This window comes from Aegilops tauschii, chromosome 4, assembly GCF_002575655.3.
Source record: "Aegilops tauschii subsp. strangulata cultivar AL8/78 chromosome 4, Aet v6.0, whole genome shotgun sequence".
Classification (NCBI taxonomy): Eukaryota; Viridiplantae; Streptophyta; class Magnoliopsida; order Poales; family Poaceae; genus Aegilops; species Aegilops tauschii.
In genome coordinates, this window is record NC_053038.3 from 168,476,469 (window position 1) to 168,548,557 (window position 72,089).

At 46.8% G+C, this 72,089-nt stretch overlaps 2 protein-coding genes across 2 annotated transcripts; one reads left to right on the forward strand and one right to left on the reverse strand.

The window, feature by feature from the left end:
- Window positions 1–18,281: 18,281 nt before the first annotated feature.
- Window positions 18,282–19,028, forward strand: LOC141021731 (uncharacterized). Its single transcript, XM_073497589.1, has 2 exons — window positions 18,282–18,629; window positions 18,690–19,028. Exons 1-2 carry the CDS (start codon window positions 18,282–18,284, stop codon window positions 19,026–19,028), a joined length of 687 nt encoding a protein of 228 aa, XP_073353690.1.
- Window positions 19,029–54,698: 35,670 nt separating this feature from the next.
- LOC141021732 (uncharacterized) lies at window positions 54,699–55,384 on the reverse strand. The gene is made up of 2 exons (XM_073497590.1): window positions 55,345–55,384; window positions 54,699–55,300 (listed from the first exon to the last, which is right to left on the reverse strand). The coding sequence occupies exons 1-2, from the start codon at window positions 55,382–55,384 to the stop codon at window positions 54,699–54,701; spliced, it is 642 nt and encodes a 213-aa protein (XP_073353691.1).
- Between the last annotated feature and the right edge of the window lie 16,705 nt (window positions 55,385–72,089).

Below are 72,089 nucleotides of genomic sequence, written 5' to 3' on the forward strand. Positions count from 1 at the left end.
TTCTTCTGCTATCTGAAGCTTGCTGATAACTGCTGGGGAAATCAGATTCAACCTGGCCCCGCCGTCCACCAGCATCTTTTTGACCTTGATGTTGCAAATTGTTGGGGAAACCAACAATGGCAAACATCCTACCACAGTGGTACGGCTAGGGTGATCCTCCTCGTCAAAGATGATGGGCGACGGGACCATTTGAGGGGCTTCCGGGCCTCTGGTGCTGGCTCCACGACATTGACCTCTCGCGCCCACCGCTTGAGCTGGTAGTGAGAAGTGTGCAGAGATGCACCTCCATCAATGCACAGGGTGTCAGTGGCCTTCTGAAACTCCTGCTCACTGGTTTCCTCTTCATCCCCTCCATCACTCTCATCATCACAGGTTTCCTTCTCTCGACATGTGGCGGGATTTCCTTGGTTCCAAAAGGGTTTCCCAGGGTGGTTTACTTCACCACCTCGGCCCTTACCGCCAGTAACATTCCGACCCTTTTCCTTATCACGCTTATCATACTCTGCTCTCTGACTCTTGATAAGCTACTCAACCTGATAACACTCTTGAAGGTCGTGTCCCTTGGTCCGATGAATCTTGCAGTACGGCCCATCACCTTTCCCGGCTTTCTAGGCAGCAGTGGCTTCCCGGCAATCAATGCACACGACAGCTTCCTTGCCACGGGCCTCAGCCTTGGCCTTCTTGCCGGTACTAGGTGTACCCAATCCTTCAATAGTCATTACTGCCTTATCTCTCCACTTCTTGCTGCGCTTCTTGCTCTTCTTCTGACTGGTTGATTCATCATCATCCTCGGAATCAACATTGATGGGTTCTTCCCCTCCGGGCAACTTCCTTCCGTCCTCCATCCGAGCACACTTATCCACCAACATGTAAAGCTCCTTAACAGCCTTGGACAACCGCACATTCATCTTGGGACGAATCCGGCAGTTGCACACATTGGACTGGAAGGCAGCTTTTGCAGCTACCAGATGGATATTTGGGATATTTCTATGAACTTTCCTGAATCTCTGTAAATACTTATGGAGGGTTTCTCCTTCCTTCTATTGGAGAAGCTGCAAGTCGTTGGGCCTGTCTGGTTCTTGACGGCCACCGGTGAAGGCACCGATGAATTCGTGGCACAGGTCAGTCCATGACGAAATGGAGTTCTCCGGTAGGTGCATCAGCAAAGACCTCACATTGGACTTGAGGGCCAAAGGGAAGTAATTGGCAAAAACAGCGATGGTGTAGATGCTCAGGAACTCTGCTGGGTTCAGCCTCGCATCGTACTTCTCAGGTATTTCTGGCCTGAACGTGCGAACGGACGGCCAACGGACTTGCCACAGCTCATGGGTAAAGGTAGGGCAGCCAACATCGAAAGGTAGGCACCCACCAATACCGAGCGCGGGCTCGTCGATGTCGGGGCCGTTGCACCCGTCGGTCCGGCGGAGGTCGTCGCGACGAAGCTCGACAACGGCGCGTGCGTCTCCTCTCTGCCTATCCTCCGGGGCTCGTCGTTGGCCTGGACGTGCTCGAGGGTCAAAAGAGGCCATCGACACATCGTCGGGATCTTGATTCTGTTGCGCTCGCGCTGGATGTCGTGGTGGGGGCTACACTGTGGAGACGGCTCCCTCCGTACGGTCAACAGCATGAGCCGTCGTTGTCGCTTGGGGAGGCTATGGCGGGCCAACTCCGCGTGAGCCCCTAGCTTCGGCGAAACTGGGCAGACTTTGGATGGTGGCACGCCATTCGTCCATCTACTCGGCCACTGGCGGAAACCTCAGCAGCAGCTGAGCCTGCGCCATGGCCTCCGAGGTTGTACTTGGCATGGGTGACGATGAAGTCGATTGCACCATCGCTCGGCTCCTGACGGTGCCAGCGCGGCGGCACTGCGCCCCCACTGCTGCGGCGGGGCGACCACCTGGATTTGGTGTGGTGAAGGCGTGGTCAGTGGCTCCGTCGGGCGCAACAGCTTGGTCGACTCATCCAGGGGGTGGTGCACGCGCCATGGCCGCACCCGTGGTGGAGCAGCCAGAGGGCGGCGATTTGCTCTGGTCCGAGCGCCGTTGTTGCGGTTGTGCCCGTCGGTGGGAGAGAGGGGCGCAGATGGAGTAACCCCCTCACCCGTACCTTGGGGAACGTGGCCGTCGGGATGTTGCTGATGTTGCTCTCCTCCGGTGTCTCCTGCTCCTGCATCGGCCGCGGGGGAAGTGGTGACGGTGCCGCCTGCTCTGACCACATCCCCAACTGCGTCCGCGTCCTCGCGTGCCTCCGCACCCCCCGCAGCGTTAGAGGCCGCGGCGGCAGAGGCTTTGAGGTGGATGGATGCACCGAAGAACCGGGTTTCTTCTTGGGTGCCATGGTCGATGGCGTCATCGAAGATGAAGATGGCGATGAAGATGACGAGCTGCACACACCTTCAGGTTTGCGCAAGTGATTCCCCCTACCTGGCGCGCCAAAGATGTCACGGGAAACCACGGCCACCTATGGGACCAGGAGGCCCCTTGTTGGTTCGGCAGGGGGAGTCGCGTTGCACAAAGAGGAGACCAGCGTGGGGCAGCACGACAGAGATCACACGTGCAGTTTTACCCAGGTTCGGGCCGCCGCGAGGCGAAAAACCCTACTCCTGCTTTGGTGGATTGATGGTGGAAAGGTGGTGGTGGAGCGTAGTGCACTTGCCCGGAAGGGTTGCCTCACGGCGGCAGTGGCTACGCACGTACGGGGGTGTGAGTTATCCAACCTTCTAACCCTTTCTATGGTTGCCACGGGCCTCCTTATATAGATAAAGGGGTTACCACAATGGAAAAGTAGTCATTACACACTGATAAGTTAGCAATAGTGCTATCATACCTAACTCTGCGGGCTGACAGGGCGCGTTAAATGCACCGCTCAATGTCACATCACTGGTTGCCCGGCAAGGCTTGCCGGGCTATCTTGCCAGCTCCGCGCCTGCTCGCTTGACAAGTTGCAGGACGGGTGTCACCTGTGTGTTTTTCGTGTAGGGAGAGGCTGCCATGTGGCGAATGGTTACCACTTAGTCACTCCGCGGCTTGACACCACACTGATCGACGACGTGAGTCGTGGTGGAGTGGTTGGTGAGCTGGTTTTTCCTCCGTGAGTCCCGACAGGCCGTGTCGGGACGCCTTGGTTGTCATCTTCTGGGGGTGGCCTCACCCCTTGCCGGGCTCGCCTGCCCGGCAAGGGAGGCCTTTCTCTTGACGATATCTTGCTTCTCTAGCTTGGTCTTGGTCCCTCCGATCTGCAGGTTGGTCCTTAGATGTTCTTGGTTTCTTGTACTCTGACTTAGGTTGGTGCTTCAATCTTGTTCCCGTGCATTTGCACAGAGGGCAACAGACCCAGGATTTGTTGCACCGACAACGTTGAAGATGTTCCGTGTAGGTGGAAGGCACAAATTCTCGCCTCATCGCTTTCTTCATCGTGGGTGAAGTCATGGTGAAGCTTGTCGAAGGTCTGTGAAGCCACCAAATCAATGCGTAGTCGTGGAAGGTACTTCTGGCGCACTTCACTTGATCTTCGGAGGGGACATGGTGTAGCTTGAGGTAGTCGTCCAACTCGTGCTCCAAGTTGAGGTACTCTTGAGGGTCATGAGTCCCAAAGAATGAAATCTGAAATCTTATCAGTGTTGGGGAAGTCAAAGTAGCTCGTGGAAGTAGTGGACTTGAGCTCGTGGAGTTGGTGAAAATGCTGTACGTCCGAAGGCGAAGATGCCTTGAAGTCACTTGGCGAAGATGCCAAAGTTGTTGAAGAAGCTGTAGTGTCGATGTTGCTGTTCTGTATGGCCCGTGCACATGGGGGTGCAGAAGGCCATGTGCACAGGGTCCCGTGTGTACAGGGGTCGGAGGCCCATGTGCACGGGGGTGGCAGAGAAGCCAACTCTCGTCCAGAAGAGTGCTCTTCATGGTCTTGTCGGTGTCGATGCCGTGGTGTACTTGCCTGAGATGGTAGCTCGGAAGCATGTGCACTTGAGCGTATTCTCGAAGATGAGGAAGACCACTTGCGGTTGTTGATGAGGACCTTGAGCTCCTCCATGTGCTTGTCCATCTTGGCGTCGATGAAATTCTTCATAGCATCAAACTCGTCGTCGTGGTTGTAGACCGAAGATGATGTGCTTTATCTATCCATCACAAGACTCGAACGAGATAAACAATACCAAGCTACCTTTTCCCAAAGTTGAGGATGTATCTCGTGTCACTCAATGTGAAATGAAAGAATAGTGGAATTGGTACAGGACTTGTTCACTCACACCTACAAAGTAAAGCTTATCGAGTGGCTTGGTTAGGACAAGTGGCACAAATTCATGCAAATTGAAGTCAAAGATACTGTAAATGTTGAAATAAATCCAAAGGACTCAAAATGCAAAGCAAGTGATCACAAATATAGAGGAGGGCAATAAAGAAACACACACGGTGGGATAATGGGGCTTGTGCAACTATATGGATGAGCAATACAAAATTGCCTAGCGAATACTAAGCACGTGTTGCACAAACACTAGGAGAGCACTAGCTTGATGGCACACTTGGGCATGATTCACCACTTGACACCAACCTATATGTATGCAAGGTAAATGTTTCCTATTCCATGTATCCCAATGCACAAGTATCTCTTTTCATGCTCAACAATCTTTGCTTATAAGCTGATGATCATTCTTTTCTTGCTTAAAAGCTTTTTTTGCACTATGCTTATTGAGACTCAACCAAAAACATGAGATAAGTATCACAAGATAAGCACGGGAATAAGCAATTGCACTATATGATATATCCAATGCCGCAACAACAATATGATATTGTATCACTAAGGTGCACAAGTTTTCGCGAAGCCCGGTAATACTCGGATAGCCAGTCTCAATAGGTATGGAGGTATTCGCAAAGATGGTGGGGCTATCAAGATGTAGTGGCAAGGAAGGAGAAGTTTATGACGGAATGGATACCTTCGTCACACATAACCTTTCACGAAGTCGGGGGGTAACCGGCCTTGCTTCCGGTTGAAGATGGTCGCAAAGGTTGGATGGTCGTCGTCGATACGGAATGTCATGGTGGATGTAGTCAATGGACCGATACAAGTCGCCGGTAGTAGATGAAGATGTAACCATCCCTAAGTAGCCGAAATACCTTAGGAGACTCATATCACTATGCAAACAACCACAAATACCAAAGGAACCAAAATGGGTTAGTTTGTGGATGTTTTATGCGGTGGTGCGGAAGTTATGGTGGAGGGCCAAGGAAAAAGATGCAAAAATGGACAAACTTTGATGGAGTAAAATGGTGGTAAATCCAAGATGAGCAGCTCGGGCACGTCGCTAGCTTTCGAACGAGCCAAAGAACACCCAAATCGGAGTTTGGGAGTGGAAGTTATGGCTGAAAACGTAAAGCGTGTGCGGCTGTTTCTGGGAGGGCCGTGCGCACGGGGTCAAAGTCCCGTGGACATGGGGTCCCGTGCGCATGGTACAAGGCCATGGACACGGGGTCTCCTGGGACATTTCAGGGGCCCGTGGGCACGGCGTCTGGGGCCCATGGACACGGGTTAGCGGAAATTTCGCGATTTTGAGGTCAAATTCGAAGGGGTGGAAGAAAAATTGGGGCATGGGGACGCAATACAGGGTGGATCTACTTGCTAAACACCAGATCCATGTATTGAAATCAACAAAAACTCACAAGAAATATCAAATCACAAAAAAATTGGTATGGCTCTTTTTGTGGGGATTTTCGAAAAAGGGCAAGAACAAGCAAAATTAGGCTAGAAAACAAAGAAGGGGGGCTCCAATTTCGTGAGAAACCATGGCTCATGATACCAAGATGTTGTAGGGTGGAACCCTAAGATGGATCTTTCACGAATTCGAGGGGAAAAATCCCCAATAACAAGATGAACACAAAGGGGGAAACGCAATAGGAACACTCAAGAACAAGCCCAAATCACACATCCACTAGGCTCAAATCCACACAAGATCCACAAAGGTACAGAAACAACAAGAGGAACATCGGTACATGGTAAAGTTCATCCCAAATCCAAAAGGGAGATGAGGTCTTGAATCCCTAAGGATCTTCTCCAATGGAGGCCTTGAACTCCAGTGGATGCCTTGAACTCCAATGGAGTCTTCTCCCTGAAGAGGAAACACACAAGGGGAGATACATGAGCTAAGATCTAATGTCTAGATCTATTATTAGCTAAGTCTAAATGGAGGAGGAAGAGGAGTATACATAGGTCCAAGGGATGAAGGGGTAAGCAGGGGCGAAATGGGGATTACATGGGCGAAGCCCGCAGCAACATTCAAGGGGCCTCGTGTGCACGGGGTAAGCGGAGCCGGTGCGCACGGGGTATCCAGAGACCTGGCGCATGAGCCGGTGCGCACGGGGTCTGTGAGGCCCATCGAGACAGGGGTCCAGTGGGCATGGTACACGCCCGTGCGCACGGGGTCTTCAGGACCGCCAGCCTGGGAGGCCCATGGGCAAGGGGTCGGAGGGGCCCGTGCATACGGGGTCGCCTAGGAGCTGCTGCCTTCTTATTGGCGCTTCCTTCTCCACTTCCAGGCTTCCCTCTTGGATGGTGTAGATGTTCTCTTCTTCTTGGACTCCTCCTCGATGAATGTGTAGCTCCGCTCACACCTATGTATGCACATGAGAGAGAGGTCAAGTAGTATACCATCCTCGAAAGGTACAAGTGGACACGTGTAAAGGAGATGATTCACCTTTGTTTGTATGAAGTAGATGTCGCACGTGTCAGTTGCCAAATTGACTCTTGACATAGTGATGTCCATAGGATGCTCCGCATCACAACCCCTGAGCCACACCCCTAAGATAGATAGTGGGGCGACGGGGTGTGACGGACTCGCCTCCGCATGCGACGCCGCGGCACCCCACGCCATCGCCTGCTCCATCTCGTTCCAGGCTCGGCCTCGCAGGGGAGGGGAGGGGGTCATGACCCCCCCTCCCCCCTGCTCGGCCTCGCGCTAATGCATGTATTGCACTTGATTGACAGGCGCAATGCGACTATTCTGTTTTCCAACCAAAGCACGCATGCAACCCCAGAGCCACACCCCTAAGATAGATAATGGGGCGACAGGGTGTGACGGACTCGCCTCCGCATGCGACGTCGAGGCACGCCGCATCGTCGCCTGCTCTAGCTCATTCGAGGCTCGGCCTCGCAGGAGGGAGAGGGGTCGCGACCCCTCTCCCCCTTGCTCGGCCTCGTGGTAACACACGCAATGCGCCTGGTTGACAAGCGCAGTGCGGCTATTCTGTTTTCCAACCAAAGCACGCACACAACCCCAGAGCCACACCCCTAAGATAGATAGTGGGGCGACGGGGTGTCACGGACTCGCCTCCGCATGTGACACCGCGGCACGCCACATCATCTCCTGCTCTGGCTCGTTCCAGGGTCGGCCTCGCAGGGGGGAGGGGAGGGGGGTCAGGACCCCCGTCCCCCCTGCTCGGCCTCGCACTAATGCATGCGGTGCGCTTTGTTGATAGGCGCAGTGCGACTATTCTATTTTCCAACCAAAGCACGCACGCAACCCCAGAGACACACCCCTAAGATAGATAGTGGAGCAACGAGGTGTGACGGACTCGCCTCCGCATGCGACGCCGTGGAACGCCACATCATCGCCCCCTGCTAGGTGTCGCGCTAACGCACGCAATGCGCTTAGTTCATAGGCGCAGTGCGGCTATTCTATTTTCCAACCAAAACACACACGCAACCCTAGAGCCACACCCCTAAGATAGATAGTGGGGCGACGGGGTGTGACAGCCCCCAGAGCCCAATTAAAAAAAGGAAAGTTGTGCTAAAAAAAGTACTTAGCCATGATGCAGTTCAGTTATACACAGGAATGCAGCCATTCTGCAAAAAAAATTGTACAGATGAAAACAGGTGAAAAAACCAACACCGACAAAAATAGCGCGGGGAGCAAAAAACAAAAACCACACGTAAAAACAAAAAATATAGATATTATTTATAAAAATAAAGCACACACCGTTTCATCCATATACGCTACTGCAAAAAGCAGACGACACACATGGACAGAAAAAAGTAGCCTTTTTGTACACATTGTCTACCTTAGATAGCACACAGTACACACCATAACCCTAGCTCTTGTCCATACACATGCCTTTAACCAGAAAATATGCCAACTAAATGTTACTGCAACTGTGACTGCGACAGGGAAGTAAGCTCGAGGCATGCAATCAGATCTCGTAGCTCGGGCGACATGTCTTCATAATACAACATGTTCAAAGGATTGAACAGCAGCTGGAAAATGTACTCCGCCTTCCAATCTTCAACAGCAGGCTGATTTTTATTTTAAATGCAGAGCAGTGATTAAAAAAAAGGTTGCCGTATGAATGAAAAGTGAAAAAATTAGAAAATAAAAACGGTAACAAAAACAAGAAACAGAGAAGGTATTACATCGGATTTGACAATTTTGTCGACTAGACGGACGCTGTCATACACCTGCGTCAACCTCAAAACATAGATTCCACACTCGTTTGGTCCTTGCGCTGGCACGACCTGGTAAGAGGGCTTCTCTGCCAATTTAACCCTATCAGGGTGATTCTTAGAGTTATACAACTTTTCACCATAAATCTCCTTCAACAGCTGAGTCATCCTCCTCATCTGGCAAAAGGCAGCACAAAGTAATAAAGACACGTCACAAGCCAATAACTATCAGACAAAGCAAAAATACAAGTTCTTCTCAACGTCTAGACAATCCCTCTTTTAAATGCATGTGGGGTCATTTCGTTTTATCACTCTTTTACACAGATTGGGTGTGTGGGAGAAAATGCAGTTCTGTGTCGCAGATGTTGTAGTGCACTATATTAATAAGTGTGGTTCTATGGTACTAACGATGCATGTGCAGTTTAGAAAATATATTGCAGTAGGAGAAACACAAAAAAGCTTTGCACTTGGCTAAAAAACGGACATACCACTTTAGTGCAATCTGAGTGGTAGTCAGTCCTCCCCCACTTTGTCGTTAAATCAGGATCGCCAGTGTACTTCTTGGTGTCATGGATGTCAATGGTCTGGCGATGCTAGTTCATCGTGTATAAGGCATAATGACCATCCTTGGAGCATGGCATCATAATCTGTCGCATGAAAAAACAAATGAAATGAAAGTTCATTCGACACATAGCATTAGGACCACTACTTCAAATCTATACCTACTATTAAACGGAGGTGATATTCTTGGTTTCGTCCGCTTCATTTGGTCCCGCTTCAATTAATTTCACGTATGCTATTTGGTTTCGTTACTTGCCACCCGTTTTGGCCCAACAGAGAAAGCCCACCTAGCAGCGCTCTGAGGCCCAGGTCTATACCTACTACTAAAGAGACGTGATATTCTTGGTTTGGTCCCGCTTAAATTAATTTCATGTATGCTATTTGGTTTTGTTACTTGCCACCCGTGTTGGCCCAACGGAGAAAGCCCACCTGGCGGTGCACTAAAGCCCAGGTCTGGAGAGCTGGCAAAAAATAAAATTGCTGATGGGAGGATTCGATCTCGTAACCCGCGAACCGGCCACGCACAGTTTGTCCAACTGACCCAGCTAGAGATGTGAGAGGATTTTTTCTCTCCCATTGCAACGCACGGGCCTTTTTGCTATTAACTATAAAAAGAAATGCAATAAACAAGAAAATCAAATGATGGGAAATAATGGCCTTACCAGTTTTGCGTCCAACAGGTTTTCGTCACCCACAAAAACCTTGAACTGCTTAACTGCATCTTCTAAAACAAATGGGTTATGAACAACTGGCAACACAGGGTATCCTTCCTCAGTTTTCTTCACATAGGTTTCCATTTGAAGAACATACTGCATAGAAAAAGAACAAATAGGACATGAAAAAAAGAATAAAACATGCATGCACGCATGGACATAAAAAATTCATTACAAGAGAAAAATGCACCAAAGCATAAAAAAGACAGCAGACACATTTTCCGTGATAAATAAAGGTGAACGTAGCACACGTTCACCAGAATGATAAACTAAACTCATTTCAGGGTGTTGCTTCCACTACTTAATGACAAAATCCATGAGATACAAGTCCATGCAAGCACCTTTGGCAAATGTATTATAGATATAGTCAACTTTGACTGTTTCGACATCACCAAAAGAATTATTCACCATCAAGAACACGTTACTGCAGTAAACATACACAGATGGGATCAAAAAATAAAGTTAAATACAAAACACACAAAAAAGGATGAAGGGCACACACATAAGACTTACTTATTGTATTTGGTTACAAAATCTTTGCTCAGAACGAGATCCTTTATTACCCTCGCCTCATCAATATATTTGAACCTCGGAGGCTTCAATTTGTCTAAAGAGCCTCTCAACTTAAAGGCCCTCTCGCCAACTCTTGTTCGAAAATACTTGAGCCTCATCTACAGGAGGACGATTGATTGCTGCACTCCTAGCCTAGTGACACGTGGCACCGACGTAACAAAATCATCATCATCAACATCAAGTACCTCTTGCGGAGAGCCGGGGCGAGCAACCTTTCCACCATCAGGTCCAGATACCACGTCTGTGTTCAAACCATCTCTAGCAGAAGAACCAGAATTCTCTAGAGAGATTTCAATGGCCCAATCCTCCATAACTACCTCAGAACCCTGCGACTCAAACAATGATGTACAGCCTCCATGAAGACCCCCATCAAAACCTGATAACAAGGAGAAAAAACATGGGAATACTCAGCCCAAATACAAAACCAAAAACATTAAATGCATCTCAATAATATAAAAAAAATGCAGTTCACTAAAGAAGAGAATGCAGCCCACTTGTCTAGAACAATGCCGCCCACTTGTCTAGAACAATGCAGCCCACTTATATAGAACAATGCTGCTCACTTGTCTAGAATAATGCAGCTCACTTGCCCCGAATAAATGTAGCTCACTTGTCTACAACAAATGCAGCTCATTTACAAACCAAATATATAGCCATCCACTGTAAATCACTCATTTCACTAAACACACTAGTAAAAAAAGACCTTAAGAAGCGGAAGCAAGCAGTAGACAAAAAGGGAAATAAATAAGTTCACTAAAACAACCTTTATCTGCAAAAAAGAAATGTGACGATAACTCAAGGCAACACTTTGTCGATGTGAGCCAACTATAGAGCATGGCCTTTCTGATGTAGCCAATGTGCTCCACCCCAAACTGAGAAAATCGAACACCATCCCAATTCTACAAGAATTGAAAGATATAAAATCCACAATCATGCCTGCAATAAAAGAACAAAAACATCAGTTTCACATAATGAAATATAAAAGAACAGTTGAGCAGTATCGCGGAGAGGGGTTGTAAGGAACATACCCATTTGGCTGAATTGGGACGACAACATGTTTCAACACAAATCCATCAAGAGTAGGAGGATTTAGCGGCACATCAGAACTTGAGCTACCTTCATTCCATGCACGCTTGATATTTTTAACCATCCTCCAAAAATCCTGTTTGCTTCAGGGATGCTAGGTTTATTTAGCGAGTCAAGAAATTCAAATTGCCTTTCTTTCACATTTAAGGCAAACACAAAATGATGACCAACGACATCCCTCGTCTCTAGTGGATCAAATGTTGCAAACAAGACCTGTTGGAAGTAAAAATAAAATAACAGTATTACAAGAAGAAGAAACAGAACGCTATAAAAACCAACACACAAAAAATGGTTTTTGCAACATAAAAACGTTACTCACCATATCTTTTTTATCAACATGCTCCTCGACTTTTGAAGAGAATATCAATTTAACACTCCTGCCTACACTACCACCATGCCAAGTACTTGTCTGCCAAAACAAAACCAAACAAGAAATAGTGCTCAAGCAAACAGGTCATCATACGAAATCAGAAAAAAAGAATCAAAAAACAAAAAAAAAAATATCCGTGCTTACACAAATATGGTACGAGACAACCATCATCGGACATCCCTTAAACTTATCTACCAGCAAAGAAACCGCGAGATCTGCAAGGCCTGTAGTGAGCATCCCTTTATCCCAAAATGATTGACCAACTTCGCAAATGGTAATATCGGCCACCTCAGTCCTAAAAGCAATCATGTCCCCGATTTAAAAAAAACTGAAACATAAGATACTACAAAAATAACAAGAACGAGAAAGGGCAAAGACTGCGATTAGAAAATACATATGAACAAAGCAATTTAGAAAAAAATCCATACTTCTTGTTTTTGTCCCTCCGAGCCCTCGTAACAGAAGTGTACAACTCATTGTATCTTTTGAGAAAGGCTGTGTCAATGCTCGACGGTGTCACAACAAGAAGTTCGTCATCTGTAATAAAAAAGAAAAAAGGAACAAATAAAAGATGAAGTTCACTTTTCTAAAAGAATGAAGTTCTATTGTAAGATAAGGAAATTCCGCTAGCTATTTTGAAAATCACCAACAAAAGAAGAAGTTTCACTTATCATTAAACATCTAATGCAGCTACCATAGTAACAAAAAAATGGACGAGAAAAACTTCAACTTCACTATTCGAAACAAAACACTTGACTTCAGTGTTGTTCTTGTGAGCTGACCAAAACATTTTCTTGGCTAGGTTGCGACGAAACCACCACAACCTCACTAGACCGCCCTACTGTAGCAACATCAGCATTCTCTGGATTTACAATAGTCCCGTCAAACACAACGTCCGTAAATACTTCAACTACATTAGGCTCCACCCTGAATACATCTGGAACATTGTTGGACGCTAGACAAACAGGAGAAGTAGCAACACTACCAGCAGGATTGACATTCTCCAGCGGCTTTTCAATGCCAACATCAGAATCTTCGTGCCGACTAGGGGCAACAGCATCGTGGGATTCCTAAGCTACAGAAGATTATGCACTGTCAATGACAACCGATACAGAAGCATCCACACTGCCACCACCACCAACAACACAAACCACATGGTTCACATCATCATGAACAACGCCAACAGATTGATGAACTTCTACGTTTTCATCTCCAGCATGTAAAAGAGTTTACAAAAGATACAACAACACAAGTGAGCGAGGGGATAATTAACACAACAACACACAGTTCACTTATGTCAAAGACTGCTGTCCACATAAGTAAAACATATGCAGTTCACTAATGACAAAGACTGCAGCCCACATATGTCAAAGAACTGTAGTGCACATATGTAAAAGAACTGCAGTTCACTTATGTCAAACACTGCATCCCACATATGCAAAAAAGAACTGCAGTTCACTTATGTCAAACGCTGAAGCTCACACATGTAAAACTATGCAACTCCCATATGTAAAAAACAAATGCATATGAGTGAACAGAACAACGTACGTCAAGCTTATAACAACAACAAAAAATTAGATTTCAACCCACTAACAGAAGAAGTAATTCCACTAAACCTTATCAGATACAACATCCGGAGGAGATGACGCAATAGCCAAGTCCTAATCCTTCTCAGGGTTGTCGTAGGAAACTTTGTGCACATCACAAGCAGCAACTCCAGTCTACGGGCATAGAACAAACCAAAAACCAAATAAGATGGTAACGGCCAAAAAAAAGGAAATAAAAACTTCAACTATGCACAAGCAGTACAAATTTTACAATCATGAGGTACACAAAAAAACAATAAAATGGAAAGCAAAAAAATACAAAGTTCAAGAAGAGATGCCATATGGAAGAACAGGCATGGGAGAAGTACTTGTACCTGACCAATTCCATCGTCCCTAGATCCACGAACACTAGAAGATTCCACTCCAGCCTATGACAAAAAACAAAGAGTGAGGAGCAGTCCACATAATACACGAAAGAGGTTCAAATAGGACAAAAAACGAACAACGTACATTATCAGCGCCGGCACCAGCGTCCTGTTGGTTCATTTCATCAAAAATGTGCTCATCATTCTTCTCATACTGAGCACATTTTTCTTCCCGTGAATGTTTCAACTGAGCATACGAAGACCAAATATTCGTCACTGCAATCTTCAAGCTTTCAACCATGCCACAATCAAAATTATGAGCAGCAACAATATCTTCTTCCCGGGGGGCATGGCCAACAAGGAAAAAACCAGCAACTGTCCTCAACCTGTCACAAGAGGTTGGCAAATCTTTAGTCGACATCAAAACCTTCAGAAGAAGCTCATCAATCTCCTCGTGGTTTTTCCCGCCAACAAATGTGTGTTCGGAAGAGCTTCTACTATCAAACATCCGACGAGCCGTGAAACCATGAGTAGGAGGTGGCTCATCATCACATGCAGGAAGACGGCTACAGATAGGCTCGTAGAACCTAGCATGAGTGTTAGGCCCCGCATCAGAGCTGCCACATAGCACTACAACAGGACAGTTGTACACAATATCACCTAACGCCTTCTACTCCAAAAAAGATAAAAAAGGAAGAGAAGTACACATGTGAATACTAGAAAGTTTAGATTTATAATGACTGTAATTTAAAAAAAACTCTGATCTTAAAAACTCAGTTGCACTAACCGACAGCTTCCCAAATTTGTAAGTTTCCAAATAAATCTTTCCCTTGACAAGCATATCATCGTTGTATAACTTCATCAGGTCCTTGGTCGTCAGTATGATGCGCGTAGCATTAACGTGTGCATAACTGAAAATTTGTGAAGCTTCAAACAATCAAGATACATAATCAGGGGGCCAATGGCACAACCCTCTGCACAATTCTGCTTGTTGCCTTCTGTCTGCCACCTCACTACAACTGCTTGCAGCTCATTAACAATAAGCTGACAAAAGTCCATCTGCGCCATAGCCACATAATCCATGTTCTGAACCATGGCAGCAACCCTGCACAAATGAACTGCAGGCCCGGGGCACAGCAAATTCTGATAAAGTATAAGGAAGAATACCTTGACAGCAAGATCAACCGGCACATGATCATCTTCCTGCACCAACACCTCCAACTTCTCAAGCAAGTCCTTGACACCTATACTTTTTGAACGGTCAAAGCCAAGCTCATCCTTGAGGGCAGACAACGAGTCATCATGGCCACTGGTAGCAGGCATGGGTGCAGTGTGACATCCCATAGGTAAATCAAAAATGTGATGAACTACATCACAATTGACTCGAATAACTCTGCCATTCCCAAAGTCCATTATCATCGCGGCAGGGTCAATCACTCCCATCAGATAGCACATAAGAATGCGTGACACATTTTTCTTTACTGTCAATTCAAAGACAACACTGAATCCAGCATCCCGAACACGATTAAAGTGTGCTTCTTTCAATAAAGCAGCAGCTTTGCAAACAGTGGGGAGCGACAAACGTACGGTCCTGTTAAATCGAGCATCATTTCCCTTGGCATCATCTTCAGTTGCATTGCTCTTACTAGACTTCTTCCTCTGTGTAAAGGAAAATGCAGTTCACATTAGAAGATTAGCCATAAAAAATAGACAAAAAGACACATAGAATAACAATGAAGGAAGCAAATGTAGTCCACTTCAACAAACCATTGGAACAGCATCCGCCGCCCCACCAGAGTCACCACTAACACCTTCATCGCCATCATCACGGGTACGCTTGGGTTGACTCTTAGATGGACCACAATCTTTTCGTCTACCAGTCTGAACATCCCTCACAAAATCAGCAAGCACAAAGTTGTCATCGTCAGATTTGACACCTTCACTGACATGTGGTCGCTTGCACTGAGGATCCTTTGCACCAGCTTCAGCAGTTCTCTTACCAAGATTCTTGTTCATGCAAGCAACACGTGGACTCCGCCGAAGAGTACCACCTTCCTCAACAACAAAACTCAGTCTCTTCTTCTGCAAAGCAGGCTGCTTGACATTGACAAATTTCGCACCCTTGGCACCATCTACGACTCTCCTCTGCTTCTCCTTCTCCGCATACTCTTTTAAGTCACTTTCAAACCTCATCTTCTTCTTGCTTTGCTTCAATTCATACGCATGAAGCTCTTCCGAGACCATCCACTCCTGTGTAACTTCCTCGGTACCATCAACAGATTGTGATTGTGTTTCACACAAGACGGGACGTCTCTGGTCAAAGCTCACACCAACGCCACCCTTTGCAAAATAATAATCAATCAATTGAGTAACCTCCTCAAACCCAGGCGCCCCAACATGAAAAAAAGACACTGCGTCAAAATGAAGTTTAACTATGGTCATTAAAAAGTGCACAAAAAGAACAAATGTAGTGGTGCAACCATAAGCTAAATAAATATTAATGCAGTTCATATATCAATGTAATGGAGTACACACATATGTATACAAAAAACCTGAATAAAACAACAATGCAGTTCACACATACATATAGTAGAGTTCACATATACATATAAATGCAGTGCTACATACACTAACTTCATGTTTGTTTCCAAAAAATGTCGGACTAGATACAACAAGGCAACACCAGTTTGTACAACATCAAGTAAGCAGCATACACAAAATAAACAAAGCATTCAAATAAAAAATAGCAGGTATTTATAAGAACAATCCATTTCAAAACTCACAGGACACATATGAAATTTACAACAGAAAGAGGGATACAACCAAATTGGCAAATTAAAAATAAGAAAAAAAACAAACACATACCAAAAGGAGGGGCCACACTTATGGGAGAAGATTCAGTTTGTGAATTCACTTGATATCCTGCCTCACCACCACGATCCTTGTCACCAGGACAACGAGAGCCAATGGTGTATCATTATGACCACTGCAATCACCTACTGGATTCAATAAAAACCGGAAACAAAAATTACAAAACATCACATGACAAATAATGCAAAGGAACGCTGACAAGTAACACAACATAAACAAATCTGCAGGATGAACTAGGAAACTAGATATACATCACAGAAAATAAACAAGGCCAAAGTAAGCAGTGCACATACCTTGAACTCCTCCTACTCTACATGGCGAAGACATGTCATTTGCCTGCAGCACAAGGACAGAATGACAGATATCAGCAACAAAAAAAAGATAAAATCTGACGAAAACCTAGATGCACCTTGCTCTACCTACAGAGCACACGCGAGTACCAACCTCAAATCGAGATCAAATAGCATGCTTACGGGAAAAAAATATGTAAGCAAAAAATGCATCAACGCTACGAGAATCACAAAACTAGAACAGGGGACGATCACGACAGAGGGCACGAGAAACATACCACGAAAAAGGGGATGAACATCGGCGGTGGGGGCGGGGGCGGGAACGGAGGGGAAAGGGCTGGGGGAGTAGAGCAGGAAGGGCTGGTGGAGCGGACAGAGACGCAGAATGCAGGAATAAGGACCTCTTGAGGATGGCGGTTCCGCGGGCGACGGCGGTTGCTGTGGGCAACGGCGGTTTTGCTCGAGGGAGAGATGCTTTGGGAGCGGTTGCAAGAGAGGGGAGAGGTTTCTTCTCAGTCTCTCCCTTTGACCGGAGCAGTGGAATCGCTTGGGAGGGCCACGTGTGAGGCCCGCGTGGGAAAGAGTTACATAAAACGGGCCGGCCCAAAACGGGTCGGCTAAATAAGACGGACCAGATCGAAACAAAGAAGTTAGTACCAGGTGCAGTTCGCTGCAAAGAAAAATGAAGTTTGCACAGTCAAACAAATAAATACATGCAATTCGTAAAAAAGTTAAAGTCGAAAAAACAACGCGCGTGTTCAGATAACGCGTCCGAAAAAAGTCTACCTTCAAATAAGTGTCACAAGAAAAAAACTGGGGGGGGGAACCACCCCCTCTCGTGCCAGGGGCTGTAGCAAGTACACGCAAAGCAGGTGCAATACGCAACTCTATTCAATGCAGTGCATTTGGTTAGAAAAAGTAGTGCGGTAACATAAGTAATGCAGTTTCAAAATACATACATGGTCTAGTTCACAGTGAAATACTCGTAAATTGCGGAATATACTGTACTTTTTTCCAGGAGCTGCAGTAAGTACACGCAAAAACATGGTGCATTACGCTCTAGACAATGCAGTGCATTTTGTTAGACGAAGAAGTGCGGTATCATATGCAATGCAGTTTCGGAAACACGTATAATACATATAACATGACAATGGTCGTTCGCACAAAATGTGGTGGTTAACAAAATTTACTGATGAAAAATAAAATAAAACCACGTTAAAAAAACCACGTTCGGAGACAACTGCCCAATCTGAGCGGTGCCGTCGCCACAAACCCACGATCACAGACGCAACCCCAACCCACGATTTGCACAACCGCATCGTCAGCGAGATCATGCAGTTCATCCGTTGCGCCCATCCCCCTCCTTAAATTTAGACCCCTGCCAAGGCTTTCTCATCCACAACAACACAAGTATCCATTGCAGTGCCACCAAATCGCTCTATCACATACATCTCCACAGAAGACACCAAGCCCTACTGCCAGCGATGGGGTTCGTCAACGAGTACATGAACGTGGAGGCCCACGGCAACACCAAGTTGCACGTCATCCACACCAACGACAAGAAGCAGATGGCGACCTCCCTCGAGCAGTACGAGCGCCAGCTCAGGATCCAGCGCCACAAGATCGTCGGAATTGATCTGGAGTACAACAACAAGCCTGACGTGATGCAGAAACCCGCCCTCGTCCAACTCTCCGTCAGCAAGACTCAGCCGGTGCTGCTCTTCCAACGGAGCACCGCTGAAAGGTGCACCGTCCTCGACAACTTCCTCGCCGACCCCATGTACACGTTTGCTGGCTTCTCCATCGGCGACGACAAAACCAGGCTAGAGCGCGTCAATCTCTAGGTTTTGTCGTAAACCTAATTGGTTACTTCCAATTACGTAAATCAATAGTTCAAACCACACTCAAAGGAAGGGCATTTCCCATTGAAAGAATGGAGGGTGCCAGATGCCACCAAGGAGTTGTACTCCCTTGCAGACGTCGCCGGGATGCTCAACGACGACTACTACAACAACATGAAGAAGAAGATCACCACCGAAGAACACACGCGCTGGGCCACCCTGCCTCTGTCCATGAGGCACATCGAGTACGCGATAAAGGACGCCTATGAAGCGTACGAGATATGGAACCGCATCACCCTCACCCAGGATGGCCTTCGTCGTGCAAAGCTGGAGAAGGAGGAGCCCCCCAAGAAGCGCGCCAGGAGTAGCTCGGGAGACTCTACCTGGTGAAGAAGCAGACGGTGCTGGCCAAGAACCAACATTGCTCGCATCGTTTTAGATTTGTCATCAAATTTGCTTTCTATTGTTTGCTTATGTAACGTTAGTTTGCTTGTGATCGTTTGGTTTTGCTGAACTTAGTTTGCTTGTCATACAGAATGGCTTGTAATGATGAACTTGGCTTATGTTATGAAGAAGTTTATTTCAATTACAAAACTAGAGTTCAATATTATAACATAATGTAGTGCACATAAAGTATGTGATTCGAGCAGTGCACAAAACAGACAAAGATGCAGTGCACAAATAGGATGCATGTAGTGCAAAATGTGGGCACATGTAGTACATTATTCTAATGAATGAAGTGCACACAGAACTAGCAAAGCAGTGCACACCGTATATTAGAAAGAATACATAAGAGGAAAAACACTAAGAAAATTTTGACCAGGAAATGCACCTGCATGGTGCAAAAATGCTCGTGCATATGTAGTGCAAAATGTGTGCACATGAAGTACAGGACTCGGACGAATGCAGTGCACACAGACCTAACCAAGCAATGCACACCGTATATTAGAAAATAATAGGTAAGAGGAAAAACAATAAAAAATCGACCAGAATGCAGTGCACAAAAATGCACCTGCATATGCAGTGCGAATGTGTGCACATGCACTACACAAAGCTAATGAATGCAGTGCAAAATGATTTACTAAGAAGTGCACACCCTATATTAGAAATATATGTAAGAGGAAAATATGAATAAAAAGTTGACACACAAGGGCCCATAGGTCATTGAGGAAAGAGCAGCGAGCGTCGTGTATAAGCGCCCAAATATGTAACATGAGGAGTTCGAGAGCGTTGCCTCACCAGGTCTTATAAATCGGTCCAGCGCGCTCTCGGCGGGCGAGGTGGGACTAAACACTAGCGCGCACACAACACATTGGGAACTAGCCGTGCTGGCAGTCCTACTTGGGCCGAATGCGTTTTGGCTCCCAACACAGGCCCAACACGCAAAGAGAGGCCACTAAAAATAAAAATATTCCCACACACCACGAAAAACCACGGCCCAATAAAAATATAAACAATAACAAAAAAACACAATCCACGCATTCTGCAGTTTGTTTTAATATGACAATGCAGTTCATTAGATTCAAGTAAGTAGTGTTGTTGCTTCTCAAATGCATTCACGTAGACTGAATCAGAATCCATCCACCACCTAACACTAACCACACCATTTATTACTTCTATTGCTCAATTGGCTACATAAAACCTATCCATTCGTTCTCCAGACTCACACAACTCCTCCCCTTCCTCTTTTTCTTCCATCCCAGAATTGCAACAACAAAATTAAAGCAATACAAATACAGACACGTGGGAGGCCAACAGAGGTGCCAATTCACTCGCACTTCCATAATTCGCCTAAAAATTCCCAATAACTAAATTGTCGAAGAATACCCCGCAAAAAATTACATGGGACACATGTCGCTGGATGAACAACATGAGCTTTTCTTTATAAATTACAATTCAAAATAAGAAGATTACAGCCGCAATACAATGAATCCAAACAAATAGTGAAAGTAAATACAAGATCCAAAAAACGCATCAACGCACAAAATCCAACAAATCAAACAAGAACACAGGAGCGGAGGAAGCTCAGCGGCCCACACAATCAAATTCATAGGAATTGAAAACTAACTCCTCAAAATTGCGCAAAGTATACACTAAAGGGATCGATTAAACGAACACAATCAAAGAATTCCCACTAAGAAACAACATTCGACCGCCAAAAAGTCAGATCCGACACGAACACGAACAAATAGAGCAAAGCTCCTCCGCCAAATCGCTCGATTTACCCAAATTTTAGTCGTTTCCAACAAATTACAATGAAAAAAAGGTCGAATAGCATCCAGAAACAAATTAAATCATCCCGCAACACCCGATTCCACACACAACAGACGGGCGAACCGCCAAAAAATAAAGTAGTTCTCCCGTAAAACATTGCAGTGCTCACCGTACAAAATATGCAGTTCACTTCCCTTTAGCTTGCAGTGCGGAAGTGTTATCAGAATAACTATTCTGTATATATAATTATATATATATATATAATTTTTCCTACTACCGGGTGTAGTTACTCCCACTTTTCTTTCATACGTTCTAGGTAGTATCTATCATATCGGAGAGTATGTACGCGTAGTATGTAGTATATAAGAATGTTTAGGCAGTATATATACTACTCTTTTGGTAGTATGTATCATATTTTGTGCATACTCTATTTTGCGTACAAATATGTACGTATTCACAAATACAATAAAACCATGAGCTCACTTGCAATTTTTTCATATAACTCACTTTGAAGTATCTTAGATATAGTATATGAACATACTAAAAATAATAAAGTAGAGTATATACTACCACGTGGTAGTATATGAGAAATGGGTGTAGCTACACCCGGTAGTAGGATGCATTTTACCTATATATATATATATATATATATATATAGGACAAATGTTTCCTACAAGCAGTGGTAGTTACCACCACTTGTGTTTTCTATGTTGTATGTAGTATCTGTCAAAACCGAGAGTATATACGTGTAGTATGTAGTATATATCAATGATTAGGTAGTATATATACTAATTTTTAGGTAGTATGTACCATGTTTTGAGTATTCTCCTTTTTACGTACAAATATGTACGCATTTCACAAATATAACAAAAACTATGGGCTCATATGCAATTTTTTCATTTAACTTGCTTTGAAATATCTTGGATATAGTATACGAACATATTTAAAATAATAAAATAGTATATATAGTACCATATGGTAGTATATGAGACATGTGGGGTAACTACCACCGGGTGGTCGGATGGATTTTCCCTATATAAATTGCATATGAGTCCATAGTTTTTGTTATAATTGTGAAATACGTACATATTTGTACGTAAAAAAGAGCATACTCAAAAAATGGTACATACTACCTAAAAATTAGTATATATACTACCTAATCATTGTTATATACTACATACTACACATACATACTCTTGGTTTCGACAGATACTACATACAACATACAAAACACAAGTGGTGGTAACTACCACTGCTTGTAGGAAACATTTGTCCTATATATATATATATATGTTTGTGTGATATGGTCACTACATTTTCATACCAAATAAAAATAGAGACACAGTTGAAATCATATCAGTTAAAGACAAAGAAACATTGAAAGAATACAAGTGTGGGAAACTACATGGCACAGCAAGAGTTCAGATGGGTACCACGGGTATACATGTACAACAACACTATTGGCTCTGTTTTCATGCTAGTAATGTGCATGATATGAGAAGAGAACTGAATACACAATTGAAATTGAAATTAACAGAGAGCAATTTAGAAGAGCAAACCAGTTAAAGAAACATGTTTAGACATACCTGTTGCGCCGTTGGAGTTTTGATTGGATCCTTCAATTTTAAAATAAGTTTGTATGAGTAAATAAGTGATACAAGAGCAAAGCAGTATGCACCAGCGCAATGAATCTTACCTGAGACATTTGTTCTTCAGGTTTAAGCACTTGTTCTACAAGAATAGAGTACATTAAGACACATGCATATAGTACTTCAAAATAAAAAATGATCTGATAGACCTTACCACATTCTTGGTTCTGGACTAGTATAGAACAAGGCGTTCCCAGTCATCGCCCTATAAATTTGTCTTAGGAGAAAGTAAAGGAATTTGATGAGTTTCTTTGCGAGCGAAGTATGTTTTCTTCAAGTAATTGCGATACTGCCACAAAGCATTCATCAAGATAGCGCATGTATTAGCACAGGTTACCTCATCCTATGTTTCCAAATCGTTCCTTCTCTATAAAAAAAAATGGGAACATTTGTTGTATTATAACCAATATGGAGGTAGAAAGTATGGGACAGAGCAAAGTAATTGCCATGAATAACATTACTTACACATAACTCCGGGAAAAACACCTGCAACTGGCTTTTTCCTTCACCTTCAGTATAATATTTCCATGATGGGAATATACACACATAGGATTTAACAACATAAAATGCAATATATGCTAAACTACGAATGGCTGGTTGTGCTTCGTCCACAGGAATAGGTGTACTAACTAGTGGAGTTGGGGTTCACCGTGGTAGTCCTCGCGCTTTGGGCACTGGAGCTGCCTTACTAACTACTCTTGTTTGGGAGCTCTGTGGTGGAGATGGTGCTGTGTCAACTGGAACTGGGTTACTATCTGCTGGGGGGGTTAGATTGGGTGAAGCTGGTTCTCTGTCCATCGGAGTAGGGGTACAATGTGCGGGAGTCTAGATTAGGTGTGGTAGGGATGGTTCTTGTGCATGTACAACAAGGGTGCTATCTCCGTCAAGGGGTAGCACTGTTTTATTTGAAGACCGTGTTTATACTCCGCTAGATACTGCCATCGCCCCCTCCAATTCAAATGGCTGATAAACAAGAAAAGTAGTTGAATGTACAGACCTTATATGAGAGACAGATGCAATAGATATTGAGGGAAAATGAGGGCATGAAATAGTTCACATATATATTGTTTAACTAAAAAGGATAGCATGACATAATTTCACATATATGATATCTATCTAAACCGGATAACATGACATAATTCAAAGATATGATGACTAACTAAACATGATGTCATGAGATAATTATATGATTTCTTTAATAAACAGTTCTCATGACATAATTCACATAATGTTATCTAAGTAATCAGGATTGCATGATATAATTCACATATGTGATTTATATACTAAGCAGATGGCATTCACATATATGATGTCTGAACTAAGAGCATGGTGTTGAATATTGTGTATATGATGTCTAAACTATGTAATGCAAGACACCATATGCATGATACAACCAGTATACCCGTGCCAAGTTAGAGCATACACCTCGGTGGGGGAATAGGACTGGTCATCTGTCTCTAAATCCATCTGTGAGGGGCTATCTGGACCCAGCATGGGATCTGCTTCGACAGGTTGCACTGTCTGCTCTGAAGACCTTGTTTTCACTCCAGATTTTCCATCACCCACTCAAATAGCTGATTCACAGGAAGAACTAGTTGAATGTACAAACATTGTCGACAAACGGAAATGTAATGAAAAAAGGAATGACAAGATATAATTCAAATATATGATGTCTGGCTAAACAAGATGACACTGTATATTTCACATCTATTATGGCTAGCTAAAAAAGATGAGATTGCATAGTTCACATATATGATATAGAAACTAAACAGGTGGCATTATAGAACATGTCTAAACTAAGCAGATGACATATATGATGTCGAAAGTAAGCAATGCAAGGAAACATATGCATGATATGACCAACATCATCATGCCAAGTTAGAGCAAACACCTCGGGGGGTAAATAGCAGTGGCCAGCTCCCTCTGAATCCGACTCTGAACATATATCTTCCTCTGGATTACATTCTTCAGGAGGGGGAGGGTTTTCCATTGAACCCACCATCGACCGATGCCTGCATGACATTGTATTGCCGCGCAAAACACTTATGTTTTTCTCTACATGTTCAGCATGACTGTCTACAATATCTGAGATGCATACGAAAAAAATATAGTGAGATTATGTAAGGAGAGCATGCAGAAATCTAGAGTGATGGTAACAACTAGTGGATAGATCCAAAAATAATGATAGTAGGCTGATGATAGCTTTAATTTAATAAAAATACAGATGATGATTGCTTTACTGTTTGTTTCCCACCCAAGATGAACATCATAGACATACCCTGGGTGAACCAGATAATACACATATACTATTCATTGCTACCTGGATATGTACCCCACAAGCATTCAAAAACTCAAGTTTGAACATTAATTTGGACATGACATGGAGTCTAAGAGGTGAACATGACGATAAAGTAGCAGGTAATATTAAGCATGCATAACATAAGCAGAAAAAAGAGTGCGACCTCTCTTGCGGACCCGTGTACTCCTCAGGTTCATCTGCTAAGTCGATGATGGTGATGCAGTTACGGTGGCTACCAGCGATGAGGAAGGAGATCTGAGGCGGTGAAAGACTATCAGGAGTCGTGATGTGTGGCATGGTTGATGCTTTTGTTGATGGTGCAGCTCAGGTGAGGTGGACGACGTCGCTACTGGAGCAGGACAAACCACTCAAAGTTTTCTTTGACACATATCTGTAACATAAGTAATTCTGTAAGGGCTCCTTTGGCTTGCAGGATTCTAAAAATGCAGTCATAGGAAAAACAACAGAATAGGATAGGAATGCATATGGGAAATATAGCATTTGTAAACACAGGATTTCTGTCAACTTGGCTGTTTGGTTCACAGGAATTGGAAGAGCAGAGGAATGCAAAGAAACATGGCCAAATTAAAGTGAAACCATATGAAAAGGTGTACAATTAGAATGTTATTCTGCCACTAATGCACTTAGTCTTGTTTTCATGCATAGGATTTTAGAAAGTAGGTCTAGGTGGATGGTTTGCTCCATTCCTTTCAACCAAATGCATGAATAATTGAATAGTAGAGTACCATAGGAAAATTTCCTATTGCTTTGTTTTTTCTTCACTTTTTCCTTTGAACCAAAATAGCCATAATGGATCGACATGAATGTAGAGTAATAAGTGATGCGGCAAGTGTACAACCTCTTTGGCGTAGTTGTGTCGACCTCGTCATTCATATCAAGGGGGTTTGTGGATAAGTTTAAGTTGCCGACCGTAGCCCTTAAAACACCAATGTTAGTGAGTTCCCCAGGAGCAGAGTCTACGGCTAGTCGGGAAGTTTTCAGCTGCCATTGACCATATGAAGACATGTGTTTCCCACAGACCTCATTATTCTAGAATCCCAAGGATTGGACGTGATCCTAGGTATGGATTGGCTATCCAAGTACTTGGGAAACATCGATTGTGCTAGTAAGTCTATTCTGATTGTGCTAGTAAGTTTTCTTCTGGAGGCTTCTGCATGATAGACTAAACACAAGGAACTTACTAAGAAGGAAAACATTTCACTTGGATAATTATAACTGTGCTGTTAACAACTGTCAGCAGGAGGAAACTTTGTGACATCTGTTTTGGACTTGTCCCTTTGCTGCTCAATGTTGGGACCTGGTGTGCCCTTCAAGACAAGTCAATGTTTCAGTTCTGGAAGCTTTTGCTGACATCAGGCAGAAATGACATGTACCTTTTTTCATGGAAATCATTATCCTTGCATCTTGGGCTATTTGGATCTCCAGGAATAATCTCATTTTTCAAGCCATTCGCCCCAACATTCAGAGATGGAAAGCCACTTTCTTGGAAGAACTCAACTTGCTCAGATTTAGGATTAAGAGGAAATATGCTAGTGCCTATTATTCCTGGCTGGATAATTTGGCCTTGTAATTTTGGTTTTTTACGTGCTTTGCACTGTTTTCTTAGGTTTTCCTTCTTTTTTTGGCTTACCTCAAGCCTTGCTGTATATTGAACCTTGTATTTTTTGCTCTCCTTTAATTTAAAAAAATTGCAGTGGGGTTTTGCCCTACTATGTATAGTAAAAAAAAGTCTATTCTTCTCACCACCACAGAGGGGCAACGGATCAAGTATGTGTCAAGGCATATGCCAAGGAGGACTCAAGTGAATTCTATTTAGGGAGTTGTTGACGAGGAAGTACCGGTTGTGAAGGATTATCCCGATGTATTCCCCGAGGAATTGCCCGGCATGCCATCAGATCGGGACATTGAGTTTTTGATCGAGCTATTGCCAGGCATAGGACCGATATCCAATAGACCGTATCGGATGCCCGCCAATGATCTGGAGGAAATTAAGAAGCAGATTAAGGAATTATTCGAGAAAGGTTATATTCAACCAAGTTCATCACCTTGGGGAGCCCCAGTGCTTCTAGTTGAGAAGAAGGATGGATCCTTGAGAATGGTTGTAGATTATCGTGCGCTAAACAAGGTGACGATCAAGAACAAGTACCCTCTGCCAATGATCAATGATTTGTTTGACCAGCTACAAGGAGAAAAAGTTTTCTCCAAGATTGATCTTCGATCTGGATATCACCAGCTGAAGATTCGAGAACAGGATATACCCAAGACAACTTTTACCACGAGGTACGTGCTTTATGAGTATACGGTCATGTCTTTTGTTTTGACTAATGCCCGTGCATATTTTATGAGTATGATGAACAAGGTATTCATGGAGTTCTTGGATAAGTTTGTCGTGTTCTTCATTGATGACATATTGATTTACTCGAAGAATGAAGAAGAACACAAGGAACATTTGCGCTTGGTTCTCGAGAAGCTCAGGGAACATCAACTTTACGCCAAGTTTAGCAAATGCGAGTTTTGGTTGAAGGAAGTTGGATTTCTCGGACATTTTATATCAGGGGAAGGAATAGCAGTAGACCCCTCCAAGGTTGAAGCCGTCACCGAATGGAAGGCACCCACCACAGTCGGAGAGATACGCAGTTTTCTTGGACTTGCAGGATATTACCGGAGGTTTATTGAGAATTCTCCAAGATTGCGAAGCCCATGACAGAATTATTGAAGAAAGACACCAAGTTTAATTCGACCGAGGAATGTGAGGCTAGTTTTCAGGAGTTGAAGAAACGTTTGGTTACAGCCCCAGTGCTAATTCTTCCGAATATATACAAGGATTTTCAGGTGTATTGCGACGCTTCACATCAGGGACTTGGAGATGTTCTGATGCAAGAAGGAAGAGTTGTTTCATATGCCCCACGTCAGATTCGAACTCATGAGCGGAATTATGCCACGCATGATTTGGAGTTAGCAGTCGTAGTGCACGCACTCAAGACCTGGAGACATTTTCTTATCGGAAATCATTATGATGTTTACACGGATCATAAGAGTTCGAAATACATCTTCACGCAGAAGGAGTTGAACCTCACGCAAAGCAGATGGTTGGAGCTCATAAAGGATTATGACATGAGATTGCATTATCACCCAGGAAAGGCCAATGTTGCGGCAGATGCATTGAGCTGCAAGAGCTATGTTAATACCCTCACAGCAGGAAGTTTACCCCAAGAGTTAGCCGATGATCTCAGAGACCTTCAATTGGAGATAGTTCCGAGAGGATATGTTGCAACACTGGGAATTCAGTCTACTTTGTTGGGAAGGATCCGAGAAGCCCAGAAGTTGGACAAAGGAATTGCGGAGATAAAGAACATAATGAATTAAGGAAAGGCAGAAGGTTTTCGTGAGGATGAACACGGAACCTTATGGTTTGAGCAGCGTATTTACGTGCCAAATGACCCAGAGATCAGGAAGTTGATTCTGTAGGAGGCTCATGATTCGCCTTATTCGATACACCCGGGCAACACCAAGATGTATTTGGACTTCAAGGAAAATTTCTGGTGGACAGGTATGAAGAAGGATATTGCCGAGTATGTAGCAGCACTAGTAGAAAACAGGGCTTTGGTTGAGGCCTTGCCAGCTCATTCATCCCAGTTCAGTCACGAACTGGGACCAATGGAGGCATACGTCCCAGTTTGTGAGCCCAGGGGGGCGCCCGGGCCTCGTGGGGCCTTGGTCCCGGTTCGTCTGGACCCATTTGTCCCAGTTCCAGTCACGAACCGGGACCACTGGTCCTCGCTCCTGGCCCACAGCCATTGGTCCCGGTTCGTGCCTAGAACCAGGACAGAAGGGGGGCCTTTAGTCCCGGTTCCAGCCATGAACCGGGACCAATGAGGTGGCTATATATACCCCATCGCCGCGCCAGAGCACTCCACAGTGCTCTATTTTTTCTGGCCGGTGAGAGGAGAGCTTTGTGGTGCTCTAGCTCACCTCCTATGCACATGAGGTGTTCAATGAAATGCCCGATCCACACTAGTTAAGCTTTCTCCTCTCGAAGCTCGACCTCCCAGCTCCACTTTCCCTGAGATTTGTCTAGGTTTAGCGGTCCGTCACGTCCCATCCCCGTCTTCACCGCCATCGATCGCCCGCACTAGGCCTGAAGGAAGCATCTCCATGGGTGTCGGCGTTCTGGGAACGGGGGACCCCGGACTTGCCTGCCTACGGCCACGGCGTGGCTATGCTAGCGGGCCTGTATGGCCCATCTTCATCAACAAAGCATTCAAGACCCTCGCGAGGGGCCAAGCCTCGCGAGGCGGACAGTGCAAGACCTCCTCGGGAGCGGCCTCACTAGGCTGCCTCGCGAGGAGCGGAGATATCAAGGCAGGGCAAACCTCATGAGGCTCTCGTGACGTGAGCTATGACGATCGGCACCAGGCGGGCGCCAGCGCGCGCAGTGTCCTTGTTTCCTCTTTGGTGCTAAGGAGGCAGGCGCAGGCGCGGAGTACCGAGGCATCAGGCAAAGGTTTCCATATCGGTGCAACAAGACCAAGACCAGCGGGACGGCAAGACGGAGGTCACCATGGAGCACAAGACGGCGTCACCACCAGAGCCTTTTGCAGGCGAAGACCGCTTTTGTCAGGATAGCTTGTACTAGCTGTCCCCTTTCAAATTTGCCAGCCGTTGTTGGCTCCCTTCCCGCTCAATATTTGGGGAGAGGACCAGGGCCTATATAAGTAGAGCTAGCCACCACAGTAGACATGGGGGAACTGACCGAGTTCTCATCCACCAGTCCACAGAGCACAAGAACACCTCAACCTCAGGAGGCTGTTCTTCCCCCTTGTACTGTTCTTCATCAGCCCAAGAGGCAATCCACTACCACACACTAAAGTAGGGTATTACACCACAACGGTGGCCCGAACCAGTACAAATCTCGTGTCTTTCTCCGTTGCGAGTGCGTCGAGTTCGTCCGCGAGTTCTTAGCTAGCTAGGGCATAAGTCGGTAGGGGGAGAAAGACTTCGCGCACCCCTTAGTTCGACCATTATGGGTTTTGCCGGAACCCCACATCTGACATTTGGCGCGCCAGGTAGGGGTGCGCCATAGCTTCCCTTTCGTCGATTCGTCGCTCCGTTGCTCCGTCGTCTCCATGGCGGACGCTCGCCGCGCTCGAGCTGAGCGCCGGGCTTCCCTCACCGCCCGCGTTGCTCAGACGGCTCCCGTCGGCGGGCCACCTCGTCGTTCTCCGTCTCCTTCCGCAAACGCCGCCACCGGCCCGACGGGGAACGAGCAGCAAGCGTCCTCGCTGCACCCATCGGTGCGGCAGGACGGCCGCACCGCCACTCCATCGCTGACCCCGGCCGGTTCCTCGTCCCACGCACGTCGCGCTCCCATGGACGCGCAGGCCGCGCTCCTCATGGCGAACGAGCTCCTTCCTATCGCCCGGTCGATGACCTCAATGAGGACTGGGTCGACTGCGTCGCCGAACTCGTCCGCGCCACAGGGGGCTCCCCGGCGCCGTCCCACTCTCTGCCTCGCCCTCCGCCAGCCACGGGCGACGTGGCTCATGGACCGCCTCCACCACCTCTGCCCCAAGACTGTGCCTTGGCACCAAGGCGAGCGGCCCCACGGCGTGATCCACCACACCCGGTACCCACGCGCGAAGAGGGAAGCTGCCAGGAAATTCCTCGGCCGCGCTGCACCTGCGCTCCCCGCACCACCGCCACCAAGCCAACGGGCGAGACCCCATTCTTCCTTGTCTATGGAGCTGAAGCGGTCATCCCTCACGAGGTCAAGCATCACGCCGCAGGGGTCCTGGCGTTCGATGAAACGCAGCAGGACGCCACGCGGGGGATAGACCTCGTGCTGGGGGAGGAACGACGTCGCGAAGCCGCACTGAGGGCAGCAAGGTACCAGCAAGCGCTGCGGCGATACCACTGCCGCAACATCCGCTCCAGGATGCTCGAGACAGGTGACCTCGTCCTGAGGCGGGTCCTCTCCAGGGAAGGGCTGCATAAGCTTTCACCCATGTGGGAGGGCCCATTCAAGGTCGTCCACATCTCCAGGCCTGGCGCCGTGCACCTGGAGACACAGGACACGATACCTGTCCAGAATGCCTGGAACATCCAGCACCTCCGGAATTTCTACCCATGAAGCAAGGCCCAGAGCCTATGAAGAAAGGCCCAGAGCCTGTGAAGAAAGGCCCAGAGCCTGTGAAGAAGGCGCGGTGCCTGTGAAGAATCGCCGCCTGTGACACTCTCACGTAATAATGAGTAGGGCTGTACACGCCCCGGAGTCTCAGGAGCGCCGGCCTCAGGCCCTCGGGCTCCCGCCCACGCCTAGCGGCAGCACTAAGCTCCGCGCTGGTGAGAAGACTTGAAGACTAGACTAGGTGTGGGACGCATCTTTTCATTTGCTTTCCGTAGTTGGCTCGCTTTTCCTTAATCCAAGTTTGCTTTTGGTGTTCCTTGCTGATTCGATTCCCTCGCCACTTACCGATTTTCCGGCACTGGCTCGCTCGTGTTCTCTCTCTCGCATACCTCGCGAGGGGGCTAGGCAGGTGCCCTCGCGAGCATTTTTCTCCTCTCTGCCTTCTCGCGAGCCACCCTCGTTCGAGCCCAAAACTGGCGCATCTCTCCTAGTCCGTGCCCCTCGGGTACCGCGATACAAAGCGCCAGGTCAAGGCTTGGGTGGACGGCAAATCTTCTAGCGCACCTCCTAACAAATTTTTGCAGTTCCTGAGCAAACACAGACCACCAGGTCAAGATGGACACGAGGAAACAAAATCCTCGTAAGGAAGAGGGCGTCCCGAATGCACCAGGTTAAGTTATCTCTGCGCAAAATAACAACACGGCACGGGAACAACACGCACAGTGCAATAACCAAGGAACCACAGTTCGATACTGTAACGCCCATGATGCGGCTATATCTCCCACGTGTCGAGGCACGACTTAGAGGCATAACCGCATTGTGGTTTTGTCGCAAGAAGGGTCATCTTCACACAATCCCATGTAATGAACAAGAATGGGATAAAGAGTTGGCTTACAATCGCCACTTCACATAATACATAAATAAATCATACATCAATCAGAGTACACACATAGACCGACTACGGTCAAATCCAAATGAAAAGAAGATAACCCCAAATGCTAGATCCCCGATCGTCCCAACTGGGCTCCACTACTAATCATCAGGAAACGAAACATAGTAACGACCAAGGTCCTCGTCAAACTCCCACTTGAGCTCGGTTGCGTCAACCGCACTGGTATCGTCGGCACCTGCAACTGTTTTGGTAGAATCTGTGAGTCACGAGGACTCAGCAATCTCACACCCGCGAGATCAAGACTATTTAAGCTTATGGGTAGGAAAGGGTAGTGAGGTGGAGCTGCAACAAGCAATAGCATGTATGGTGGCTAACATACGCAAATAAGAGCGAGAAGAGAAGCAGCACAACGATCGTGAAGCTAGAAGTGATCAAGAAGTGATCCTGAAACTACTTACGTTCATACATAACACAAGAACCGTGTTCACTTCCCGGACTCCGCCGAAAAAAGACCATCACGACTACACACACGGTTGATGTATTTTAATTAAGTCAAGTGTCAAGTTCTCTACAACCGGATATTAACAAATTCCCATCTGCCTCATAACCGTGGGCACGGCTTTCGAAAGATAATATCCTGCAGGGGTGTCCCAACTTAGCCCATTATAAGCTCTCACGGTCAACGAAGGATAAACCTTCTCCCGGCAAGACCCGATCAGTCTTGGAATCCCGGTTTATAAGACATTTCGACAATGGTAAAACAAGACCAGCAAAGCCGCCCGATGTGCCGACAAATCCCGATAGGAGCTGCACATATCTCGTTCTCAGGGCAACACCGGATGAGTCTAGCTACGAGTAAAACCAGCCCTCAAGTTTCCCCAAGGTGGCCTCGCAGGCAGCTCGGTTCGGACCAACACTCGAAGGAGCACTGGCCCGGGGGGTTTGCAGAACCCAAGGGAAAAAGGCTTAGGTGGCAAATGTTAAAACCAAGGTTGGGCCTTGCTGGAGGAGTTTTATTCAAAGTGAACTGTCAAGGGGGTCCCATAAATCACCCAACCACGTAAGGGACGCAAAATCAAGGAACATAACACCGGTATGGAGGAAACTAGGGCGGCAAGAGTGGAACAAAACACCAGGCATAAGGCCGAGCCTTCCACCCTTTACCAAGTATATAGATGCATTAAATAAATAAGAGATATTGTGATATCCCAACATAAACATGTTCCAACATGGAACAAACTTCATCTTCACCTGCAACTAACAATGCTATAAGAAGGGCTGAGCAAAAGCATTAACATAGCCAAACAACGGTTTGCTGGGAAAGGTGGGTTAGAGGCTTGACATGGAAATATGGGAGGCATGATATAACAAGTGGTAGGTAGCGCAGCAAAGCAATAGAGCGAACAACTAGCAAGCAAAGATAGAAGTGATTTCGAGGGTATGGTCATCTTGCCTGAAATCCCGCTAGGAAGAAGAACGAGTCCATGAAGAAGACAAACGGACGTAGTCGAACGAATCCTCACAACTCCGGAACGAAACCGAAGCTAACGAGTGAAGCAACCCGGAAAGAAACAAACAACATAGTAAACAATCATCACATAAACATGGCATGATGCACAATCAAGTATGATGCATGTCCGATTTAATGAGCATGGCATGGCAAAATGCAACAAACAACACTACAAATTAAGTGGAGCTCAATATGCAACGAGTTGCATATTGACGAAACACCACATGACTCATTAAGTTCTCTCTTGGTTATGTACCCAAAAATATGAAATGTTATTAAACATGGCAAGGGGTGAATCATAACAAAACTACCTATCTAGGCAATTTAAATGAGGCCGGAAACAACAAACAACAATTCCGGAAAATCCCCATAAGCATATTTTGGTTATGGTACTGTTCTTCCCTATACACAATTTTAGAGTTGTTAAACATGCAAAATAAGTGCACCATGTTAAACTAGGCATTTTTCTACCCCATTTACATATCAAGTTTATTTAAAATGGAGCTACGGTTATTTAGTTATGAAATAAATCATTTTAACATGGCATTCGAGCAAATTTAAAATAAAAGCATTTTAAACATTTTAAACATGGATGAGAGTGGCATATTATGAAACTAGATGAAATTCTAAGCACTTTTCATATATAAATTATTTACATATGATGCATGATTCATTAGTTATTAGATGCATGAACACTAGGGTTTTTTCTGTAAAACTGCACTCTCTGGATAATTAGGCAAATTCGCAGACAGGGAAAAAATGCTATCGGGCCGAAACTGCAGGCTGGCCCAACAGGAGAAAAAAAACAAGAGGGGCGCTGGGGGGCAGCTCACCCATGGCCAAGCCCAGCTGGGGATGCGGTGGCCCACGTGGCAGGGCAAGGCGCGGCAGGGCCCTGGCGCTCGTCCACGCTGGCGGGATCGAACGAGGAGGTGGAGGGGGCGCGGTCAACGCTCCAGGACGAGCGGTTCTTGGCGCTGGTCTCGTCCTCGGAGCAGAGGAAGCAGGGGAAGCAGGGCGGCGATGGTGCTGGCGGTCTCCGGTGGGGCGGCGCGGCGATCTGAAGGTGGGGATGCAAGGCCTCGGCAGATCTGGCGGAGACGGCGACGAACGGGGCAGGGCGGCGGCAGGAGCTGCAAGGCCATGGCACGGGAAGAATTTAGAGGGGATATAGCAGGAAAGAGAGAACACAAGAGAAGGAGAGCAGCGGCAGGGCTCACCGGAGCACGAGCGGGCGGCGAGGACGAAGCAGAGGCGACCCGAGGTGGCAGGTGACCAGGACGGCGCGGCTCCATCTCCATGGACAAGCAGGCATGGTTTGTTTCCTGTGAAGAGAAGCGAGAGAGATGAGAGATTCTGAGAGAGCGTTGCCGGCGAGGAAGAAGAAAGCAGAGGGGAGGATGGAGAAGAAGGGTACGTTCCTGCTAGAGGTGGTCGTCGGCGGTGTGGTTCGCCGGGGCGGCGGGTCGCGAGGAGGAGGAGCGCTCGGGCATCTCCCTTGCGGTGGCTTGGGCAGAGGAGACAAAGGGAGCAAAGGCCGTGGCCTCGATCCAACCTGGATCAAGCGCCGGCTGGCTGCGGGAGAGCTCGAGGTCGGGCATGCGGCTGCGCGTGGGAGGCTAGGAATGGAGCGGCGCGGAGAACAAGGGAGGTGGTCGGAGGGCGAGAGAGGATCTGGATCGGGCGCTGGCGCTGGCTCTGGTTGGTGGATTTTTGGATCGGGAGCGATCCCAAGGAAGAGAGGAGCAGCGGCGGGGAGGATTTGATGGATGGATGGGATAGGGCTAGGGTTAGACTATATATATAGGTAGGGAATCTAAATAGGAAAACGGAGATGTTTTATAGATATTTGGGGATGATCCGGACCCAATGGTCATGACAGCTGGGGTCAGGTTCGGGACAGATTCGGATGCGCACGCGAGGGGTTTGAGCACTGAGCAAGGAGATTAAGCGGCCATACAAGAGGGACTCGAAAACCCGGGTTGGTCTCGGAACGGACAACTGAGGGTCGCGGCAACTACGAACGAACAAAGAGTTTTAAGAAAACATGCGGATGCAATGCGGATGATGCAATGATGAAATGCAACAAGCAAATAAAACACATAGCGATCACAAAGAACATGGAAGGTGTCTGGAGCGTCGGTCTTAGGGCGTTACAACACTCCACCACTACAAGAGGATCTCGTCCCGAGATCTAAGGACGACACCGGAAAAAACGGAAGGGGAAGAGGTAAAACAAAGTTGCTTCTTGACAAAAGAGTGAAACCACGAACCTTGAGATGTTGAAAACTTGAAAGAAGAGTACGACAGAGTTGAACACAATTGAGAAGACTCCGGTAGAAAAGAGAAACAAGGAACACCATGTGAACCTTGGAGCTTGCAAAACTATGAATGACGAGCAAAATGGACAAGAAGGAATTGAATCCACTCTGGTCGAAACGAGATAAACAAGGAACAAGGAATATCAAATTCGGACAGCACTCCGGTTGAAAAGAGATGCAAGACTTGATAAGATGAAAGAACTTGAATGAGAGCACAACACTCTGGTTAAAAGGGTAAGCATGAAAAGAATATGATCTTGGCAAAACGAGATGATGGGTGAAGAGAGCAACATCACAATGCCTCCGGAACGAAAGAATAGTAGCTAGATTGTTGGGATAAAGGAACAGAGAAGAAAATGACAACTTCCACCACAATTGAATTTCAAGAGCATCCTTGCAAGGAAGGATTGAACGGAGTTCTTGGGAAACTAGCAACGAGAAGAATAAGTTTGTAGTGGCTTATGGAAACATCTCAAAATTATGAGGTGACAAACGGCCACTAACGAAAACCATTGATTTGATTAAGTTCAACAAAGAGATGGAAACTTCTCTCGTCGAGAGGATAGGAGAAAACATGGATCATTGATAAGCACCATAATAGCAACATTCCTTAGGGAAGGCTTTAGGTGAAATATAACCCAATATAACTCCAACAAAAAGATTGATTGGTTGGAAAGATCTCTTGAACGAACAGAAAATGATGGATTTAAATATATCACTCTTGAAAACTTGTGAATCATGAAACGCGAAGGGAAATTATCAAGAATGACATAACACTATCTCAAAAGATAAGATAGAGAGAATTGCACTTCGGAATGCAAGATGAAGAATGCTTGAACTCCTCCAACAAGAATCTTGAAGAACACTTCGAGAATGAATTAAATCCTTGATGAACCACCATGTAGAGCCTCCATGAAGAACTCCGGTAATAAAAGGATGATAAAAGAAAGAGAAGTTGAGAACACAAGGTGAAGCCTTGCGATGATTTAGATGGAGCTCCGGAAAACTTGGAACTCCGGAAAAGAAAGATGAACAAATGAGATCAAGAATTTTGATGAATCTCCGGAATAAGGAATTAATCACTTGGATGAAACAAGAATAAGAATTACATTATGCTTATCCTTCACCAATTACATTGATGACAAGCAATGGATTTAGCATACTACTTATTTTCGTAGAAAGGATTAAGATAGATATGGCGCAAACTTGGGAAGGTCTTCAACGAACCACCGGTAGGATTGGAAAGAACGAATGAATCTATATGATAACGAAGGAAGAGAACTCTTGAACGAACCACCGTAAGAATTGAAAATGAACGAAGAAAAGATCAAGAAACACCGGGAAGAATTAGAAAATGAACGAAGAAACTTGAGAGAATTTAGATACAAGTGAACGAAGAGATCACGAGCTGATTAGAGAATACTTGAACGATGCACCGGAAGAATAAGGAGATGAACGAAGAGACATCAATTTAGAATAATTGGAGAACGAGGCTGAAAACTTAGAAGGAAGAAATCTTCTGAAATGATGGCCTTCGGAGAATCAAACTGAAAAGACTCATGAATTGCTCCGGATGGGTGAAAAGAATTCTCACAATCGAAAACAATTATGAGAGTGGCATGAAGCTAGAACCATGAATCTTCAAGAGAATGGAGCAAGATTTAAGAGAAACTCTTCTTCGGTCTTCAAATGTTGAGAATGACGATGAGAAACACCACCATGAATTGTTGAGGCACTCCGAATGAAATTAGAAAGGTTGAATCAACGATGAAAAGAATTTGAAAGATATTGGAGAAAGACATATGACTGATGATAACCCATTCTTACATCAAACTTTGAAATGAATTTGGGAATAGCTTCGGGAAAATTAGAAGAGTCAGGCAAGATCCTGGGAAAAGACCTGTGGGTTAGGGCCCACTCAAAAGAAGACACCGTTGAACGATTGCTTAGGAAGAGATAATGCACCGGTTGATTTGAACGTCTTGAACGAGGTCACAACCTCGAAATAGCTTGGAAGGAATAAGAATGGAAACTTGAATCTTCTGGGATATCTTCAGCACTCCAGGTAACATGAATAGCAAGAGGTGGATGATTAAGAGATGTACCGGCTTGAGAAAACATTTGAAACAAGGAAAGGATATGATCGACAAAGCTTGAATTGAATCCGCCGGAGAAGAAAAAAGAGCGAAGAATGATAAACTTGAAGCTTCCTGAGCATCTTCGTGAGAATCAACGGATTAGAACATTGATGGAAAAGATTGGAGAAACTTCACATCCATAAGATGGATACATGATTAAGAAATTTGAGTCCTTGAAGAAAGAGGGTGGGAGGGCGGGAAAACAAAGGCAACTTGGGGCAGATGGAATAAACACCGTTGAGAAAACTTAGAATTGATCTCGCGAATGTTGAAATGATCGGATCCACTTCAAGAGAAGCACGCCGGTTGGAAAAGAATTAACATGACGACGTCGATGATCAAGAAGGATTAGTATCCACATTGGAATATGAGAACACCACTTAGAAAAGGTATGGAATCCACATTTGACTTCGAAGCAACTCGAATACCACAACTTAAAACAAAACAAAGGATTTGGCTTGCGGAATAAGCCGGAACAAACAGATGATAGAGATTTCGTCCGAAGTTTTCGTGGTGGGGCCCACACGGGCTCGATCGTACAACACCATCATGTACAAGGCAGTGCACATGACATACGAAGCGTCCCCGAGTTGGCATAGCCAAGGAGTCTTTAAGACACTACGAGACCACTGTAAAACCAACCGTGGAAAGGCGGACCACTAGACGTCGAACCCCAATCTCATATCATGCATCTGTCGGAAAGATATCCTAGGAGCTACTTGAATTCCCACGTATAAACTCTCGGAACTTTCTGGTTATGCAATCAGGTGTTGGGGATATAGGGGACACAAAATATATCACCCAAACTAACAATCCCTAGATCCAGCTGTATCCATCCGTCAACACATAACCAAGAAACCTTCAGAAATCGTGTACCTCAACCTTCGAAAAGCATCCGTTATATGAGTTATGGCAATACTCTCGAACTCCCGCCCCAGTACTGGGTGGCGTCGAGGTGATCTCACCAACAACTGCATAAAAGAGATTTTCGATGTCGACGAAACTCAGGTATTCCAGAACTGCAATGATAAAATTGTGACGACAACACCTCGGAGCTCAACTCCCCGGGACACTGCCACAACCCCTAAATGTCAGGAGGCACCAAGAACAATGTTCTCGTCACAAAACCATCGGAACGATTCCAAGATACCCGCGTGATCCTAATTTTTTTTTTGTGAAATTTGAGGAGAGGAAAGTCAAAACTTCTACGTCAGGGGACTCACCAGAGCGACGAAGTGACTGAGGAGTAAAAAGAATCCTACTCTCCGATATATATAATCCTAAGACTCAAAACATTTTTTGTTCTAGACTCAACAACGATAGCGATTCGATCAAGCAGGGGGCTCCTAAGTCGGGGATGGCTCTGATTACCAACTTGTAATGCCCACGATGCGGCTATATCTCCCACGTGTCGAGGCACGACTTAGAGGCATAACCGCATTGTGGTTTTGTCGCAAGAAGGGTCATCTTCACAAAATCCCATGTAATGAACAAGAATGGGATAAAGAGTTGGCTTACAATCGCCACTTCACACAATACATAAATAAATCATACATCAATCAGAGTAGACACATAGACCGACTACGGTCAAATCGAAATGAAAAGAAGATAACCCCAAATGCTAGTCCCCGATCGTCCCAACTGGGCTCCACTACTGATCATCAGGAAACGAAACATAGTAACGACCAAGGTCCTCGTCGAACTCCCACTTGAGCTCGGTTGCGTCACCCGCACTGGTATCGTCGGCACCTGCAACTGTTTTCGTAGAATCTGTGAGTCATGAGGACTCAGCAATCTCACACCCGCGAGATCAAGACTATTTAAGCTTATGGGTAGGAAAGGGTAGTGAGGTGGAGCTGCAGCAAGCACTAGCATGTATGGTGGCTAACATACACAAATAAGAGCAAGAAGAGAAGCAGCACAATGATCGTGAAGCTAGAAGTGATCAAGAAGTGATCCTGAAACTACTTTCGTTCATACATAACAGAAGAACCGTGTTCACTTCCCGGACTCCGCCGAAAAAAGACCATCACGGCTACACACGCTGTTGATGTATTTTAATTAAGTCAAGTGTCAAGTTCTCTACAACCGGATATTAACAAATTCCCATTTGCCTCATAACCGCGGGCACGGCTTTCGAAAGATAATACCCAACAGGGGTGTCCCAACTTAGCCCATTATAAGCTCTCACGGTCAGCGAAGGATAAACCTTCTCCCGGCAAGACCCGATCAGTCTCGGAATCCCGGTTTACAAGAAATTTCGACAATGTGAAAACAAGACCAGCAAAGCCACCCGATGTGCCAACAAATCCCGATAGGAGCTGCACATATCTCGTTCTCAGGGCAACACCGGATGAGTCTAGCTACGAGTAAAACCAGCCCTCAAGTTTCCCCAAGGTGGCCCCGCAGGCAGCTCGGTTCGGACCAACACTCGAAGGAGCACTGGCCCGGGGGGTCTAAAATAAAGATGACCCTTGAGTCTGCAGAACCCAAGGGTAAAAGGCTTAGGTGGCAAATGTTAAAACCAAGGTTGGGCTTTGCTGGAGCAGTTTTATTCAAAGCGAACTGTCAAGGGGGTCCCATAAATCAGCCAACCGCATAAGGGACGCAAAATCAAGGAACATAACACCGGTATGACGGAAACTAGGGCGGCAAGAGTGGAACAAAACACCAGGCATAAGGCCGAGCCTTCCACCCTTTACCAAGTATATAGATGCATTAAATAAATAAGAGATATTGTGATATCCCAACATAAAATGTTCCAACATGGAACAAACTTCATCTTCACCTGCAACTAACAACGCTATAAGAAGGGCTGAGCAAAAGCAGTAACACAGCCAAACAACAGTTTGCTGGGAAAGGTGGGTTAGAGGCTTGACATGGCAATATGGGAGGCATGATATAACAAGTGGCAGGTAGCGCAGCAAAGCAATAGGGCGAACAACTAGCAAGCACAGATAGAAGTGATTTCGAGGGTATGGTCATCTTGCCTGAAATCCCGCTAGGAAGAAGAACGAGTCCATGAAGAAGACAAACGGACGTAGTCGAACGAATCCTCACAACTCCGGAACGAAACCGAGGCTAACGAGAGAAGCAACCCGGAAATAAACAAACAACATAGTAAACAATCATCACATAAACATGGCATGATGCACAATCAAGTATGATGCATGTCCGATTTAATGAGCATGGCATGGCAAAATGCAACAAACAACACTACAAATTAAGTGGAGCTCAATATGCAACGAGTTGCATATTGACGAAACACCACATGACTCATTAAGTTCTCTCTCGGTTATGTACCCAACAATATTAAATGTTATTAAACATGGCAAGGGGTGAAGCATAACAAAACTACCTATCTAGGCAATTTAAATGAGGCCGGAAACAACAAACAACAATTCCGGAAAATCCCCATAAGCATATTTTGGTTATGGTACTGTTCTGCCCTATACACAATTTTAGAGTTGTTAAACATGCAAAATAAGTGCACCATGTTAAACTAGGCATTTTTCTACCCCATTTACATATCAAGTTTATTTAAAATGGAGCTACGGTTATTTAGTTATGAAATAAATCATTTTAACATGGCATTCGAGCAAATTTAAAATAAAAGCATTTTAAACATTTTAAACATGGATGAGAGTGGCATATTATGAAACTAGATGAAATTCTAAGCACTTTTCATATATAAATTATTTACATATGATGCATGATTCATTAGTTATTAGATGCATGAACACTAGGGGTTTTTCTGTAAAACTGCACTCTCTGGATAATTAGGCAAATTCACAGACAGGGAAAAAATGCTATCGGGCCGAAACTGCAGGCTGTCCCAACAGGAGTAAAAAACAAGAGGGGCGTTGGGGGGCAGCTCACTCATGGCCTAGCCCAGCTGGGGATGCGGTGGCCCACGCGGCAGGGCAAGGCGCGGCTGGGCCCTGGCGCTCGTCCACGCTGGCGGGATCGAACGAGGAGGTGGAGGGGGCGCGGTCAACGCTCCAGGACGAGCGGTTCTTGGCGCTGGTCTCGTCCTCGGAGCAGAGGAAGCAACGGAAGCACGACGGCGATGGTGCTGGCGGTCTCCGGTGGGGCGGCGCAGCGATCTGAAGGTGGGGATGCAAGGCCTCGGCAGATCTGGCGGAGACAGCGACGAACGGAGCAGGGCGGCGGCAGGAGCTGCAAGGCCATGGCACGGGAAGAATTTAGAGGGGATGCAGCAGGTAAGAGAGAACACAAGGGAAGGAGAGCAGCGGCAGGGCTCACCGGAGCACGAGCGGGCGGCGAGGACGAAGCAGAGGCGACCCGAGGTGGCAGGTGACCAGGGCGGCGCGGCTCCATCTCCATGGACAAGCAGGCATGGTTTGTTTCCTGTGCAGAGAAGCGAGAGAGATGAGAGATTTTGAGAGAGCGTTGCCGGCGAGCAAGAAGAAAGCAGAGGGGAGGATGGAGAAGAAGGGCACGGTCCTGCTAGAGGTGGTCGTCGGCGGTGTGGTTCGCCGGGGCGGCGGGTCGCGAGGAGGAGGAGCGCTCGGGCATCTCCCTTGCGGTGGCTTGGGCAGAGGAGACAAAGGGAGCAAAGGCCGTGGCCTCGATCCAACCTGGATCAAGCGCCGGCTGGCTGCGGGAGAGCTCGAGGTCGGGCATGTGGCTGCGAGTGGGAGGCTAGGAATGGAGCGGCGCGGAGAACAAGGGAGGTGGTCGGAGGGCGAGAGAGGATCTGGATCGGGCGCTGGCTCTGGTTGGTGGATTTTTGGATCGGGAGTGATCCCAAGGAAGAGAGGAGCAGTGGCGGGGAGGATTTGATGGATGAATGGGACAGGGCTAGGGTTAGACTATATATATATATAGGTAGGGAATCTAAATAGGAAAACGGAGATGTTTTATAGATATTTGGGGATGATCCGGACCCAATGGTCATGACAACTCGGGTCAGGTTCGGGACAACTTCGGATGCGCATGCGAGGGTTTTGAGCACTGAGCAAGGAGATTAAGCGGCCATACAAGAGGGACTCGAAAACCCGGGTTGGTCTCGGAACGGACAACTGAGAGACGCGGCAACTACGAACGAACAAAGAGTTTTAAGAAAACATTCGGATGCAATGCGGATGATGCAATGATGAAATGCAACAAGCAAATAAAACACACAGCGATCACAAAGAACATGGAAGGCGTCTGGAGCGTCGGTCTTAGGGCGTTATAGATACACGCCCCTCTGGGCCCATACTGGTTTCATTTTTGATGCAGGAAAAAGAGCAAAACAAAAGCGGCGTTGCAGCGATCCGCGGAGGCAGGCCCCTAGCAACCCCCCGAGCCTAGCCAGACCCTTCCTTGCACTTCACGGAGGCACGGCGACAAGATGACCCGCTGCCGTCCTCAAAGAGGGCGCGGCGGCTGGTCGTAGCCACCACTGCTGGAGCTGTCGCCGGAGGAAGAGCCGCCGTAGCTGGACAACACACGGTCGCCGCCGAGGGCAGGCTCGCCCTCATCCTCGTCGCGACCGTCACCAAGGCCGGGCACCTCCTCACCGTCATTCGCCTCGGGGCAGCACCCGGCGCGGCGACCATCTTCCCCAAACACCCTGACATAGAGGGTTGATCCACCATCGTACTTGAAGTGGAGGGTGCACCGCCTGCCCAGGCTGCGCCCGCGGGCGAACGTCTGCCAGCCGCGGGCCAGGGCTATGTTGCCTGCGGCGGATGTCTGGACCGCGATCCCAGAGGCCTTGCTGCAGCAACCATCCGCCTGCAACCAGAGCCCGCTTGAACCAGAGGCCGGCAGTTCGTTGACGAAGAAGCGTGGAAGCTGGAGCCAGTTGCCGGCCGGGTTTTCCGACCAGACGACGAACTCCGGCGACACTTCTGCCGAATGGAAGCGCAGACGGGGAGGTCGCGCCACCATGGCATGCCTCCCTTCGTCAACTGGACCGCCATGGCTGGGAAGACCCCCTCCGCGTGCCGCGGCGCCTCCACGACAGTGGGCCGCGGCGGGGGTCGCGACGTGCTTGCGCGGACGGCCGCGTCCGTGCTTGGGCACCGAGGAGCTGGGTCCCTCGCGAGGGGCCTTCCCCTTCTTGGCGGCAGAGAACTTCCTTCGTGGCGCCATTGGTGGCGCTGCTAGCAATGGAGCGAGGAGGAAGAAGCAAGCGAGCAAGGAAGAGATGGGCGACGGGGGCTCCGCCCCCCTTCCCCATTTATAGCGGAAGAAGGCCAACCGGCGCCCCCACAATCACAGGTAATGATGGTTTTCCTTGCATCTCGCAGGGACTTGTCAAGTCGTGCAGTTGCCGAGGCAGCGTGGGAAAGTGGAGACGCCCACGTCCAATCAACCGCCACACGTCGACCAAGGCCGCGGGCTTTTGGGGCCCGCGGCACTCCGTACTTAACCCTTGGCTTCGCCGCGAAGCCAAGCCCGAGCGCACCTTGGGCCTAGGGGCTACTGTCAGCGTTCTGGGAACGGGGGTCCCTAGACTTGCCTGCCTGCGGTCCACGGCGTGGCTATGCTAGCGGTCTTGTATGACCCATCTTCATCAACAAAGCATTCAAGACCCTCGCGAGGGGCCAAGCCTCGCGAGGCGGATGGTGCAAGACCTCCTCGGGAGCGGCCTCACCAGGCTGCCTCGCGAGGAGCGGAGATATCAAGGCGGGGCAAACCTCATGAGGCTCTCGTGACGTGAGCCATGACAATCGGCACCAGGCGGGCGCCAGCGCGCGCAGCATCCTTGTTTCCTATTTGGTGCTAAGGAGGCACGCGCAGGCGCGGAGTACCGAGGCATCAGGCAAAGGTTTCCATATCCGTGCAACAAGACCAATACCAGCGGGACGGCAAGACGGAGGTCACCATGGAGCCCAAGACGGTGTCACCACTAGAGCCTTTCGCAGGCGAAGACCGCTTTTGTCAGGATAGCTTGTACTAGCTATCCCCTTTCAAATTTGCCCGCCGTTGTTGGCTCCCTTCCCGCTCAATATTTGGGCAGAGGACCAGGGCCTATATAAGTAGAGCTAGCCACCATAGTAGAGAGGGGGAACTGATCGAGTTCTCATCCACCAGTCCACAGAGCACAAGAACACCTCAACCTCAGGAGGCTGTTCTTCCCCTTGTACTGTTCTTCATCAGCCCAAGAGGCAATCCACCACCACACACTGGAGTAGGGTATTACACCACAACAGTGGCCCGAACCAGTATAAATCTCGTGTCTTTCTCCGTTGCGAGTGCGTCGAGTTCGTCCGCGAGATCTTAGCGAGCTAGGGCATAGATTGGTAGGGGGAAAAGACTTCGCGCGCACCCCAGAGTTCGAACCTTAAGGGTTTTGCCGGAACCCCACATCCGACAATGGGCCATCAAACAGAGGATGTTATTGGGTTTTGTGTTGACTTCATTCCTGGCCTTAAGAAGATTGGTCTACCTAAATCGCGGTATGAGGGGAGACTGACAGGAAAAGGCACGCTAGGAGGGGACTCAATAATATGCAGGGACGGGCATTCTTGGTTTCAAGCACACTACACAGTTCTATAGAACTCTACCTTGGTGACCCCGTATGTCAATGAACACAAGAACAGTCTGCGCTCCAAACACCTGGAGCAGTGTGATGACTGGATTACATGTGGACACATCAGGACTTTCGGCAGTTGGTTGGAAACACGTCTCAGAGGTGACAACACTGTTTCGGATGAGTTGTACTCATTTTCCAGGGGACCATCTTTGACTGTATTGACTTAAAAAGGATACGAGATAAATGGGAATACATTTTACACGATCGCCCAAGATCAGAAGAGCACCAACCAAAACAACGGTGTCCGCTTTGATGCGGCAACCAAGAGGGGAAAGGACACATATTATGGTTACATAGTGGACATATGGGAACTTCACTACGAACATGATTTTAAGGTCCCTTTGTTTAAGTGCAAATGGGTCAATCTGTCAGGAGGCGGGGTACAGGTAGACCCACAGTATGGAATGACAACCGTGGATCTGAACAATCTTGGAACAACAGACGAACCATTCGTCCTAGCGAATGATGTGGTGCAGGTTTTCTATGTGAAGGACATGTCTACCAAACCAAGAAAAAGAAAAGATAAGGAAGTGAACACATCATACGATGAGAAAAAGTGCCACATAGTTCTTTCAGGAAAAAGAGACATCGCGGGATTGGAGGGCAAGACAGACATGTCCGAAGATTATGAAAAGTTTCATGAAATTCCTCCCTTCAAAGTCAAGGCTGACCCAAGCATCCTGTTAAACGGTGAAGATTATCCATGGTTACTGCGCAATAAGTAAAGGCCACAAGCGAAGAAAAAGCGAAGACTTTCTCTCCACAACTATTATGATTAGAACCACACGGGGCTTCTAATTATGAGGATTAGAGGTGGCTAGGGCTAGCTCTAATTAGTCAACTAGGATCAAAAAGAACTAGAACTAGATAAACTAGAGGAGGCTCGAAATCTTGTGTTCTCATTAGAGCAAAATCCCCTAGTATATGTAGGTTGGAGGGGGGAGAGGGGGCAGCCACCAAAGGGTAATTTCTCCCCTTTGATGCGCCAGCCTTGGGGGGGAGTCCAACTCCCACCCCAAGTAAGATTCGCCCCCCCCCCCTTGATAGGAAAGGGGGCACCACTCCCATATTGGCCTATGTGGCCCATATTTCCTTCCACCTGTTGGCCTTATTAGGCACAATGACAATAAGTTAAATATATATTTGTTCTAAAAAAATTCACACCATTATATATAATTTAGCATCCCCAGAAATATTTTCCACCTATACATATCAATTTGTAATACCCGGTATTACCCGATATTCACCAAAACCCTTCCGGTGACCCTGGAACGCTTCTGGAACCTCTCGGAACTATTTCAGATATAAATGAAACAATTCCACAAATATATTCTCATTAGTCCTGTCCCACTAACGCTCAATAGATCGTGATTACCTTAAGATTGTGACCCCGTAGGTTCGGTAAATCATAAACATGAACGAAACCCCTTCGTTCAATGACCGATAGCGGGACCGTGGACATCCATATAGGTCCCTATGATTACATGAGTGATATTCAAGTGAACCTTTGATTATCATGTGATGTTCCCTTCCCCTCGCAATACTTTACAAAACCAGTGTGCATCAATATCCTCCTAAGCCATCACCATGCTTACTATACCGTTGCTCCCATTATCGGCTTTGTTCTTCTTTTTGGTTGACGTGTTCCGGCATCCCCGTGATGTAGTCACCTGTGTTTGGCTAGACGATGATGGATGTCGTCACACCGAGACGGCCCTAAGAATATCTCTCCATCCTCGGAGGAGCGAATCCCACTCTTGAGCTATCCAGCCACTTGCCAAATTTTTCAGTGAAACTGAAAGTTGCCGTTATGATCACCTTGTTACAGATGACGTTTGAGCAGCCCCAAAGCCCACTGTCTGGTAGGAAGTGACCGAGATACTCTCATGGTCATAGGAACTAAAATACATGCTAACACTCTATGTTATAACAGATGATTTTAGATGATATGATCACAAAGTATAACAAAAAAGTATTGGGTCGATTCAATATGATCGTTCTTCTAATGTTATACCATCGATGTTGTTTTAGGACTATCATTACACTTAACGATATCCTAAGATCTAGAAAACATGATCACCAACAACACTTGAGCCAGTCTTCGTGGTGAGACCAGGAACCTATAGTTACCCTTTATCATTCCACACCTGCATATGAGTGTTCCACTAAATCGCATATTCCAGAATCGTAGCAGTTATAACATGGAATATAAACTCTTAACTTTGACAATGGAAATATAATAATGCAATACTATTGCCTCTAGGGCATATTTCCGACAATGTCATCCTTATGCAAGCTTGTTCTTTATTGTTAGGTCAACCTTAGCAATATGATAACATTGTTACTCATCATGGTAGACCAAATTCGTATACTCCCGTGTTGGAAGGAAAAACCATTAACTTGCTTACTATGACCCCCGATGAAATAATACATAATGAGAAAGCTAAATAAATGGATCATACTATGCATAGTATGCTTTCTATCAATACTGAAATTTATCCATTCAGTGTCCCAACTTCCGATCTAGAGATACCGCACACTCAGATAGTTCATTCGTGTCCCATTAATTCATATATAGACTCTTTGTCCGATAAAATATATCATGTTCACAATGTTATGCCCCAACATGAGAAAAAATTATCATGATATTAATAATGGTACTATTACAAATTTATCACATCCTCATGAGCTAACGCCTTTGGAACTGCGTATATATGTTGTATCTATTGTTGTTTTGCTCGATGATGCGTTTCAGGTAGATGAAAGCCGAGGATGGTTTCTTTTCAAGAAACGAAGGATGATGTGGACATAGCTATTATAAAATTTTGGCAAATATTACACTACAAATTAGTAACCAAGTATTTTGTTCCTTAGTAAATATGATTCAATTATCAAGAATATGATGTTGCCTTCATGCGATATTTTTCTTGTACTCGAGAACGAAGTATTTGAAGAATGCACAAGAAAGAATTATGCATAGATAAAAGACGTAGCACCTAGTAGCACCAGGAGCAGTACAAGCAAAGATTTCTTCCACCTTGAGTCAACAACGTGGTATAGCATGATGCTAATTATAAATTCAAGGAAGTGGATGGTAGGCCCATGTGTGGCAGAGTTAATTGGACCTTTCTTATACCAACACAAGTCTATAAGGGAATCAAGGAGGTGGGCCTCCACATGGTGTCACGCCGGCCAGGTTTTGCACGGGTGCACGAGACATCGAGGCGGCGTCACACTCCTGTAATAAATAAAGCATCTATTAGGTTAGACTCGAGTTTTGTTCAGAGAAGTTTAGCTAATGCTACTTTTATTTGTCTTCGCTCGTAGCGGCTAGTGTGACCGTCAAGACATCCTATCGGAACCATAATTATTTCATCTTTCTGAGATTTTATTCCAACTAGCATATTTGGAATTTCAGATTGCTTGGATATTATTTACTTGCATGTTCTTTGATTTGCTTGCAGGAAAAATCCTTCGTGGATGGGTCGATCGCGCCGTTGACTCGGTCGATAACAACTTGCAGTTGGTTCAACGATTGGCGTGGATACCAGTCGTGTATGGTTTTCTCTATACAGTTGGTAGCTGGATCATGAGGGTCAAGTCCCGAAATCATTGTTATCTCTCTCTCATCGAAAGATAGGGGGCCCAGTTCACATCACCAGTACAACTCGCAACGGTCGAAGGGCAGATATAATCGTCCCGTCGCACAGCCGCCAGCCGTAGGTGGCGTCACGGTGAAGTTTGCCGCACGGCACAGTCGCCCCGAGGAGGAACCGACCTCATGGTCGTGCTTCCTAGCCCTCCTAGGGATCCATGGGCGCCCTCCCCCCAGCGCGTGCATGTGTGCACATTACAAAGGACTGTCTGACAGTTGTTGCGCCACCGATGCGTGGGGCCGAAATGAACGGCGTGGGCACGCTCCGCGTCCATCTGTGACCCGTGTGGATGCAAAACGGACGAAATTTAAGGCGGATATTATCTTAACAATACCTTGATTAAACATGCAGAAAGAACTACAAAGCAGGATAGTACAATTTCTAAAACACTATAACTGATTCGTAATAACAGAGAAATTATCTCAACAATACATTTGTTAAAACATTTACTCCCGCCGGTCCCTAACAAGTGTTGTAGTTTTGAACTAAGATTCAGTAGTTAAATCTAAGAGTGGCATTGCTTAATTTTCCCAGTGGCATTAGATTACCAAAAAGCATAAATAGTTGCAGGTGAGAGTGGGCACAACAACACCATGTGCTTCCATCGACGTATGAAGGGGTGATGCAGAGTTTGTTGTAACAAAGAAATAAGCATCATGTCTCGGTTGGTCCCATTTTTGTTCACTTAATGGGAAAAGATAGCAATACAATAGCTTCAATTCAACATTTATTTAAAATAGTAGCAATACAAGTAGCACAACATCTCAAAGCATACTACACAATCATGTGGATGAAGGCCGGTACTAACCCTTCATGAGGCAGACTTGAAAGACCTCAAGATCAAATGCGAATCTGCCAACACGAATATGAAATCCAATCTCGTTTTATGTCGTTCCACTAAATCAAGCAAAGTTGCCAGTGTGTTGACATTTTAGTTGAACTGCTCAAAACACTCTTGAAACATAAGTGTTTTGCGTAGTGAAGAAAAAGGTCATAATAGCAATGAGTTGAATAGATATCCCTGTTTTCAGAGAGGTATAAAAGGAAACAGTTACTGGCTAATAAAGGAGGATGATACATATGGCCACAAAAAGAAGCATCTACCTTATCTTGATGGAAACAAAGTAGGATAGTAGAATTTCTAAAACGGTGGCATTGATTCATATTAACAGAGACATTCTCTTAAAACAACATTCATTAAAAATGTAATTTACCTGTAGTAGTGGCATTGCTTCAATTTTCCAGCGGCATTATTAGATTAACAACAGCAAAATAGTTGTATGGGACATGGGACACGCCTGCACCATGTCCATCCACACGTACAAATGGGTGATGCAGAGTATGTTGCCAAGCAACATATCTGTGTTGGTCCCATATTTGTTCTCTTTCAACCTTTTTCCTATGTGAGGGCACCAAATCTAGTCGTGTGCAAACTCCCCGACCCCCCGGCTCCTTTCCTTTTTCAACAAAGAGATCGGTTCCTTAAAGATGTGTGTACTGGGTTACTCCCTTTCTCCCTTTTTGACCAACAGAGCGGCTGGATAGGTAGTCTGTACTGCGTTCCCTCCTTCCTTTTCTCATTGAACCATGTCCTAGATTCATGCTCCAGCATGCCCCCTTCTTGCCTCTTTGAACCAAGCCCTAGATTTGACTACAGAATCAAAAAAGATCCACAGGCAGCTAGAGCAATGAAAGTTTCAAAGGAAGTTATAACTTAGGGTCATCTGGTTGTGCCTAGGAGTGCGGCGGGAGGCCAGATCTGCCCACACTACGTATGGCAACGAGGAAGAAGGGGTCCGAGGCCCACCTACACAGGCGCTGGGTGAAAGAGAACATCGCAGCCGACAGTGGATTCTCTCCCTTTCCAATGAGCCTCCAACGTGTGTGTGTGACATCTAGATAAACACTTCCGAACTATTAGCAGAATATTAGCAGAATAGTTATTCTGGTAAAACTTCCAAACTGCACACTCAACAGAAGTGCACTGCATCTTACTTACGGTGAGCACTGCAATGCTTTACCGGAGAACTACTTCATTTTTTGGTCGTTCGCCCATGTGTTCTGTGTGTAATCGGGTGTTGCGGGATGATTTAATTTGTTTCTGGATGCCATTTGACCTTTGTTATTTCCAATTTACAGGAAAACAAATAAATTTGGGCAAATCAAGCGATTTGGCGGACGAGCTTTCTCTGTTCGTTCGTATTCGCGTCAGATTTGACTTTTTCATGCTCGGATGTTGTTTGTTAGTTGGAATTCTTTGATTTCATTCGTTTAATCACTCCCTTTACTCTACAATTTGTGTAATTTTTAGGAGTTAGTTTTCAATTTCGGCGAATATGATTGTGTGGTCGTGTGAGCTTCGTCCACTCCTCTATTCTTATTTTCTTTTCGATTTTGTGCGTCGATCTGTTTTGAATCTTGTAATTAGTTTCTCTATTTTGTTTGAATTCACTGTATTGTGCCTGTAATGTTCGTATCTTTTCGGTGCAGTTTTAAAGAATAGCGCTTGTTGTTCATCCCAACGTCCATGGGTTTGATGTATTTTTTCGGGTAATTCTTCAAATTTGAGTGGTTGCGCAATATTTAGCTGACTTGCCGAACTGCGAGTGGAATTTGGCACTCTGTTAGTCTGCCACATATCTAGATTTGTACTACTTTGATTTTATTTTTGAAGTTATGGCATATATTTGGAGTGTACTCCATTTTCGTTAGTAGTGGACTTCAATGTAACTGTATTACAGTGGGTGTCACAACTTATGAGATTTCTCTTTCTGTTAAACGGCATTCTGTGTTTCAGAGAACTGCATACTATGTACTTTCGTACTACATTATCATAATAGTTATGTTGCTGTTTCTGCTATTATGTCGATTCTTCTGAACTCCATATCATGAGAATTCTTTTGAGCATCATAGGTTAACTACAAAGTTTGGATCACTAGCATTGCATTGTTACTGTACAGAGTACTGCATTTTTATTATATAAGGACCGCACTATGTGTATTAGAGAACTGCATTTCTGTCACCTGCAACTTGTCTGAGAGGGTGATAAAATGAAGCAGATGAGGTCGCATACTTGAAAAAGGCACCGTTCAAAGCTTCTGATGGACATAATTTTAACAGCATACAACATACGCAAAGCATTAGAATATGCCACAGGTGGCTTGCTTTATCATAGATACCCTATAGTGCAAATATTGTAAACTTCAGGGAGTTTCCTTCTTTGTAGAAAAACACCATGGCCGGCCTCAAAGCCATTCTGGGGGACAAAATCTTTCAATCCAGTTGTTATGTTGATGCAGTCTTCGGAGTCGATGTAGTAGTCAGCTTGCATGTCTGCATAACCATTCTTGTGTTGTGTCTCCAAAGTAACCTTGCCTGAACTCGGAGCAGGAAACTATATTGCGGATGGCAGTTTCTGTATTTTGGCACGGATGGAAAAAGAATTTTTGTAAGTAAACACCAAATGTATTTCTTTATTCTTAGGATGATATGTTTATGTTAACTTAAATATGTAGATACATATGACTACTATTTTATAAAGTAGTTGCAATGTATGAACAAATGTATATACGGAATTGGCCTCTAGTTTTAGTAGAATTTATATTATAGTATAACATGTTTGCACTGGAAGGTCGTTTGTAGTGTACTTCGCTAGCATGATAAGAGAACTGCAACACTGATCTATTGAACCTCTTTTTCGTACGTGTGTTGGGGTTCTGATCTAACTAGTGTTCTATACCTGGTGTGGTACTGAAGAAAAATAGGTAGAACTATCTAGTCTTAATAGATGACAAATCCGAACAACAACACATATCTTTTGTATTGTTGATACTACTGAGAAAATTTATGGAAATATTTTTTATTGTTGATACTACTGAGAAATTTATGGAAATATACATTCAGATGTGGAGTTGCTGTCTATTTTGTGTCGAAAATTGTGAGGGAAAAAACACACCCAACTTTCCTGCAGGTCCGCGGATGTGAGGCGATGAAGAGATGGTGCCCAAAACCCCTTGTTGGGTATCATCAGGCACCAAAGCATGCTGCGCCACTCGGCGTCGGTGAGCTCTAGACCATCTGCGTACATGCAGGTTTCCGCTACCTTCTCATCCTTGCCAAGCACCCGCACAAATAGTCCATGGTGGGTTCAGTGGAATTTCAGAGAACAGTTGGGGATGGTCGGAACCCTAGATCTATGATTTGAAGAAAAATAGGAAGGGGGAGGAGTTGTGTGAGTCTGGAGCACAAACAAATAGGTTTTATGTAGCCAATTGAGCAACAGAAGTAATAAATGTTGTGGTTGGTGTTAGGTGGTGGATTGATTCTGATTCAGTCTACGTGAATGCATTTGAGAAGCAAGAGCACTACTTACTTGATTCTAACGAATTTCATTGTCGTATTACAACGAACTGCAGAATGTGTGGATTGTGTTTTTTTTTTATTTTTCTAGTTATTGTTTATATTTTTATTGGGCCGTGGTTTTTGGTGGTATGTGGGAATGTTTTTTTATTTTCAGTGGCCTCTCTTTTGCGTGTTGGACCTGTGTTGGGAGCAAACACGCATTCGGCCCAAGTAGGCCTACCAGCACGGCTGGTTCCCGGTGCGGTGTGTGTGCGCACTAATGTTTAGTCCCACCTCGCCTTCCAGAGCGCGCTGGACCGGTTTATAAGCCCTGGTGAGGCAACGGTCTCGAACTCCTCCGGTTACGTATTTGGGTGCTTATAGATGGCGCTCGCTGCTGTTTCCTCTATGACCTGTGGGCCCTTGTGTGCCCGGCCACATGCACCGTGCCTCAGAACGGAATCGCCCACTGTGGGCGTAGAGTTACTACGAGACTGGCTGGGCCTGGTTGCTCCTGGGCGGTCAATTTTTTCTTCATATTTTTCCTGTTACGTATTTTTCTAATATAGGGCGTGCACTGCTTAGTAAATCATTTTGCACTGCATTCATGAGGTTTGAGTACTACATGTGCACACATTTCGCACTACATATGCAGGTGCATTTTTGTGCACTGCATCCTGGTCGAATTTTTTTAGTGTTTTTCCTCTTACGTATTCTTTTCTAATATACAGTGTGCACTGCATTCGTCAGAGTCTTGTACTGTATGTGCACATATTTTGCACTACATATGCAGGAGTATTTTTCCACTACATTCATCAGGTTTAGTGTATTGCATGTGCCCACATTTTCGCATTACATATGCAGGTGCATTTTTTGCACTGCATGCATCCTATTTGTGCACTGCCTCCTGGTCGAACTTTTCTTGGTTTTTTCCTCTTATGTATTCTATTCTAATATATTGTGTGCACCGATTTGTTAGTTCTGTGTGTACTTCATTCATCAGAATACCGTACTGCATGTGCCCACATTTTGCACTACAAGCATCCTATTTGTGCACTACATCTTCGTCTATTTTGTGCACTCCTCGAATCACATACTTTATGTGCACTACTGTATGTTCTAATATTGAACTCTAGTTTTGTAATTGAAATAAACTTCTTCACAACATAAGCAAAGTTCATCATTACAAGCCATTATGTATGACAAGCAAACTAAGTTCAGCAAAAGCAAACGATCACAAGCAAACTAACGCTACATAAGCAAACAATAGAAAGAAAATTTGATGATAAATCTAAAACGATGCGAGCAATGTTGGTTCATGGCCAGCACCGTCTGCTTATTCACCAGGTAGAGTCTCCCCAGCTGCTCCTGGGGTGCTTCTTGGGGGGCTCCTCCTTCTCCAGCTTCGCACAGCGAAGCCTGTCCTGGGTGAGGGTGATGCGGTTCCATATCTCGTATGCTGCGTAGGCGTCCTTTGTCGCGTACTCTATGTGCCTCATGGACAGAGGAAGGGAGAACCAGTGCACATGTTCTTCGTTGGTGATATTCTTCTTCATGTTGTTGTAGTAGTCGTCGATGAGCATGTCGGCGACGTCTGCAAGGGAGTCCAACTCCTTGGTGGCCTCGGGCACCCTCCATTCCTTCAGGATGTCGACGATGTTGGCGACCTCTAGATTGACGCGCTCTAGCCTAGTTTTGTCGCCGCCGATGGTGAAGCTAGCAAACGTGTACCTGGGGTCGGCAAGGAAGTTTTCATAGACGGTGCACCTTTCAGCGGCGCTCAGTTGGAAAAGCAGCACCGGCTGAGTCTTGCCGACGGAGAGTTGGACAAGGGCGGGTTTCTGCGTCGCCTCGGGCTCATTGTTGTACTCAATATCAATCCCGACGATCTTGTGGCGCTGGAGCCTGAGGTGGCGCTTGTACTTCTCGAGGAGGTCGCCATCTGCTTCTTGTCGTTGGTGTGGATGATGTGCAACTTGGTGTTGCCGTGCGCCTCCACGTTCCTGTACTCATCGACGAACCCCATCGGTGGGAGTAGGGCTTGGTGTCTTTTGTGGAGATTGGTGTGATGAAGCAATTTGGGCAGCACAATGGATACTTGTGTTGTTGTGGTGAGAAAGCCTTGGCATGGGTACGAATTTAAGGTGGGGGGTGGCCGCAGCGGATGAACTCATGATCTCGCTGACGATACGGTAGTGCAGATCGTGGGTTGGGGTTACATCTGTTATCGTGGGTTTGTGGCGATGGAGCCGCTCAGATTGGGTGGTTATCTCCAAACGTGGTCTTTTAATGTGGTTTTATTTTATTTTTCATTAGTAAAATTTGTTAACGACCACGTTCTATGTGAACGAGCATTTGTCATGTTTATATGTATCATACGTGTTTTCGAAACTGCATTGCTTATGATACCGCACTGCTTTGATTAACAAAAAACACTACATTGTCTAGAGCTACGTACTGCACCTGTTTTGCGTGTACATGTTGCATCCCATGGACAAAACTACAGTATATTTCGCAATTTATGAGTACTTCGCTGTGAACTAGACCATGTATTTATTCATGTATGTATTCCGAAACTGCATTGCTTATGATACTGCACTATTTCGACTAACCAAATGCACTGCATTATCTAGAGTTGCGTACTGCACATGTTTTGCGTGTACTTGCTGCAGCCCCTAGCACGGGAGGGGCGGTTCGCCCTCCCCCCATTTTTTTGTCGTGACACTTATTTGAAGGTAGACTTTTTTTCGGATGCGTTATTTTAACACGCGCGTTGTTTTTTCGACTTTAACTTTTTTACGAACTTCATGTATTTACTTGTTTGATTGTCCGAACTTAGTTTCTCTTCAGAACCAACTGCATCTGGTACCAACTTCTTTGTTTCTATCTGGTCCATCTTATTTAGCCAAGCCGTTTTGGGCCGGCCCATTTTACATAACTCTTTCCCACGCGGGCCTCGCACGTGGCCCTCCCAGGCGATCCCACTGCTCCGCTCATAGGAAGAGACCCCTCTCCTCTCTCTTGCAGCGGCTCCCGAAGCATCTCTCCCTCTAGCAAAACTGCCGTCGCCTGCAGCAACCGTCGTCGCCCGCGGAACCGCCGTACTCAAGAGGTCCTTAGTCCTGCATTCCGCGTCTCCGTCCGCTCCGCCAGCCCTTCCCGCTCTGCTCCCGCAGCCCTTTCCCCTTCATTCCCGCCCCCGCCCACCACTGCCACTGTTCATCCCCTTTTTTGTGGTATGTTTCCCGTGCCCTTGGCCTTGATCGTCCCCTCGTCTAGTTTTGTGATTCTTGTAGTGGCTGCTACATTTTTTGCTTATGTATTTTTCGTAAGCAGGCAATTTGATCTCGATTTGAAGTCGGTACTCGTGTGTGCTCTGTAGGCAGAGCAAGGTGCATCTAGGGTTTCGTCAGATTTTGTCGATTTTGTTGCTGATATATGTCACTTCATCCTTGTGATGCAGGAAAACGCCATGTCTTCGCCAAGTATAGTAGAAGGGGGTGTGCAAGGTATGTGGACTGCTTACTTTGGCCTTGTTTATTTTCTATGATGTTTATCTAGTTTCCTAGTTCATCCTGCAGATTTGTTTATGCTGTGTTAGTTGTCAGCGTTCCTTCGCATTATTTGTCATGTGATTTTTTGTAATTTCTGTTTTTGGTTTTTATTGAATTCAGTAGGTGATTGCAGTGGTCATAATGATACACCAATTGGCTCTTGTTGTCCTGGTGGTAAGGATCATGGTGGTGAGACATGACATCAAGTGAATTCACCAATTGAATCTTCTCCCATAAGTGTGGCCCCTCCTTCTGGTATGTGTTTTTGTTTTCTTCTTATTTTTGATTTGCCAATTTGATTGTATCCCTATTTTCTGTTGTAAATTTCATGTGTGTCCTGTGAGTTTTGAAATGGATTGTTCTTATAAATACCTGCCATTTTTTGATGTGAATGCTTTGTTTATTTTGTGTATGCTACTTACTTGATGTTGTACAAACTACTGTTGCCTTGATGTATCTAGTCCGGCATTTTTTTGGAAACAAACATGAAGTTAGTGTATGCAGCACTGCATTATGTATATGTGAACTCCACTATATGTTTGTGTGAACTGCATTGTTGTTTTATTCAGGTGTTTTGTATACATATGTGTGTACTCCATTACATTGATATATGAACTAAATTAATTTTTATTTAGCTTATGATTGTCGCACTGAATTATATGTATAAGTGTACTGCATTTTGTTATTTTTGTGCACTTTTTAATGAGCATAGTTAAATTTCATTTTGATGCAATGTCTGTTTTTCATGCTGGGGCGCTTGGGTTTGAGGAGGTTACTCAATTGATTGACCATTATTTGGCAGAGGGTGACGTTAGTGTGATCTTGGACCAGAGACGTCCCGTCTTGTCTGAAACACAATCACAATCTGTTGATGGTACAGAGGAAGTTACCCAGGAGTGGATGGTATCCTAACAGCTTCGTGCATATGAATTGAAGCAAAGCAAGAAGAAGTTGAGGTTTGAAAGGAACTCAAAAGAGTATGCGGAGAAGGAGAAGCAGAGGAGAGCTTGAGATGGTGCCAAGGGTGCAAAATTTGTCAATGTCAAGCAGCCTACTTTGCAGAAGAAGAGATTGAGTTCTGTTGCTGAGGAAGGTGATACTCCTCAGTGGAGTCCACGTGTTGCTTGCATGAACAAGAATCTTGGTAAGAGAATTGCTGAAGCTGGTGCAAAGGATCCTTAGCGCAAGCGACCACATGTCAGTGAAGGTGTCAACTCTGACGATGACGACTCTGTGCTTGCTGATTTTGTGAGGGATTTTCATACTGGTAGATGCAAAGACTGTGGTCCATCTAAGAGTCATCCAAAGCGTCCCCGTGATAATGGCGATGAAGGTGTTGGTGCTGACTCTGGTGGGGTGGCGGATGTTGTTCCAAAGGTTGGTTGAAGTGGACTGCATTTGTTTCCTTCATTGTTATTCTATTTGCTCTTTTTGTCTCTTTTTTATGGCTAATCTTCTAATGTGGACTGCATTTTCCTTTACACAGAGGAGGAAGTCTAGTAAGAGAAATGCAACTGAAGATGATGCCGAGGGAGATGATGGTCGATTTAACAAGAACGTACGTTTGTCGCTCCCCACTGTTTGCAAAGCTGCTGCTTTATTGAAAGAAGCACACTATAGTCGTGTTCGGGGATGCTGGATTCAGTGTTGTCTATGAATTGAAAGTAAAGAAAGATGTGTCACACATTCTTATGTGCTATTTGATGGGAGTGATTGACCCTGCCACGATGATAATGGACTTTGGGAATGGCGGGGTTCTTCGAATCAATCGTGATGCAGTTCATCCCCTTTTTTATTTACCTATGGGACGTCACACCACACCCATGCCTGCTACAGTGGCTATGATGACTCGTTGTCTGCCCTCAATGATGATATTCGCTTTGACCATTCAAAAAGTATAGGTGTCCAGGACTCGCTTCAGAAGATGGAAGTGTTGGTGCAGGAAGATGATCATGTGACGGTTGATCTTGCTGTCAAGGTGTTCTTCTTGATACTTTATGAGAATTTGCTGTGCCATGGGCCTACAGTTCGTTTGGGCAGGGTTGCTGCCATGGTTGAGAACATGGATTATGCGGCTATGGCGCAGATGGACTTTTGCCAGCTTGTTGTTGATGAGCTGAAGGGAGTTGTAGTGAGGTGGCAGACAGAAGGCAGCAAGCAGCATTGTGCAGAGGGTTGTGCCATTGTCCCCTTGAATATGTATCTTGATTGCTTGAAGCTTCAAAAAATTTCACTTATGCACACGTTGACGCCACGCGCGTCATACCTGACGACCAAGGATCCGATGAAGTTATACAACAAGGATATGCTTGTCGAGGGAAAGATTTATTTGGAAACTTACAAATTTGGAAGCTTCCGGTTAGTGCATCCGAGGTTTTAAGATCAGAGTTTTTCTTAAAAGTGCAGTCATTATAAACCTAAACTTTCTAGTATTCACATATGTACTTCTCTTCCCTTTTTGTCTTTTTTTGAAGTGGAAGGCGTCAGGTGATATTGTGTAAAACCGTCCTACTGCAGTGCTATGTGGCAGCTCTGATGCGGGTCCTAGCACTCTTGCTAGGTTCTATGAGCCTATCTATAGCCAGCTTCCTGCCTGTGATGATGAGTCGCCGCCTACTCGTGGTTTCACGGCTCGTCGGATGTTTGATAATAGAAGCTCTTCTGAATAGACATTTGTTCGCGGCAAAAAACACAAGGAGATTGATGAGCCTCTTGTGAAGATTTTGAAGTTGACTGAATATTTGCCAACCTCTGGTGACAGGTTAAGGACAATTGCTGGTTTTTTCCCTGCTGGCCATGGCCCCTGGGAAGAAGATATTGTTGCTGCTCACAATTTTGATTGTGGCATGGTTGAAAGCTCGAAGATTGCACTGATGAATATTCAGACTTCGTATGCTCAGTTGAAATATTCACAGGAAGAAAAATGCACTTGGTATGAGAAGGATACTGAGCACATTTTGGATGAAATGAACCGTCAGGACACTGGTGCCAACGCTGATAATGTACGTTGTCTGATTTTGTCCTTTTTGAACCTATTTCCTGTAATATGTGGACTGCTCCTCACTCTTTGTATTTTATCATAGGCTGGAGTGGAATCTTCTTGTGTTCATGTATCTAGGGACGATGGAATTGGTCAGGTACAAGTACTTCTGCCATGCCTATTCTGCCATGTGCCTCTCTTCTTGAACTTGCATTTTTTGGTTTCCATTTTATTGAATTTTTTGTGTACCTCACGACTGTAAAATGTGTACTGCTTGTGTATAGTTTAAGCTTTTTTCTTTTTTGGTCGTTACCATCTTTTTTTTGGTTTGTTCTATGCCCGTAGACTGGAGTTGCTGCTTGTGATGTGCACAAAGATTCCTATGATGTCTTTGAGAAGGATGTGGACTTGGCTGATGCATCGTCCCCTTCGGATGTTGTAGCCGATAAGGTTTAGTGGAATTACTTTTTTTGTTAGTGGGTTGTAATATAATTTTTTGTTGTTGTTATAAGCTTGATGTACGTTGTTCTATTCACTCATATGCATTTCTTTTACATATGTGAGCTGCATAGTTTTACATGTGTGAGCTTCAGTCTTTGATAGAAGTGAACTGCAGTTCTTTTCGCATATGTGGGCTATAGACTTTTACATATGTGAATTGTAGTTGTTTTACATATGTGGACTGCAGTCTTTGACATAAGTGAAATATGTGTTGTTGTCTTAATTATCCCCTCGCTCATTTGTGTCATTGTGTCTTTTCTAAACTTTTTACAGCCTCGAGATGAAAATGTAGAAGTTCGTCAATCCGTTGGCGTTGTTCATGATGATGTGAACCATGTGGATTGTGCTATTCTTGGTGGTGGCAATGTTGATGCTTCTGTATCAGTTGCCATCGACAATGCAGAACCTTCTGTAGCTCAGGAATCCCACGATGCTGCTTCCCCTAGTCGGCACGAAGATTCTGACATTGGCATTGAAAAGCCGCTGGAGAATGTCGTTCCTGCTGGTAGAGTTGTTGCTTCTCTTCTTTGTCTAGCGCCCAACGATGTTCCTGATGTATTCAGAGTGGAGCCTCATGTAGCTGAAGTATCTAATGACGTTGTGGTTGACAAAACTGTTGTAAATCCAGGGAATGCTGATGTTGCTACAGTAGGGCAATCCAGTGAGGCTATGGTGGTTTCATCGCAAACTAGCCAAGTAAATGTTTTGGTCAGCTCTGAAGAACAACGGCATGAAGACTCTGACACTGAAGGCAAGAGTTTTGTTTCGAACAGTGAAGTTGAAGTTTTTCTCATTCATTTTTTTATTACTATGGTAGCTGCATTAGATGTTTAATGATAAGTGAAACTTCATCTTTTGTTGTTGATTTTCAAAGTAGCTACCAGAATTTCCTTATCTTAATATTGAACTTCATTTTTTGGATAAGTGAACTTCATCTTTTTATTACAGATGATGAACTTCTTGTTGTGACATCGTCGAGCAATTATCCAGCTCTTTTGAAAAGATACAATGAGTTGTACACTGCTGTTACGAGGACTTAGAGGGACAAAAAGAAGAAGTATGGCTTTTTAAAAATTGTTTTGTTCATATGTATTTTCTAATTTCAGTCTTTACCCTTTCTCGTTCTTGCTATTTTTGTAGTATCTTATGTTTGAGTTTTTCATAAAAAATCCAGGGACATGATTGCTTTTAATAACCGAGGTGGCTGATATTACCATTGGTAAAGTTGGTCTATCTTTTCAGGATAAAGGGATGCTCACTACAGGCTTGTAGATCTCGGGGTTTCTTTGCTGGTAGATAAGTTTAAGGGATCTCCGACGATGTTTGTCCCGTACAATATTTGTGTAAGCATCCAGAAATTTTTGTTTTATTTTCTGATTTTCTTTTCTGATTTAGTGTGATGACCTGCTTGCTTAAGTACTATTCCTTTGTTTAGTTTTGTTTTGGCAGACAAGTATTTGGCATGCTGGTAGTGTAGGAAGGAGTGTTAAATTGATGTTCTCTTCAAAAGCAGAGGAGTGTGTTGATAAAAAAGATATGGTGAGTAATGTTTTTATGTGTCGAAAACTATTTTTTGTGTGTTGGTTTTTATAGTGTTCTATTTCTTGTTCTTGTAATACTTTTTTTACTTCCAACAGGTCCTGTTTGCAACGTTTGATCCGCTAGAGATGAGGGATGGCGTTGGTCATTATTGTCTAGTTTCCTTAAATGTGAAAGAACGGCGGTTTGAATTTCTTGACTCGCTCAATAAACCTGGCAACTCTGAAGCGAACAGGATTTTTAGGAGGATGGTTAAAAATATCAAGTGTGCATGGAAAGAAGGTTGTTCAAGTTCTGACAAGCCTCTAAATCCTCCTACACTTGATGGATTTGTGTTGAAACATGTTGTTGTCGCAATTCAGCCTAATGGGTATGTTCCTTACAACCACTCTCCACCATACTACTCAACTGTTTTTTTATATTTCATTCTGTGAAACTGATGTTGTTTGTTCTTTTACCGCAGGCATCATTGTGGATTCTATATGTTTCAATTCTTGCAGACTTGGGATGGTGTTCGAGTTGCTCAGTTTAGGGTTGAGCATATTAGCTACATCAGAAAGGCCATGCTCTACAGTTGGCTCACATCGACAAAGTGTTGCCTTGAGTTATCGTCACTTTTAATTTTTGGAGATAAAGGTTGTTTCAGCAAACTTCTTTATTTCTCTTACTTTTTTTGTCTACTGCTTGCTTCCGCTTCTTAAGGTCTTTTTTTACTAGTGTGTTTAGTGAAATGCGTGATTTACAGTGGATGGCTATATATTGTTGTGTAAGTGAGCTGCATTTGTTGTAGACAAGTGAGCTGCATTGTTCTGGACAAGTGAGCTGCATTGTTCTATATAAGGGGGTTGCATTGTTCTAGATAAGTGGGCGGCATTGTTCTATACAAGTGGGCTGCATTGTTCTATACAAGTGGGCTGCATTCTCTTCTTTGGTGAACTGCATTTTTTTATATTATTGAGCTGCATTTGGTCAACTTGATCGTGGCGGTTGCCATGGGGTAGTGGGGAGCCAGCCCTCTGCCACGCTCCGCTGTAAAAAGGGAGCGCAGACGTGGGTGAAAGGACTCACCCATGCTTCTCCTTCTTCTTCTTGTGCTCCTCTTACACCATGGTGAGGGGTGAGGGCGCGGTCGTGCTTCGGTGGTCGTGGCAAGAGCCTCTTCTCCGCAACGCATCCTGCCCCAGACGGGGACGCGGAGGCAGAATCCAGCACACAGGGTCGTGCCAGAGGACGCGGACGCAGTCGGCGAGGATCTCGGGGCCGGGGACGACGCGGTGGCGCTCTAGTCGCTCCTCTCCCAGCCACATTGGCTCCAATGGAGGGCCATGTTGGGGACACGCCACTAGAGTTCATCGTCATGCTGCGCGAGCCCCTGCGCAGCCGTCTTGGGCTTACTACTCTTTTTGCAAGGGTAATGGAGGTTGAACATCCGCACCGGTTGAAGCTGCATATGAGGGGTTGTTGTAATGGCAAAAAGCGGGTGGATGTTGAGGTTCCCGCACTCCTGATGCTTCTCCGTCACGGCTGGAAAACCTTCACACGTGTCCATAGCTTGGCGAAGGGGCACGTCCTCCATTTTAAGTTAATGGAGGCAGACCTGCTCCCCATCAAGGTCTTCAGGCATTCGAGTGCTTGCTTAGGGTGCTGCGTGGAGAGCTCGACTGACGATGAAAGCCCCTCTTTGAGCGGCAGCGACAAAGAGGACACTGACGGCAAAGACAACGGCACCAAGAGATAGGACGGTGGCTCGGACTTCAGCTGAGTGCCGGACGCACCGTCACTGTCACCCACGCACCGCATCTGCACCCATTCTTCTCCCCGGCCGAGTGATTTGCCGGGCTATTGGGTGTGGATGCCTCCGTCTCCTCCAGCTGGACTCCGGCAGGCTTCCTCGTGGACTTCAGCTTCGTCTTCCCTGCCTGTGTCCCTCCAGCCGCGTTCCTCTGGTCCTGGCGGTGGTGACCAGGGCATCGCCTGGCCGCTTCTTCCGTCCTTCCGGCTTCATCCCTACCCTCGCGATCTTGTCAGGCTGTGTCGTGGGAAACCACGGCCACCTATGGGGCCATGAGCCCCTTTCGGTTCGGCGGGGAGATGGGCACGTTGCACAAAGAGCGGAGAAGCGTAACACAGCACGACAGAGATCTCACGGGCAGTTTTACCAAGGTTCGGGACGCCGCGAGGCGTAAAACCCTACTCCTGCTTTGGTGGATTGATGGTGGATAATGGTGGAGAATGCGGCGCTCTTGACCTGCAGGGTTACCTCGGGGCGAGAGCTGCTATGCATGTATGAATATGCGTGGGTCCGAATCTTCTCTATGGTTGCCATGGGCCTCCTTTTATAGGTCAAGGGGTCACCACAGTGGAAAATCAGTCATTACGTACTGATTAGATAGCAAGCAGTGCTATCATACCTAACTCTGTAGGCGGACAGAGTACATTAAATGCGCTGCTTTGTATCACATCACAACGTGCCCGGCAAAGCCAGCTTCGCGCCTGATTGCTTGACACGTCTTAGGACGGGTGTCATTTGGATGTGTTTTCTGTAGGAAGTGGCTGCCATGTGGCAGGAAGCAGCCACTTAGTCACTTAGGGGCTTGACACCGCACTGATCGATGACTTACGCTGCTGTGAGGTGGAGCGGTGAAGCTTTGGCGGGGCAGTCCGCCCTTGCGGTGCCCGGCAAGCCTGCCGGGGCGTTCTGGTGGCTTGTCTTCGGGGCAATCCTCGTCCTTGCCAGGCTCGCCTGCCCGACAAGGGAGGTTTTTCCCTTAATGATATCTTGTCTCTCTGGCTTAACTTGGTCTTCATGATATGCACTTTGATTCTTCAAATAACTGATCTCTAGTGCCTGGTCTGATCTTGGGTGCTGCAATCTGGACGGGTCGGTGGCTTATCGTGCACAAGTCAGGGGAAAACAAACGCCCCTGTTTGTTTACCCCCACAGAAGCCCCCAGGGCCTGAGCCATACGAGTCCCTGGGCACGTTGGGTTAGGCCTCATACAGTGCACGAACACGTGGCGAGAAATCGCCGCACATTGCAGCAATTTGTCATGATAATCAGTCTATCCAACATCCACTTCGCGTATTTACCGCGGGTCGTGGGGTAGTGGGACTATAGCAGTTAATGTGAAACGGTAACTTTCTAAAGAGTCGCGCCCTCCCCCACGTTCTCTCCTTAAGAAGGAAAAACGCGGAAGGGTACTGCTCATTCGTTGCCCGCTCCGCTCCTCCGCCATCTTCTTCCGCAAGCCAAGCAACTGCCCTTCCTCCCCCTCCATACTCGCCGCTGGCCTCCCACCAAACGCCTTTTCGCCATCTCCATCGTAATCTTGAGGGAGTGGGGAAGAAAACCGCCGCCGAGGGAAAGCAGACGATGACCACGGAAGAGGCGGCTGCTGACGGGAACAAGAGGGCGATAGAGCTGGACAGGAAGTGAAGGGGAGATGTTGTCTTCTTCCCGTCGAACTTGGACGGTGACGTGCTACAAGCGAGGTACGGATATCTTCGGGGGAGGGAAGTCCCGAAAGGTCATGGTACACCCAAGGTCCTGGCGGAGGGGGAAGAGGACCCGCCAGATTCATGTCGATACTTCTGCGCATACTTCATCTGCGGTCTCTGCCTCCTTTCTCAAATTTCCTTGAGGCGATGATGGTGATCTATGGATTCCATCTCCTGGACTTTACGCCAAATGCAATGGCGTGTATGGCGATCTTCGGTCATCTATGCAAGAATTTTGTCAGGGTCGCCCCCAATATTGATCTATTCAGGCACTATTTCGTCCAGTGGGTGGAGAATAAAGCTCACCGCTCCGGGAACATAAGATGGATGCCACGAGTGCCAAGGTAGAATTGGGATTACATTCCTGGCGTGCAGCGTGAGAGATGGAAGGAGTGGAGGGGAGACTGGTGTTGGATTTAGGATGAGAAGGCCCCAGATTTCTGCCAAGCACGGTCAGAGTGCGTTGAGTGCATCAGTGATTGCAGACCAGCAGGCCTTTTTGACGACAGGCTCCACCCGACAATAAATAGGATTGCCTGTTTGAAGGCTGCCGGGGTAACTATCGAGCACGTGGGGGTCCCAATGAACATCAATTCTGCCAGGGACCAGATTGTGAAGTGGATGCTTGATTGCAGTGCTCATGGAGTTGCGGGTGATTGGAAGTTACCCACACTTGACGAAGAGCTCGAGTGGTCATCCACTCCGGTGGAAAGAGCTACCAAAGTGGAGACCAAGATGTAAAAGCGGCCCTCCAAGGTGGAGGAGGAGTATATTAGGAGAAGGTTGGAGGAGGACAGGGTGTTTTGTGCTGCCGCAATGGTGAAGGCTAGGAAGGCGGCGAAGGGAAATGGGAAAGCTGATAACGAAGGTTCCTCCCACGGCGAGAGCGAGGCGCAAGCCACGGAAGAGGTTGCCGAGGAGGATCCTGCCGGGTCTGAGAATGCCGGGGACAAGCCCTCCGGTATTGAGGCCCTGGTCACTGCGGCAGCAGAGGTTCGAGAGGAGGAGGTTGAGGAGGCAGGGGAACCTGACAAGGAGTGGCTCATGGCAGGCCCTCAAGCCCCCGAGCCAATCCCGGACTAGCGCCCGCGCAGGTGTGCCGCCAATCGGGGAGCAGTGGTTCCCGATCCTGTGCCTCCCACCAAGAATGTGAAGAAGACCATCACCAAGAGCAACAAGCAGGACGTGGTGCGTCGACAATCCTCCCGCCTTGCTGGGGGAACCACACCCCCCCCCAATACTAGGGAAATGCTTATAGGAAGGACATCACTAGTAGCGCTGGAAAATAGCCACTGCTGCTAGTTAGCAGTGGCGCTGTTCTAGGGAAGCCGTACTAGTAATTCCTTAGCAGTAGCGCTGGAAAACAAAAAGGAGCTACTCCTATGTGGGTCGAGACGAGGCCACCGACGGTAGCTGTAGTCGCAGCGCTGTCCAAAATCCAGCCCTACTACTAAGATTTTAGAAGTAGTGCTTTATTTTGAAGCACTGCTACTGCTAATGGGCCCCACATAATAGTAGCGCTTTTCTAGGAAAAACGCTACTACTAAGTACTATAGCAGCAGCGCTTTCTGGGAAGCAGCGCTAGTGCTAGTTGCGGTTGGTGCCACCTTTTCACCCCTTCCCCCTCCTCCCCCACTTTGCCCTCTCTCCTCATCCTTTCCCCTCTCCCCTCTCCACCATTGTTGCCCTTCTTCTCTCATCCTCCTACCTCTCTTCTCTCCTCATTAATGTCCCCCTCCACCATTACTCTCCTCCATAAATGGCCTCTCTCATCTCCCTTTCTTTATCCTACCTCTCTTATCTCCCCATTAATGCCTCCCTCCACCATAACTCCCTCTCCATTTGTTAGCTAGCTAGAGTCACCTCTCCTCCCCAACAACTAGATCTAGCTAGCTATTTAGCCATCCACATGTCGGGGCTCAGGAACGACACGTATGGGATCCCTCGGGGAGTCCCTTCTATGGTTGGCGGGGCGTGGAGCTGCGCAAAGAGCGGGTCTAGAAGATCAATGCGGGGGGGGGGGGGGGGGGAGGGGGGGTTTACCTAGGTTCGGGCCGCAAACGATGCGTAAAACCCTAGCCCTACTTTGTGTGTATTTCGTGTTCTTGATCTCTTGAACTAGCTGCGGTGCATGCCCAGTCCAAAAAGTCCTTCCTCGGTATGCCTCGGGCCTCCTTTTATATGTCCAAGGGGTTGCCATAGTGGCACACAGGAGGTGGAAAGTATGTATAGTCAAGGTTGTCAGAATCGCAATTCTGTTATACGATTCTACGACTTTACGATCCAAACTAACCCCTATGATTCTACGATTTTAGTTCATAGAATCTAGGTTTCTACGATCCTGATAGTGAAGATTCTATGATTTGTGATCCTACCATCGGAGCTCCGATCCGATTCAAAATCGCGATTCTGACAACCATGATGTACAGTGTACAAGTCTATCGCCTCGAACCGTAGGACAAACGCATTTAATGCGCTGCTGACGTGCCCTCTTGCTTTATTGGGGATGGCAAAGAAGCTCGTCCCATCCGTCACCGCCTCGCCTCGCTCTGACGCGCGTCCAAGCTGATGAGGCATGCAGCGCCACGCTAGCTAGTTGGCCGCTGAGCCGGTGCGGTGGCAGGGTCTTCACGAAGATCTGCATGCCACCACACAGGTGCTTGGCTAGTTGTCCTAGAAGCTGCATGCTGCCACGCAGGCACTCGCCTAGTTCGCGGGCTGGCCGCCACGTCAGAACGGGCGCGGGGCAGCGAAACTCTGGCAGGTGCGGGCCTGGCCTCGGCCCCGCAGATGCCCCCGACAAGGGTTTTGCCGGGGTCTCATGGGCGTCCCTGGCAAGGGTCCTGCCGGGGGCTCACGAGCGTCCCCGGCAAGGATCCTGCCGGGGGTCTTCGGTCGTCCCCGGCAAGATCTTGCCCATGGTCTTCGTCTTTTGGTTCTCATCTAGGCTTGCCGGCCTTTGGTCTTCACAAAGATCTGCATGCCACTATGCAAGGCACCCCTGAGTCTTGGTCTTGACACTGTTGATGGTGTCAGAGCTCTCAGGCTCAATGGTGGTGGCCTTGCTGGTGTTGGGACAGTTGCCCCGGCAAGGCTCTTGCCGGGGGAAGCCCATCTTGTCCCTTTGCTGTTTATGCTTGTGTCCTAAGTGCTGCCTTGGCAGCCTCGCACCTTTGCTTCCTTCGCTCTGCCAGGCATGGCCACGGGTGTGGCTACGGCTGTTTGTGCACAAGTAAAGGGGTACAAAAAGGCCCCTACTTTTGTACACCGATAGGAGCCCCTCGGCCTGGGCCACATATAAGCGCGACGCGTTGTTGGGCCAGGCCCAGAATGGTGTGCGGGCACGCATGGTAGAGTTTCAGCTGCAATAACTCCCGCGCCAGTTGCGCTTCCCCACGATGCGCATCCAGTGCGTGACGTGGGGGTCGTGCATGGAGCGGTCGCAGCATGCTTACGTCACCCAGCGGTGAAATAGTAAAGAGGCGGTCCGCGTCTGCCCCATAAAAATAGGGAGCCGCAGGAGCGCGGCTCATTTACTAAGTGGACTCGGGTCGTGGCCATCATGGCGCCCACGCCCCATGATCACGGGGCGGGAAACGGCCATTCCACTTGCCCCCTAAATCCCGGCTCGCCCGCCACATGTCCCCCATGCCTCAGGGAGGGTAGGTGGTGGGCACGGAGGGTACGGGCTTTAATGCCGGGGCGGGAGGTCGGGCACCGCTGATTGGAGCAGCGGGTCAGTCCTTATTCCTCGCACCCCTGGCGGCCGGATTGGTTGATTGGGACGGCCGCCCTCAGGTTGGGGGGCCGAGCCCGGGCCCCGCCCCTCTATAAAGAGGGGAGAGGGACGGTGTCCTTCCGCATTCGCCTCATCCTCGCTTGGTCTCTTTCTTCCCTTCGCCATGGTCAGAGGGCGCGCTGGTGCTCTAGTAGCGGCGACGAGAGCTTCTGCTCAACAGCGTGTCCCCCCCCTCCTCCGGAGCTCATGGCAGCAGAGCCTGCTGCGAGAGGAGGAGGAGGGAGGGGCGAGGCCGGGGCCGTCGTGGCGCTTGGGGGAGAGGAGGACGGGGCGGCACACCAGCCGCGCTTTCGTGAGCGGCCTCTCCCCCAATGGAGGGCCATGCCGGAGACCAGCCCTGCGAGTTCTTCATTAGGCTGTACAAGACGGTGTGCGGTCACCTTCGCTTCCCCACCCCGTTTTCTTGGTTAATGGAGCTTGACCTGCCGCACGCTTTGAAGCTGCATATGAGGGGCTGGGGGAATGGCAGCATCGGGTCGACGTCGACTTCCCCGCCCTCATGTCATGTATCTCCGCCGTGGGTGGAAAACCTTCGCCCGCTCCCATAACCTGCCGGAAGGGCGGTCTCTCGAACTTCTTCGTCTGGCGTTGAGGTCCATTCCGCTATGAACTCTGCCAGGGCTCGGCTCTTGATCGTTGAAGTGCTCTCAAATCTAAGGCCGAAGCTTCACAGTTCCAACGCCCACTCCACAATCCTCCTAGTGGCATCCGGATTGTGCAAGATTCGTTGCAAAGGGAGGCGGGTGACGACGGTGATCTCATGCGCTTGGAAATAGTGACGCAGCTTTCTTGAGGCCATAAGAAAGCCGAAAAGTAGCTTCTGTATGCCAGAATATCTTGATCTGGCCCACTGCAAGAGGGAACTGAAAAAATAAACCTGGTGCTGCACCACCTTCTTCTTCTGCTCGACTTCACCCTCTTGCGCGGACTCCGTCTTGCCGGGACCAGGCTCTGCTGGGGGTTCTGCCTTGCCGGCATCAGGCCCTGCCGGGGAGAGCTCCGGCTTATCATCCGACGGCTCTACTGCTACCGCTGCTTCTTCCTCAAATTCTCTCTGGGCGACTAGCGCAGCACTAACCACTTGATTCGTTGCCTCTAGATATAGCAGCAACGGCTCTTGCGGTCTAGGTGCGACTAGTATTGGCGTGGAGGAGAGGTACTTCTTCAAATCTTGCAGCGCTGCCTCTGCCTCCGGAGTCCATTTCATCGGACCCGCCTTCTTCAAAACTTTGAAGAAGGGGAGGGCGTGCTCAGCAGATTTGGAGATGAACCTACTTAGAGGAGCAACACAGCTGGCAAGCCTACAGACGCCTTTGACTCGTCTTGGTCCCTCAATCTGCCCAATTGCTTTGATCTTGTCAGGACTTGCTTCCATTCCACGTTGATACACAAAGAACCCAAGAAGTTTGCTGGATGGGACGCCGAACACGCACTTCTCCGGGTTGAGCTCGAGGTTGATCTTGCGCAAGTTGGCAAATGTTTCCTCCAGATCCTGCACGAGCGTGGCCTTGTCCTTGGTTTTGACTACTATATCATCCATATAGGCTTCCATATTTCTATGAAGTTGGGGCTCAAAAAGAATTTGGATCACTCGGGCAAATGTCGAACTAGCGCTTTTCAACCTGAAAGGCATCTGTATGAAACAGTACGTACCACATGGTGTGATGAACGCAGTTTTCTCTTGGTCTTCCTTCATCATGAAGATCTGGTGGTATCCTGAGTAGGCATCGAGGAATGATAGCAGGTCACAACCGGCAGTGGAGTCCACTATCTGGTCAATGCATGGCAAAGGGAAAGGATCCTTTGGACATGCCTTATTGATATCTGTGTAGTCAATACACAGCCTCCACTTCCCATTTGCCTTACGCACTACCACTAGATTGGCCAACCACGTGGGGTGGAGCACTCATCTGACCAAGCCTGCCGCCTCCAACTTCCTAATCTCTTCGATGAACTCTTGTCCCTGCAAAGCTTGCTTTCTGACCTTCTGCTTGACGGGCCACGCATGGGGACAGATAGCAAGGTGGTGCTCAATCACCTCCCTGGGAATGCCGGGGATGTCGGATGCTTGCCATGCAAACACGTCAAGATTCGCCCGCAGGAAGGCGACGAGCGCGCTTTCCTATTTGCTGCCAAGGGTGGAGCTTATGGTAAAAGCTCCACCCGTGCCATCCTCTTTGATGGGCACCTTCTTTGTTTCTGGTGGGGCCGCCTTGGACCTCTTGCTCCCACTGGCGGAGCTCTCTGGCACGTCCTCAACGGTGACGCGGTGCTCCGAAGAGCCGCGTTTGCCGGAGGAGGTGCAGGAGTCCTTGCCGGTGTCGGAAGTCTTGCCGGAAGGGACCTTGTCGGCAGAGGTAGAGGCTTTGCCGATTTTCTTCCCTTCCCGGCCCTCAGTGGCAGGAACAAGTGCCTTGGCGGCAGCTGCTGCAACTGCCTCCCGGTTGAGTTGGTCGGCGCAGATGAGCGCGTCTTTCTTGTCGGAGGGGACGGTGATGATGCTCATCGGCCCGGGCATCTTCAACGTATTGTAGGCGTAATGTGATGCCGCCATAAACTTGGCCAGCGCTGGGCGGCCGAGGATCCCATTATAGGGCAAGGGGTTCTTGGGAACATGAAAAACGATCTTTTCCATCCGATGGTTCAGCTCGCCCCCAAATGTGATGGGCAACGTGACTTTGCCCTTCGGCTGACTCCTCCCTGGGTTGACCCCTTGAAACATGCTCGTCTCCTCGAGATCTCCACCGGGGATTTGCAGCCTCTTGACCATGCCGGGCGAGATCAAATTCAGACCGGCCCCACCATCAACTAGCATTTTTCGTCACCTTGAGGTTGCGTATTATTGGGGAAACCAACAACG

What these genes read in the sequence shown, in the direction of transcription:
- LOC141021731 (XM_073497589.1), top strand. Translation starts at nt 18,282, where the DNA reads ATGGGGTTCGTCAACGAGTACATGAACGTGGAGGCCCACGGCAACACC. An exon ending in ACAAAACCAGGCTAGAGCGC is followed by an intron (nt 18,630 to 18,689) that starts GTCAATCTCTAG and finishes GTAAATCAATAG; the next exon opens with TTCAAACCACACTCAAAGGA.
- LOC141021732 (XM_073497590.1), bottom strand. Translation starts at nt 55,384, where the DNA reads ATGGGGTTCGTCGATGAGTACAGGAACGTGGAGGCGCACG. An exon ending in CAGGAACGTGGAGGCGCACG is followed by an intron (nt 55,301 to 55,344) that starts GCAACACCAAGT and finishes GACAAGAAGCAG; the next exon opens with ATGGCGACCTCCTCGAGAAG.